At 36.7% G+C, this 72,089-nt stretch overlaps 1 pseudogene; it reads right to left on the bottom strand.

Moving 5' to 3' along the window:
* Positions 1-47,250: 47,250 nt before the first annotated feature.
* On the bottom strand, positions 47,251-47,988 carry LOC150021307 (small ribosomal subunit protein eS8 pseudogene; annotated as a pseudogene).
* Positions 47,989-72,089: the final 24,101 nt, after the last annotated feature.

The following is a 72,089-nucleotide window of genomic DNA, read 5'->3' as shown; positions in this document are numbered from 1 at the left end:
AGCAACTGTGGGAAGTCACACCTGATTGCTACTTCTTTTTTTTTTTTTTTTTTTAGTATATTTATTTATTTATTTTTAGAGAGAGGGGGAGTGAGGGAGAGAGGGAGATAAACATCAATGTGTGGTTGCCTCCCTCATGCCCCCAACTGAGGACCTGGCCCACAACCCAGGCATATGCCCTCACCAGGAATCGAACCAGTGACCTTTTGGTTTGCAGGCCAGCACTAAGTCCACTGAATCCCACCAGCCAGGGCTAATTACTACTTCTGTGGATGTACTGAGATTGAAAAGGAAGGCAAGCCCCTTTTGAAAAGGCTGTGTGACCATGGAGGAATTCCAGCAGGGATGAACTGCTATTCAGCCTGAAGTCACAGGCTGGTCTGGAGGTGTTCCTATTCAGGAGTTCTCTACCGAAGACCGGGTGCTCAGCTCACTACTGAAGACTCGCCTGCAGCTCTCCCACTGCTCAGGCCACTGAGAAAGTTGATGCCACTGAATGGTCTTAAACTGTTTTTCTATAGACTCTTACACAGAAAATGAATTTTCTGGGAGAAAAAAAACAAAACGATTTCAACAAAAGCAAGTGTTATGGGCAGAATATGTCCCCTAAAATTCATATGTTAAAGCCCTATCCCCCAATGGGACTGTATTTGGACAGGGCTTTTTGGGAGGTATTAGGGTTAAATGAAGTCTTAAGGGTGGAACTCTGATCTCGTATGACTGGTATCCTTATGAGAAGAAGAAGAGACCAGAATTCCTGTTCTCTTCTCACAAGAACAAAGAAAAGCCATGTGAGGACATAAGAGATAAATGACCAAGAAGAGAGCTCTCACCAGAAATCAACCCTGATGGCACCTTGATCTTGTGCTTCTGACCTCCACAACTGTGCGAACATTGATTTCTGTTGTTTAAGTCATTTATTTGTGTTGCTTTGTTGTGACAGCACTAGGAGAGAAATATAGCAAGAGATTACAGTAGTCCCTTTCTATATCGTAGTTCACTTATTGCGACCTCACTGTATTGCAGGATTTTAAAAAATACATTTAATTATTTATAGCAGAGTTTTTGCTATGTCGTGGGATTTTGTGGTACTGTATATGGATGTTAAAGTTACATAGGTTTAGGAATATAGAATATGTTTAAGAACATAAGTAATGTTTGTAAAAGTGTGCAAAAGGTTAATAAGGGAGTGGGAAAGGTTAATAAGGGACTGAGAATGGTTTCTAAGTGTGTGGGAAGGGTTTATAAAGCCTTAAAATATATATAAATACTAAAATAAATGTAAGGTTCCTATTTCATGGATTTTCACCTATTGCAGGGGGGTAATACCCGTGATAAGTGAGGGAATACTGTACTTACTCATCTCTAAATAGGTTCCTCTACTGGAGAGCAAGGGTAGTTTTTAAAATGAAAAGATATGTAATGCAATATATAGTATTTTATTCTATACTATATATATGGAATAAATATATAGGGTGCGAAGGATAGAATAAAATATATGGTATCAAAATAATTAGGTAAAAGTGAAGTAAGAGTATGGTTTGTAAAAGTCATACACTTGACAGGATAATAATAAAAGCTGAGTCCTAGTATTACTGCCTGTTTCTTTTAAATCTGCAGTAAAACCAAAAGGTTGTGCCGTTCACATGTCACAGAATATTTCAGAACCCAGCATTTTTCTCTTTTATCTGCTTACAAATAACACTGTCCCTTTCCTTAGTGCACTTTGAGATGCTGCAATGGACAGTGTGAGAATAAAAACTCACAGTGCAGTAAGAGACTAAGAATTGGTTTGAAGAAGACCTGCTGCTTGGGAGGTCACAAGCCACCAGGGGCAATAAATGAGACGATCAGTTCACAATGTTACATGGAATGGCACTGTCTTCAATGTCTTATCACCTGCCCAAGTGGGTTTTTATGGAGAGTTAAAGACATTACAATAAAATGATGTGTGGAAAAGAAAATAATATGATTGCCTTCATGGAAGAATGTTTTCAATATAAAATAAATTAGATATAATTTAAATTATAAAATATTATATTTTTGAAGTTCCCAAATAATGAATATCATGGGTTTAATTAAGAGGGTACCTCAGCATCCTATTTCCTAGTTATAAATGTATAACCAAGTCATCCCCAAGTCCTCTAGCCTTTTCCTTCACTAGACATAAGTCTCATTTCACAGGAGGTGTAACATCCATCACAGTACTGAGGATGATTCCTTAAGAGGAGTGTTTATTTTCCTCGTCATCTTTACTACTTTGAAATCTCAATTTTCTTTCACGTCTCATTTCCTTCAACTGCTCTTCTTTTTTTCATGTGGCTCTGTAATCACCAAAGTAATTCTAACATGAAACTTCTGTATAGGGCAGAATTTTTATTAAAAACTTAGAAGTAGCAGAGGAGAAATATCACCAAAAAAAGAGGAAAAATATACAATTGACATTTTTCTGTTGGTTAACCTTGCAGCCGAGGCTTTTCACTGGCGTGCTTTGTGGTGCTGAGGTGGTTTTTGCAAGTCCTTCCTTCTCCCATCTCCTTTTCAAGTCTCCCAATGTTTTCCATATGTAGCCAGAAGACAACTCCATAATTCCAATTATTTTATTATACAAAATAATTTGGCTCTGACTTTGTTTTTTGTTCTTTCATAAGGTTAGCCCTGAAACCTATTCTAAAATTATTATTTAGTGAAGTTACATTTTTTTTTTCATGGGTTCAAAATTGTTTATGGGAGGAATCACAGACACTTTAGACAGAGGGACACACATAAACAAGTTAGGGATAAAATATGTGGAACCTGCTCCACTCAGGTGGGGTTGATCTAGACTGAGGCAAAGAGAAAAGTACTATCCAGCTCATTCTTTGTCTCTTTTGTAAGTTATTTGTTCTACAACTTATGAAAAATAATAAATTATTAAAAATGAAAAAATATATTAAATATCAGTACCTCTGTTTTTAATCCTCATGCAAGAACATTTTTTTTCATTGCTTTCAGAGAGAGCAAGGGAGAGAGACAGAGAGAGAATCATCAGTTGGCTGCTTACTGGTACATGCCCCAACTGTGGAACAAAACCATATCCTGTGTATGGACCCTGACTGGGCACAGGATAGTGCTCCAATCAACTGAGCCACATAGGGAAGGGCCATGAACTCATTTTAGTTTCAATATCTAGACACAAAACATAATATATTATATTTAACATCCTGGATTTAAGGAGGCTACTATGTTCATTACATTTTAATAGGCTCTTCTTAGTTTATTTTGTTTCATATCAGATGATTACCATGTTTGACATTTTCTCAGAAACCAGTGGTGGTTACACCATTTAGCAATTACTTTCAGTTTACTAAAATGTTCTTTAGCAGACATCTCTGTGAAGCAATTTTAAAAAATCAAGCCATGGACCTTTCTAATTTGTCATGTGATTGTAGTAAGCAGAATTTGTGAATCAGGTTACAAGAAAAAAACATGATGATGTATCTTTAATTAAGTTTGTTGGGGCTGCAGTGATTAACAGTTTTGTAAGTATCAGGTGTTCAACTTTACAGTACGTCTGTAAACTTTATGGAGTGCTCACCATTCAAAGTCTACATTTTTTATATAATGTTCTATGATATTGAACACACACATATTTGTGTGACCACCACAGAACAGTTTCATTACCCCAAAATACTCCCTTCTACTATCCCCGCCCCTAAGCCCTGCCAACCATAGATCTGTTCTTCATCACCATAGATGTTTGAGAATGTCCTACAAATGGAGTCATAGATTATGTCCTTTTGAAATTGGTTTCTTTCACTCAGTGTAATGCCTTGAAATTCATCCAAGTTGTTGTATGTATCAATAGTATATCTATTGTATGGATGTACTACAGTTTATTTATTAGTTCATGTTGCTGAAGAACATTTAAGTTGTTTTCTGTTTAAGTGATAATAAATAAAGCAGCTATAAACTTTTGTGTGGAGGCTTGTTTTGTAAACATAAATTTTTATTTCTTTAAGGTAAATATCAAGTAGTGGGACTGATGGGTCATATGGTAAGTGAATATTTAACTTAAAAATAAAAATAACCTCCCAAATTGTTTTCCAAAGAGGCTGTACTATTTTTGCACCCTTACCAGCAGCATATAAAAGTTCTTGTTGCTCTGCATCCTCAAATACACTTAGTATTTTCTGCCTTTTTCTGCCTAACTTATGAAACCCAGACTCTGCTTTCATTATTGTTCTGAAAATGATATTAGAATAATCACCAATGACAGGCAGCTTATTCTAATGGTAGTTTCTTTATGTTCATCTTATTTAACTCTCTATAACACACGTTTTTGTCTACCATTTCTCACTAGATAACAGAAATATCAAGTCAATCATTGTAGTCACAGAACAAGGGTAAGGTAAATAAATATTTTTGGAAGTAGAATGTTTGCCTATGCTTTCTGGAAAAATAAAAATTTTTATGGGAAAATTCATGTGGAAAAAGATTGCAGAAATTCTCAGAATTTAGCATCCACAAATAACTGTGTATTTATATGTGAAAGGCACCTGTATTCATAGTATCTTGTTTCATTTGAATTAACATGTCCTACCATATTGAAGTATGGGGATTAAGTTTACTAATATAATCTTTCAGTGCTCTGTTTTCTGATTTGTAAAATAGAGATAAAAATAGGAGTTAACTTGAAGAAGTTCTGTAAATATTATGTGGGATGATAAATATAAAGTATTTAGTAGAGTCTCTGAAATACAGAAAGCAATTAATAGGTAAAATAATCTTTTTTTTCTTTTACCATATTTCTCTAATTAATTTCAAAATGAATTTTAAAGACATAAGAATTCATTCAGTATAAATTAACACTATTAACACTGGCAACCTATAAAATACATTTGTGGCACTTTGGATATAGTTTTTTTGTTTATTTCTGTTTTCTTCTTTTGATTGAGAGTGTGTGGACATAGAGCAGATGTTGTATAAATATCTTTTACTTAATTTGGCTAAGAAATCTCTCTATGTCTCTGCAGAGAACTTCTAAACAAGTCACATTTATACAGTTTAACCAAGTCAATGAAAACTCTATCTTATGAATGTACTGGTACTGAGAGAATAGAGTAGTTCAGCCATGACTTCAAGTGATAATTAACGGAAAGATAAAACAAAAAAATGCTCTTCTTAGTTAAATTTTATCTCTTAAAAATGTTGTTTGTAACAAATTATTACACAAATTTGTGCATATAGTTCAGATCCTAAGATTTTGCTTAATACTTTTTTAAATATAGTTCTACAAACACTTTGCATTACCATTTTAAGGCATTATTGCTCTATTCTCTGTTACACAATATACACTAAATAACTTTCATTTTGCCTGTTTTCTTTCATAATTTCACTTGCCTAAATAATTTTGTTGAGAGTATGTTGTATAAACCATGTTTGTCTTTGTTTACTTTTATTGTTGAGTATCCATCTATGCTCTTATAATTCTAGTTTTTAAAGAAGCAAGGGCTATTAATCAAATTTAACTAAAATAGCTCTTTTTTGGACCATCTCTTTTGGCAATAGCAAAGAAGTAAATCATATAAAAGAAATCCATTAGAATCATCATATCTAAAAAATAACATGGCTAATTATAATAATGTCTCTTGGTAATATTTTGATTTTATACTTAAATACACAGTAGAAAATGAATCAATGTTCTTACTTCTCTCCATCCACTAAAGGTAGAACAGTTATTTCAACTAACATTTGTGCGTGTGTAGCATGTGTGTGTGTATGAGGGGGTGCAATATTTTTTCTTCCTGAAAATGTTATGTGGCATAAATTGATTATAAAATTATTTTTAATATGTTTGGTTTGCTTTTTAAAGATGCACAGAAATCCTTATGATCAGGGTGTCATCTTTAAGTGATATTGAAATATTCATTTTAATTTAATAATTTTAATGTTTAAACATTTGTACAGTGGATTATAATTTGTTGTTTCAGTGTAAATGTATTTGTTGCTTAGTTAATTTCATGCATACTTATAAAACATTCAAACAATACAGAGTAGATAAAACCAATGGGTTTCATTATCACATCCATTGAAGATAAAACAATATGGCTTTATATATGTCCATACATTAAAGTTGAACTGAAATATGATTTTTTTCTCACAATGTATCAGCTCCTTTAGACAAAGGAAATTCAAGTGGGTGCCATTTATTTTACTTGTGTGAGCAAGGAATTTCACCTAGAAAGGGGAAGTTTCAAGTCAAACTTCCTGTAGTCCTCTACCTGTTCCACTTCAAAATTTAATATTTATACTAATCACATACTATCTTAGTCCATTTGGGCAGCTCTACCAAAAATACCCTAGCAACAAACGTTTATTTCTCAGAGTTATAGAGGCTGGGAAGTCCAAGGTCAAGGAGACTCTGATAGAATAGGTGTCTGTTGACCACCTCCTGGTTCATTAACCTCTGGCTTATGTCCTCACATGGCACAAAAAAAGAAGCAGCTCTCTGGAGTCTCTCTTATAAGGATGTTAGTTCCATTCATGGATCTCCACGCTCATGACCTAAACATCTCCCAAAGGCTCCACTTCCTGATACCATCACACAAGAGAATAGGATTTCTACATAAGAGTTTTGGGAGGACACAAATGTTTGGTCCATAGCATCTATGGAATCTTGTTAAATGACAGAATGTAATTCAAATTATTTGAAGTGGGTTCTGCAATCCTGAATTTCTAAAAGGTGCCTAGGAAATACTAATACTGCCTCTTCTAGAAGCACAATGCATAGCGAAACAGTCTATACTTTTTTCCTTGCACCTCTCTAAATTGGGTCCTGTTTAAAAATGATTGAAGGAGACAATCTAGGTGATGTAAACAAGCTTAATTTTAAACTTCATGAAGAGGACAGTCCTCATTTTGAGAACTGCAAAATGGAACAGAAGGCAGGGAGCCTTTCCTTATAGGATAAAAAGTAAAAGAATACAAAATATCTGATTGGCTGGACCCACACAATCAGGCTTGTTTGAAGTGAGAATCAATGAAGAAATAAGTACAGAGCCCAGAGCTGGCTTGTTGTTTGGGGATTGGCTGACTGGATATCCTGCATGTGTTCTCAAGCAGAGCATTCACAGTGACACAAAAGTCATCTAGTTTTGGTCTACCGACACGGCACCTGGGTGGGCGTGGCTTCCTCCTGGGCCTAGAGGGTTATTTAAACGGCACCGTTAACTATTCTCTAATATCTTGCACTTTCCTATGTGACATTAGGCCATCTGGTAAGAAGGAGCCCACTCTAATACCGATAATGCGTTTTTTCTTTCTTTTCCCTTTTGATGTGTAGAATTTGTAAAATTTTTGTTTGGCTATGACTGTTGATGGCAGACACTGGGGAGGGAGAAGGTAGGTATAAAGACCGAAGCCTTCCTTTGTACCAGGATGCCAGGAATGTCCAGATTATTTAGACAGAACTTTCCTAGTTTATCATGGGGGTGTGCTATCTTTCACAAGATGCCAAAGGACCTCCCTGAGTGGTGCTTAAAGCGTTCAGTGCTATTTCAATATTGCTGTTGGACAAATTCTACCATCTCTGAAACTCCAAGGGTCATGATTATAGGCGGGGGGAGAAGATATAGTCCTGCTTTAAAAAAGAATAAATGTATTTTAGCATATGTGGATTGTTCAAAGGTAATTTAGTAAATCTTAGTTTCTTATAGCAAAATATTTTATTAACTTTTAACAGTTTATTGATTCAACAAATACCTTATATCATTTCTAGTCCTGTATGTAATCTTAGGTAGTGCCTAATTAAGGCTAAGACAGTATGCTTAATTTTTTCAGTAACAGCTGGACCTTGATTTTCTTGTCATTTCTTTTAAGTGGGGAGATAAAAACATACAGAAGAAATATAGAAATATAATTTACATAAGGTGGCAGAAGGGACTTCCCTGACCTCTAATAAAAATAAAAATAAGAAGCAAGGAATCTTTAAAACTGTTAATGCTATTGTTATGTATAAGGGATTTCTGTTGTTATTTCATTTGCAATGTTTTCCCAGAATGACTTGTTATTTGTGGGCAATTGTCTGGAAATGATAGAAAATTATTTTTAAATTGTAGAAATCAATATGCTACAAAGCTTTTACAATGAAAGGCACTGGCTAATAGGAATTTATAAAAATATTATATTGAAAAAGAGCCCAATTCCAAGAGTTTGAATTATCTAAACATTTTAGATAGGAACTCAGAGTTTCCTGTTCTTGTAAATACACAGAATACTGTAACAGGCTTTGTTTTGCATTACATTACTGCATAAATTACTCCATGGTAGAACTTAGAGAAAGTTATTGCTCCATCCTTCCCTGAAGGAATATTTTGAAGAAAAACTAATTAACAGTGCCTTTCGAGTACCACAAAGCTAGGAGAGTGTCAGAATGTTATCATCTGTGGCATCCATATCCCAGTGTACTTTGGATGCTAAATCCATTTTGGGTTAGGAGAGAATGCAAGATGCATCTTGTTTGAAACTCTTTGTTAAAAGATTTGTGAGGGGCAATGCATTTTTTGGTCTTTGTTTTTCAAAGACAAGTAAGTAGCAAAGCAAATGAGACAAAACAAAACAAAACTATCATTCCTAAAAATAAGTGACATGTTAATTCAAAAATGTAAGCAAGAAAAATCTTTCATAAGATACAGTACTAAAGATCAACTAGCAGAGTATCTCTCATTATTAGTAAGTTACTTTCATTCTCAGACCATGTAAATTATGGATATTTTTTCTATGTCTGTTTTATTTGTTTGTTTTTATTTTTCGAGTGGAATATAACTAACCACAAGCTGGTGAAAACTTCATTTCAGATCTTAGTTTGAGGATAACATATTGGGAATTTGCTTTTTGGTAGAGTGGCCAAATGGCTAGGATTTCTGATTTATCTTAAAATTACGACCTTGGAAACCTAGAGAACTATAATTTAGCAGAATTTGTTCTATAGTTGGTGACTCCAGTGAAAAGAAGCAATAAATTTTTGTTCTTTTTTTTCAAAGTGGGTTAATAAAAAAACAATTTACCATAAATAAGACATACATACAAAGATAGACCAACATCTTTCATGGAACCTTATACTTCATCTTGTTAGTGAAACCTAGGGTCACACTTACTTGGAGGATGGGAGGATACTCACCCTTTTCTAATTAACCATGTACCTTAATTGCACTATGCAATATTAATGCTCTCAATTTCTGTGATGCTTGCTCCTTCTTAAAAGTTCTTCTGCAGAAGATATAGCCACTTACTTTCAAGAAGAAATAGAAATTGAGTCATTGAAAAATTTTCACTGATAAATCTATTTAATGTATATTTAATTAGTCATCGTCATTTTTAGAGATATCAGAAGCAATAATTATGCAATAAGGTTTGGTTCATATAACAATGGACCTCTTGAGAGCTCATAAAATATGATGCAATTTAAAGTATATTAAATATATTCATCTTCTTGAAATAAGAAAACAGTGCAAAATCAAAGCTGAAGCAAAGGCCAGTTCAAGAAATTAGTCTTTAGAATAAAATTTGACTTTATGTGCTCATTTTGAAAGATGACTAGAAGTAAAACTTTGGGAAGAGAGATAAACAATGTCATTTACTTATAGCACAATTATTCTATATTAGAGGAAATAAATAAAATAATATTAAAAATTTTAAATATATTGTATTTGAAGCACTCATTAAAAGGTGATAACCCATTTGGATACATTTTATGAAACTAAAAAATTCAGTACATTACTGAATACAAATGAGGTGGTACAGTAACTATTATTTAACTGAATTAAGCATCTAGTGCAGTGCTGGTCCTTGGTAGGTGTTTAAGAAATATACGCTTAATAAATTAATAAATATAAAGGCAATGGACTTTTGAGTTTCTCATTTGTCTTACAGCATTTCTGTATGTGTGTATGTTATATTCTGTAAATTATTTGAGATTTAAAGTTGATTTTCAAAGTTTAAAGACTTTAAAATGAGCATATAGGTATACCTACTCATAAGAAAAATAACTGCAATTTTAAAGTGTAGAATTAACCAAGTAGAGGAGTATATTATTTCTGTTACCAAGAACTTACATTTAGGGAATTTTGAGTCCATGTTGCACTTCATGTGGTAGTATATTTTATGTCTATGTTCAGTAAGCTCTATAAAATAACATATACATTGTAAAACTGAAAATTTAGAATTTGCTTTAGAAAACTTGGCCACATGATAACCATGCCATCAAATGGAGACAAAGGAAGCAAACTGCTGCAAGAAACAAAAACATCCTATTCTCTTGAGTACAACAAGAAGTGAATGATTGCCAAAGGAAATATCAATTGTAAGAAGTACATATATGTGAATCCCCAGGATATATAGTTGGTTTGCTAAAACAGCAATCAGATAAATCATCTTATTAAGCCCTTTATTATCAATAGCTTTTGAATGCAAAATAAAAAAAATATTTTCCTTAAGAAAAGATCAATAATTTTATCCTGGTCAGGAGTTACCTTCTCAAAGCAGCTTTGTTATATTATAGGAATGTTATCTTGAAGACAATTTTACAGAGAACAAGAAGGCAACTTGTCTCAATGCAGTGATTTGGACTGATATGCATTTTGGTGCACAGCCTACCGATGCATAGTAATGTATATTAAACTCTAATTGAAATATAGTAAGCTAAAAGGATAGAGGTCACTTTTACAGAATATTTCTATGTGGCACAGAGACATACTGCAATACATGTAAATGGTAATAAATTTTGTATCAGTTAATATTTTAAGAAATATTGCCTACTTTTTCAATTTTTATATATTTTAAGTTTTATTTAATTTTTATTGCATTTATTGGGGTTATTTTATTGATAAGATTATATAGGTTTAAGGTGTACAATTCTATAATACATCATCTGTATATTGTATTGTGTGTTCACCATTACAAGTCATGTCTTTTTCATCACCATTTACCACACCCGTTCCCCTCCCCTTCCTCCCTCCACTCCACTTTCTGTCTGATAATCATCATATTGTTGTCTTTCTATGGGGACTTTGTTTATTTGTTTAATCACTGACCTTTTTTACCCAGCTCTTCTTTCCCTTCCTCTCTGACAGCTTTGAGTGTTTTTCTATTTTGTTTGTTAATCAATTGTGAAATCATGTGATTATTTGTCTTTATCTGACTGGCTTATTTCATTTCGCATAATATTTTCCACATACATCCATGCTGTTGCAAAAGGTAAGATTTCCTTATATTTTTATGGCTGGGTACTATTCCATTATGTAAATGTACCAGAACTTTCTTACTTGAACTGCTTCCAAATCTTGGCTATTGCAAATAATGCTGCTATGAACATAAGGGTGTGTATATATATTCTCTCAAATTAGTGTTTCAGGTTTCTTCAGATAAATTCCCATAAGTGCAATTTTTAAGGCATAAGAAAATTCCCTTTTTAATTTTTTTATGGCAACTCCATATTGTTTTCTACATCTGCATTCCTACCAACAGTGCAGGAGAGTTCCCTTTTCTCCACATTCATGCCAACATTTGTTCTTTTTTGATTTATTGATAATAGCCATTCTGACAAGTGTGAGGTGATATCTCACTGTGTTTTTTTTTTCCTTTAATTATTTATTTATTTGTTTGTTTAGTTATTTTATTTTTAGAGAGAGGGGAAAGGAGAAAGAGAGGGAGAGAAGCATCACTGTGTGGTTGCCTCTCACTCACGTCCCCAACTGGGGACCTGACGCGCAGCCTAGTCATGTGCCCTGACTGGGAATTGAACCAGCGACACTTGACTCGCAGGCCAATGCTCAATCCACTGAGCCACAGCAGCCAGGACTTTCTCACTGTGGTTTTAATTTGCATTTTTCTGATAGTGATGTTGAACATCTTTTCATATATTTTTAGCCATTTCTATGTCTTTTTTGGAGAAGTGTCTGTTTTAGGTCCTTTCCCATTTTTTAATCATATTTGAGGTTTTTTTGGTGTTGAGTTTTATAAGGTCTTTATAAATTTGGATATTAACTCCTTATCAGACATACTAGTTAATATGTTCTCCCATTCAGTGGGTTGTCTTTTCATTTTGTTGATGGCTTCCTTTGCTCTTCTTACTTCCATTTTATTTTAGCAGCCTTATATCTAATGCCAAATACTTAAAATATTGAATGAAAAATCTATATCATGTATTACTACTTTCATGGGTATTTTATAAAATTTATGAAACTTTTTACTCATGATTAAGTAAACAATTAAGTAAACAGAATATATCCATGAGTAATTCTAAGAAGTCACTATATGCTCACCAGTTTTGTTGTCAATGAGATCTGGGGTCAGCAGACATTTTCTGCAAGGGGCCAGATAATAAATATTTTAAGTTTTCTGCTCAAGAGGCAAAATTTGGTATATTATTAAGGCAAGTTTGTAACAAGAGCAAAACAAATTTTTGCTAGCTCTTATAGATTAAATTCAAGATATAATAATAATAATATAGTACAATTATAGAGTTGTTTTAATAACATTTCATTTAATTGAGGTTCAGAGTTAGCTTTCTATATCATAAAAGTTGGTTGCAAATGTTTACTTGTTAATGATGATCTGAAATGATATTTTCCAGATATTTCCCAGATTTCATTTCATTCTTGAAAATGGCTTTTCACATGCAGAGGTACTGCTAAATACTGCTATCAGTCCACTCTCATGTGATTTTAATCGCACGTATTATTCCTTAGAAAGCAGTTAGAATTATTTTGAATCCTTCCCTTGATATTTATCTTTTATTATGTCATTGCATTGCAAAGTCATCATTTCCAATTGAAAGTTTATATGGTGGCTTCTCAATTGGGAAGTTAAATGGATTTTATAATAAGGAAATTTTCTTTGTTATTTTTATTAAGGTGTGAAAAATGTTGATGGAGTTGTAGTTTGACTTTGGAAAATATACCTGCTCCAAATATCTGTGGAATGGAGATTTTCTCATTTTAACATATGACAACACAAGAAATAAATAGAGTAACTTGACATTCCTAATTATTCATATAACATTAGTTGACTAAATGACTTATAGTATAAGTTCCACATATCCACATGGTTTTGCCTTGTAATTGTAGTTTGAATTAATTAAGAAACATTTAAATCTGTAGCAAAATCTAATTTCCAAAGCTATTCAGTGGTCATTAGTATTTGCCAAGAGCAATTCTCATTAAGAAAGTATTTCAGTATCCTTAAGCTGAAAAATTTCAATAAAACATCACCAATGCTAACCTATCATACTGCTATGTGGTTGGAAAAGTCAGAATATTCAATTTCTATATGTGACAAAAAAAATAAATAAATAAATCACAGAACTCTTCACCAAATTGAATTAAAATCACAATGACATTGCTGGTTTAATAACATAATTGATTAAAATATTTGGTGGGAGGTACTTTCTGAGGAATAGCAAAATAAATAAATAGATTCTTAAATATCTTATACTTTTACAAGCTCTTAAAATTTATCAAAATTTGCCATTTTCCGCTCCACACGTTTTCCCCAGCATCAGTTGAAAAACATCTTATCAAATTTTACTTCACACTTTACTGAATTAGTGTTTTCTCAACTTAAAAATGTTCTCTTTGAGTTGTTACAGCAGACTATTCAGAGACTGATTCTTCAGTCACTGAAAGCTCTGCTTTGACTCATCATAGAAGTAACTAAGCATTATTAGTAATATCTGTTGATTCATACAAAAACATTGGAAACCATTTACCTAGTTCTTCAGTTAATTATTGCTGCAGCTCTCAAGTCTTCAAGCAACTGTTCTTGTGGAAAGGGTAGTTGTCTTTATCATATAAATGTGTAATAGCCGTACATAGCTCTCTGGAAGTACAAAAACTGGTGGCAAGCTAGATTTGGCCCATTGGCTAAAATTTGTGGATACTTGTACTAGGTGATAATTATTCTAAATAATATACAGTTCTTAGCCAGAGTGGGGCCTGAATAAATGACTATTAATTAAAAGTATATATATGTATACATATTTATAGATATCAGTATATGTTAATTATTTTTTTTTGTATTTGAATTTCAGTAAACATAAATGCAATTAGAAATATAGAACACAAAGTCTCTCTTCTTGGGGATAGGATTATGTGCTGCATATAGCTCACACCAGCTAACTGGTGTCAATTGTTAAAATTATTGCAATTTTTGAGCCAAAGATTAAATTATATACATTTTTGTTAAATAAGTTTTACCAGAAAGGTAATAGATACTGAAATTCATCTCTTCCTAATTATCATACTCCATTTTGCTGTTGTCTATGTTATTGAGGTTATTTATATTATATCTTCGTAGTGGAAATACTATTCCAAGGTCTGCAACTGTGAATTTCTTCCCAAGTTTGTTTTCAGTAACTATAGGGCATTCACATAAAAATTGCTATGATGGTCTTTACACGTAGTGATAGGCAAATGCTACAAATCAGGACTTGAATTGTAGTTTTATTGATTGTCTAGACTTAAGACATTAATGGAGTAGTTGCTAATAATATAGATTAAATGTAAATGTGTGTTGGGTCTGTAGTCACTACACTGTGGATAACTCTCACATACACAAATAATACAGTGTTCCCTCACTTATCACGGGTATTACATTCTAGAGACCCCTGCGATAGGTGAAAATCCATGAAAGTAGGAACCTTACATTTATTTTAGTACTTACATATATTTTAAGGCTTTATAAACCCTTCCCATACACTTATAAACCATTCCCAGTCCTTTATTAACCTTTCTCACTCTCTTATTAACCTCTTCCACATTTTTATAAACACGACTTATGTTCTTAGACATATTCTACACTCTTAAACCTATGTAACTTTAACAACATACGAATACAGTACCGCAAAATCCCGCGAGACAGCGAAAAATTTGTGATAAGTAATTAAACATAATATTTTTAAAAATTCCGCGATACCGTGAGGCCACGATAAGTGAACTGAGATATAGAGAGGGACTACTGTATTTTTAAATTATTATCCAAACCAGCACTGAAGTAGCCCAAGTCATAGAATGAAGGTCTGATGTACATCTTTGTTGTTTCATTTCCTCTTACTAATTAATATGTTTTAAAATATCTATTTGGTGACCATTCCCGACTCACCAATGGTCCCCGAGGCCTCCTGCTAGGACACTGCCAGGCTTTTCCTGGCTTGGTCACCCGGCCTTTGTAGTCTCCACGAAAAGAGCGAATCTGGAGGAAGAAGGGAGAAACCACGAAGAAAAAGCCTTCACAGAGCTGGCCCTCATCTAAGTCACCCTCTGAATAGCGCAAGTACAGTGCACAGCACGCATTGGGCCCTCCATAGATATCAGTTTAACAGAAATTGACAGCTAAGAATTCAAACCCTCAAAGAGTAAGAAGGGCGCGCTGCAGGATCTGGGGGCGGGGTGCACGGGGCTTCCTGAAATGTCCTGAGTTCCTTGGTGGAAAATGTCTCCTCCTCCTGGGAATGGCTGTCATCTTGGTCACGTCCTGCTCTAAGACTGAATGTCAAGCCCAGGTCCAAATTCTGCTTTTGACCCTAGGGAAATCCCTGGCAGGCCTGGAGCTCGGAGGGGCTGGGTGAGCATGGAGAGCGAGAGAATGGCAGCCTCTGCAATCTCTGGCTCCCTCCCTCACACCCTCCTTTTGCCTAGAAGGTGAACACAAGCAGAAGGGAGGGGAGCACGCGCCTCTGCCTCCTAGGCCTCGGCCTCGCGTTCTCCTGGCCCTGGTCCGGCCCTCCGAGGGGAGTGCAGCTATCTTCCAGCTGCCTGGCGCCCCTGAGCTGGAAATCTCTATTTCCCTGCAAGGCAGAGCAGCCCTCCTTGACCAGACCGGCTGGGACCAGGGAACATCTCAGCTCTGGCCAGCCGACAACCTGGGATTCCAGGGAGGCAATCCAGGTGGCTGTGGGCGCTGTACAGAGAGCCAGTCCCTTATGGACGCTGGGTGCCGAGTTCATAGGTGCTCCCCAAGTTGCTTGGGCTCACCATCTCTTGGAACCTCCCTTTCACCCACTCAACAGGAAAAGAACCTGAAATCCCTCAGCTCGGTCCTCCGGAAGGGGCCCAGCAGCCTGGAACTCACGGGATCTCCATGGGGATCGCAGGCCCGCGACTCTCAGGGACGCCCTGCACATGGCTGCTTTCGGTTTCGTCCTGAGTGGAACCAGTTGCAGAGGACTCTGAGGACTGTAAGGCCGCGGGTATAGACCTGGGATGTGCTCCTAGAGGTGTAGAGTGTTAGGCCTGCAGCAGTCTGCATTGTGACTTCCCTTTCCCAGATTGAGGTGCCATTTCCTTCTCTTTCCTGTCCCCTCAGGCTCCCAAACCTTTTCCTTTGTTTTCTCAGGGGAGCTGGCAACCTCTCCCACCTAGTCTGTTTTCAAACAGCTTTTGAATGTTTCTCCTTTAAAGGAATCTCATCAAATTTCAGAGTCCATTATGTATCCTTCCATGCCATTAAAATGAGGTGACATATTCACCATTAAATTAATTCAGAATATCTTTAATGTGTTAATATTTAGGTTGAAGAAGTTGGATGGCTCATGAAGGCCCTAGTGAATAAGGTAGTGAAAAGCAGGGTAAGTCTCTGGGTAGTAATTATCAAAATATGTAAAGAACTTTGAAAATATTCTTGGCCTTAATCCATCTTTTTCTAGGATGTTTCCCAAAAAGGGTATATGAAATCTTGATGAGTTACAAAAATCTTCATCACAATATTATCTATAAAAGAAAAAATAAAAATAAACATACAAGGAATTATTTAAACAAATTATGCTATGTTCGTTTTAAGTTGTCAGGGAAAAGATAGACTAATGATGTCAAAATAATTATTGGATCAATAATCAGCATAACTTTAGTAGAGAGAGAACACACTGTCTTATTGTGGTTCTGGATCTTCAGAAGTAGCCAGATTATAACAGAACCCACAGGCTGTTCAGTTATTAGGGCCCTGATTGCCCGCTGGCAGAAGCATAACTCTCAATACCAGAGTCTGGTGAAAAGAAAAAGAATTGTTTCTTTAATGGTTATATAGATTTAGATTATTTGTGCATTTTTGCCATTAAGTCTTACTTTCTTTAAAACACCCACAAATACATAATTCTGCCTCCCCCTACCAAACCAGGCTAGTTTTAGAAAAGTCAGAGGTACAGTTTTCCTACTTCCCGGACACAATTTAGCTTTACCGGCAGTTCCCTATCATTTGATCCTGATTAGGGAAGTTTTGCATGTGTTGTGGTGTCCTCCAGCTTTTAATGCAGAGCTGCGTGGAGTTCCCAGCCTCCTCGTAAACTGCATGGAGTTCTCCCTTTCTTTTCAAAGCCGCATGGTGTTCTCTCCCTAAAATGTCTGCCGCTTATTTTTAAATCCCTGACCGTGTTTTCAACTCAGTGGGCATGGTAACCAGTTCTGACCATTCATAGAACCTTGCACAGGCTATGTGCGCTCTTTCTGTACCATTCCATGGTCCAAAGCCCCTCCCATCTTCTTGGGACCTTGGAAAAACCAAAGCCATTTGTGTAACAAAGACACTAGCCACTAGCCACAGGCATGTGAAGGCATCTTAAAAGCTGTTTCCTTTCCCCATCCCCCAACCCTTAGGCTCTGGGGAATTTTGGAGACCTCCATTCTGTAACAATATGGGAAGGTAAAATGACCCAGAAACTGAAACACTTCTGTCTCAGGTTGAGTGGAGAAAAGACTGAATTCGGTGCTCAGTGTAACAATTGTTGCCAGTGGCGGATGCCTTGTGTCATGATGTCCCTTGAAGGAGAAGATCTCTGGGGAGGTTTAGTCTTGCTTTCTAGAAGAGAGAGCAGGCCAGCAATCATCTGTTTATGTCTTTTCCCTTGACTTTTCCTGTAACATATGGCTTCTTATGAGAGGATGAGGTGGAAAACCAGACTCCTGAGTTAGTGGAGGGTTAATCAGAGGAAGGTCCTTAACATCTGTCATGCAAGAGCATGAAGAGAAGCTGTCTTGTCTTGTGGAGGAGATACCATATCTCCTTCTACTGGGTTTGTAACTGCATGGGAGTGGCTTCTGGTCCCTGCAAGCCATGGGAAGTTTGGATCGCTGCCTCATTACTGCATCATGTACCTTCATCCTCAGGATCTGCTCATGCAGAGAATTCCCTGGTGGTTCTCGGGCCTCTGCCAAATGTACCATTTAGAACATCAAGGACATAAAAATATTTTTCAAGATGTTTTAATTAAATTCTAACTAAAAAAAAATTTGTCCGAAGTTTCCATTTTTTCTTCCTTAAGTCATCAAAGTTACCCTCAACCATCACTATTCCCCACCTGTTATCATAAGCTGGTCTCTCATGAGAAATGTTCTGACATTTATACTTGACAGTGGTTATTACCCATTTTTTCTGAAAGATTTTAGCTTCTATTTTATGTGTCCAGCTTTTTACATGCATGGGTGATTTTTTCAATTGCTTTGGAAAAATTGTGCTATATCATTTTTGTGTGTGTGGTAAATTCACTCTAAATTGAATACTCCATGAATATGCTCCCCTCCGCCTCCCTTTTTTTCATTGATGCCGTTTAGGAAGGACATGAAGTTTCTGCTGAAGCTTCTGCTTTTATACTTCCTAACTATAGTCTTCTGATTGCAGTAAAACTTTTTCAGTGTATAGACTTTTAATATGATGTTTAAGTACACTGATTTTTAAAATGCTTTTTAGCTAATTTAACATAAAATTGGTTTCCTTTTACTTCAAGCATTTTAAGGAAGTGAATGAGTTTTCTATAGCTTCTATAATAAATTATGACAAGCGTGGGTGGCTTAAAACAACACAAAATTATTACTCTAGTGTCTAGATATCAGAATTCTGAAATCAGTTTCATGGGGCTAAAATCAAGGTGTCAACAGGGCTGTGTTTCCTCTGCTGATTCTATGGGAGAATCTATTTCTTGTCTTTTATAGCTTCTAGAGGCCACCTGCATTCCAAGGCTTATGGCCACATCAGTTCCACATCTGTTTCCCTCATATCATTTTCTTCTCTGTCTCTGACCTTCCTGCCTCCTTTTAATAAAGACCCTTGTGACTACATTGGGCCCACCCAAATAACCCAGGATATTATCTTCAGTTCAAGATCCTTAACTTAATCAAATCTACCAAGTCTCTTTAGCTATATAAGTTTCTGGGGATTAGGCCACCAACATCTTTGAAAGGCCATTATTTAGCTTACCACAGAAAGTTTTATTCAACCACATCTATCTGTTTCTTCTAAATGTCTACTAAGAGGTCTCCATTTTCTGCTACATTTGTTTTATGTAATTGTAAGTTCCCACAATCCATATTGTGTTCTCTAAGAACAGGATCACTTAGCTTTAGCAAATCTTCACCCAGAAATATGATTCTTTACTTATAGAACGTACTACGTGCCACTTTAGTTTTGTAGCATTACATTTTTTTTAATGTTCACTTTTCTTTTTCATCTTTCTACTTGTCAGAACAGCTTTATGCTTTTCTCAGGGTTGGAATTTTCATTCCAAGAATTTTTAATGTTGTTTGTAGTTGTGCTTTATTTTTTCTGATGAAGGTGGTTTTGATGCAACTGTTTGAAATTTTAAGTGTCTGGATGTACCATTTACCATTAAAAGACTATTTGTTGTTATATTTGCCATCAGCTTAACTTGTTCTAAACATTTATATTACTTCTCTTTCACTCTTTTTCTGATCTCTTTTCCTAAGACAATGTATAATGGAGACTCCAGGTCCTCATTAATAGCCTCCAGCTTTCATATTTCTATTAATGTGTTCTATTAAAGTCTGGCTGCCATTAAAATTAATGTAATTCCTGAAACTTACTCTTTATGAGGATAAGCATCTCAAAGATGAGCTCTTTTTTCTCCAGGAAGGCAGACACTTCAACGGCCAGTTCTTTGTTTCTCTAACTGTGCAAATCATAGTTCTAACAATGAAGAATCCTAATGTTACTAAAACTACTACCCTCTCCTATAACAATCTGCAGAGATCTGGGGCTGGTCTGAGGTCTCCTGTCTACATTGTCACTGTCTGCTTCAGTCTCTCCAGAACCAGATTGAAGCAGAGTAATATAGCCATCGGCTGACTCGTTCTCATGGCCCTAGAAACCACAGCCAAACCCTATCATGTTGGTAGGCCGGAAAAGGCTGGGTATTCTCCCTGAAACCACCGCAGTGCTCAACAGCCAGGGCAGGACTTAGTGTAAGTGAAGAAGAAGGGGTAAGAGCAGTAGAAGAGGACTTCTTCATCTTTCTATCATAGGATATAGACAGGGATATCATATGACTCCAGAAGGTACAGGCTAGGCCCCCAGAGGCCAGTGATGTTACTCTGGGGATCTAGCCACTCCATCCCTACCCAGTGCCCTAAGCACACTGGGAATCCATGTCTTGTCTCACCCGTAAGCCATGCAAGGGCACTGGTTGGTGTGCTCCAATGGTTATGAAGCACTGGTTGAATTTGCAGGTTGCCAACTCTGGCTGATATTTCATCTCTTAAATAAATGTTTTATCCTTTTAAATGTTTGGCCTTTTTAAGATAGCCAGATTCAGTAAATAAAATTATAAGGTTTTGATTAAATTTAGAATTTATAAACAACAAATAATATTTTAGTGTAAACATGTCCCACATAATAATTGTTACATTTCATGATAAAATATTATTTGTTGTTTATCTGCAATCCAATTTTAAACCGGGCATCCTGTGCTTATCTGGAATCCTTTGTCCTGGAGGTATCGTTCTGCCCATAGTGGTAACAGAAAACTCACAGCTAGCAGTGCCTCTCCTCGTTTTACATATTGGCAAGAAGGTTATGGAGAGCACAGCAAGGAGTGTCAGCCAGTTCTGTGCTGGAGCCAGATCCCACTGGCTGCTTATAGCTGATTGTAAGCATCTCTTTCCAGCCCTGTGTTCAATCATGTCTCATTGACAGCTTGAAATCGGCCATGGTTGGCATTTACACCAAAGAAACAGACAAGCATTAGGGATAAAAGTGTTTATCCTCTAACCCTCCAATGCCCTGGAGGGTTAGTTATTTTAATTTACACATGGCTCATTATGATTGATCTTCTTAACCACAAACTCTGTCATTATTAGGATGTGAAAGAAAATCACAGAAACCAAGTTTTTTTCCTTTTGGAGTAAAGGTAAATGAGAAATACCTTTTCCACCAGAGGTCACTCTTAACCTCCTGAATCTAAAAGCACTCAAGCTACAAAAGAAATCTCTTGATGCACAGAATCAGGAAAGACATTTTCTATTCCATAAAGTATAACCTAAAATTTACTCTACATTTTTAACCAATCACTATAAAGTTTGCATAGAATGCAAAGTAGTTTAAGCACCAGTGTTGCAAATATTAGTGTCATTTTCCATTAATTGTCAGATACAGAAATATATAATATTCATTATAGTCTCCTCCCTTCAGTATTATCAGATGGAATAAAGAATATTAAGAGAAAGAGGAAACTACTTTATTAAGGGTTAGTTTTAATACACAATCTTGGGCACTGAATGAATACATATAACTAAGAAGGATTCAGGGGAGAGGTAAGATGGCGGAGGAGTGAGGAGAGGTTGCGGTTTTAGGCTCCGGAGACCCGTCTGCAGTTTGGTCTAATTGCAGACAGAACATCTCAGTGAGCAGCTGGACATTGGCGGGAGTTGAGCCAAGGCACTGCTGGATTAGAGAAAATCCATCTGGGAACAACCTGTTTAGTGAGGATAGCGGAGAAAAAGGGGACGAAACGGGATTCCTGACTGGGGCGGCTGCCCGAGCTGTGGCGGGAAGCACACAAAGGATTTTTGGCGACCACAGGCTACCCCAGAGAGGAGTCAGGCGGAGAGCGGATCTCTGCCCGCTGGCAGAGACGGGACTCGACCAAGTGGCATTGGCGCTGAAGGACAGGAGACAGCGTGCTGCCGGGCAAGTGAGAACATAATTCTCCTTTATATTTTTCTCTAGTGGACGGTGGAGACGGGAGGAAAGTTTGGGTGTGGTAGGCCGTTCTGGAGGAGCCCAGGCGCAGGGGCGCGCTAATCCACTCCTCAACCCTACCATTGGGTCCCGGGGGTGCACATAGGGAAGTGCTCTCATTCACTGGCCCAGGTGCGCGGGGCCGTGAGTCCAGGCGTCCCTCGGACACTCCCCAACGGACATAAGATCAGTGCCCCAACGGGCACAGGGAGGGCCCACTGAACACGCAGAGGACTGTGCACAGACACCCCTAGACAGCTCCCGTGGGCGCAGGGCCCTAGGCCGTAAAGCAGACCACTAGCGCAGGCTCTGTTTGTGCCCACCCAGATGGGTGAGGGAACGGGGCGGCTGCAGCACGGGAACAGCGAGAGGCGGCGACCCACGGACGCTCGATTCCACTGAGCACAAGTGTCCCTGGCCCTGCCCTAAGAGGCGAGAGACCAACTCCCGGAGCTCGGCTCAGCGGGACTGAGGGCACTGGGCAGCACGCGAGCGCGAAAGCACCTCAGCCCGGGGTCAGTGGGAGCTCTCGGGCCGCCTGTGCAGGCAGGGTCACCTTGGCGCAAACGGGGAACCGCTGCGGCCCAGCGAAAGCAGGAGCCAATCCCGGGGAAAGCGCTCGGGCCGCCCGCGCGGGCAGGGTCACCTCGGCGCGAAAGGGGAACCCCCGCGGCCCAGCGAAAGCAGGAGCCAATCCCGGGGAAAGAGCTCGGGCCGTCCGCGCGGGCAGGGTCACCTCGGCGCGAACGGGGAACCACCGCGGCCCAGCGAAAGCAGGAGCCAATCCCGGGAAAAGCAATCGGGCCGCCCGCGCCGGCAGGGTCACCTCGGCGCGAACGGGGAACTGCCGCGCCCCAGCGAAAGCAGGAGCCAATCCCGGGGAAAGCGCTCGGGCCGCCCGCGCGGACAGAGACACCTTGGCACGAACGGGGAACCACCGCGGCCCGGCAGCAGTGGGCTCCAACCGCGGGGCAAACTCTCGGGCCGTCCGAGCGCGCAGGGGCTTGCGCGCAAGGGCACCTCAACTGGCTACAGGGGGCAGCAAGGTAGCGCGCCGTGCCGGCAACCGCGGGCGCGCACCATAGCGGCAACCGGGTGCGCACACCAGTCCGGCAAAAGAACAAGAACCTCTGACCTGCCACACTAGACCAGCTGTGGACCCAGAAAAAGAAGGCAACACACCAAGGCTAAAACGGAGTAAAAACATCGTTTTTTTTTTTTTTTTTTTCTTTCCAAATTTTTTCTCCCAAATTTTTTCTCCCTTGTTCTTTCTTTCTTCTTAATAATTTCTTTTCTTTCCTTCTTTCTTTATTCTTTTCCTGGGGTTTTTTTTGGGGGGGTTTTGGGGGGTATATATATATGTATATATATATATATTTTTTTTTTGGTTCAATTTTTTTTTTCTCTCTCTTTTTTCTTTCTTTCTTCTGTATTCTTTCTTTTCTATTTTTCTTTGTTCCTTTCTTGCTTACCTTTTGGGGTTTTTTGGGGGGGGTTGTGGTAAATTTTTTATTTTCTTCTCTTTCTCTCTTTCTTCTTTTCTTTCTTCTATTTTCTTGGGGATTTTTTGGGGGGGTGTTTTTCCTCCACCTCTTCCAATAATAACAAACTTTATCTCTAACGTGTTGCATATAACCTCTCCTTCTCATCCTTTCTCTTTAATAGTGGTTTATTCGTTTGTGTGTCTAGCTTAGCCCCCCTATTACTTTAAATAATACAATATAATTACTATATAAACCCAAATACAATACAATCCCACTTTCTTACTATACTAAGTATTTTTCTATCCTTTTCTTCTATTTTTCTTAACATACAATGTAAATATTACTAACTGGCTTGCACAGTCTCAACTATTATTAATCTATCAACCCCTCTATCAAAAATTATATTTTTCCTCCCCCAAAACAACTCTTATCTATTCTTCTTATAGTATAAAAGCTCAAATCTCTTTACATTTATATTAATACGGGCTAGTTGGCTAACGATAGCAGGATAGAGTGGGGGATACTTTCTGAGGGTGTGGGTCTCCTGCCTGGGCTGTGTGTTTATGTCTTTAACAGCATATCCACAAAAGAACTCAAGACAAAGCAGATAGAGTGACTCTCAACCAAGTAGCCAGAAGGAAGATCCTATCAAAGAACATCTGAAATATAACCGAACAGCATAAACAAACGACATAAAGGGTAACTCAAGACCACCAGGCTCAGGATATCAAAGAGACTGCACCACTGAAACTCCCAGACCTTCGATAAAGAATATTACACCACAAAGGAGGGAAGTCAAAGCAGACTACCCCCCCCAATAAATAAATAAATAAATAAATAAATAAATAAATAAATAAATAAAAACAAAAAGAATCCAACATGGTAAGACGCAAAAATAACCCCTCAATGAAAAGAAAAGAGGAATCCTCAGAAAGAGAGATAGACGAAATAGACATAGCCCAAATGTCAGACATGGAATTCAAAACAATGGTGGTAAAGAAGCTCAATATACTCGACATCCTTAAAATCAACTATGACAACCTTCAAGGAAGTTACCAGCAGCTCCAAGAAAATTACAGGGAACTTGCAGAGAACTACACCAGCATAAAAAAAGACATAGAAATCGTTAACAAGAACCAGGAAGAACTTAAGAATACAATCTCTGAACTGAAAAACACAGTAGAATCAGTCAAAAGCAGACTAAACGAAGCAGAGGATCGGATTAGTGAGTTAGAAGATAATGTAGAGAAAAACTCCCAGACAATACAGCAAAATGAAAAACGATTGAAAAAATATGAACAAGATGTAAGGGAATTACAGGATAGCATTAGGAAAAATAATTTAAGGATCATCGGAATACGAGAGGAAGAAGAAAAGGAACATGGAATTGAAAATCTGATAGGAGAAATAGTGACAGAAAATTTTCCGAACCTGATGAGAGGAAAAGCTATGCAAGTCCAAGAAGCACTGAGAGTTCCAATCAAGAGGAACCCCCAAAAACCCACTCCAAGGCACATCATAGTTAAAATGGCAACATTCCAAGACAAAGAGAGAATCCTAAAAGCAGCAAGAGAAAAGCAGCAAATAACATACAAGGGAGCTCCGATAAGGCTATCAACTGATTTCTCAACAGAAACATTACAAGCCAGAAGGGAATGGTCAAAAATATTTCAAGCAATGAAAAACAAAGGCCTACAACCAAGAATACTCTACCCAGCAAGGCTCTCATTCAAAATAGAAGGTGAAATAAGGAGTTTCTCAGACAAAGGAAGACTGAAAGAATACATCTCCACCAAACCAGCATTGCAGGAGATGCTAAAGGGACTGTTCTAAGAAAAAAGAAGGAAAAAACAAGAGAGGAGAGGAACAGAGGTACAAAGGGAAATGAATAAATACACGTCAATAATAACCTTAAATGTAAATGGATTAAATGCTCCAATTAAAAGACATAGGGTAACAGAATGGATAAGAAAACAGGACCCACATATTTGCTGTCTACAAGAAACACACCTCAAAACAAAAGATTTACACAGACTGAAAGTAAAGGGATATAAAAAAATATTCCAAGCAAACGGACCGGAAAAAAAAGCCGGGGTAGCAGTTCTCATATCAGACAAAATGGATTTCAAAGCAAGGACAATAAAAAGAGACAAAGAAGGACATTTCATAATACTTAAAGGAACAATCCATCAAGAAGATATGACTTTGATAAACATATATGCACCCAACATAGGAGCACCCAAATACATAAAGCAAATACTAGAAGACCACAAAAAGGATATCAACAACAACACACTCATAGTAGGGGACTTCAACACTCCATTATCAACAATAGACAGATCATCAAAGCAAAGAAACACCAAGGATATACAGGCATTGAACAACACACTAAACCACATGGATCTAACTGATATATATAGAACTTTTCACCCCAAAGAAGCAAAATATACATTCTTTTCAAGTGCACATGGGACATTTTCAAAGATAGACCACATGATAGGTCACAAAACAAGCCTCAACAAATTCAAGAAAATTGAAATCATATCAAGCATCTTTTCAGATCACAATGCCTTGAAACTAGAAATCAACCTCAGAGGAAAAAATCAAAGACACCCAAACTCATGGAGATTGAATAACATGCTATTAAATAATGAATGGGTTAACAATGACATCAAAGAAGCAATCAAGAAATTTCTAGAAACTAATGATAATGAGCACACAACAACCCAAAACCTGTGGGACAAGGCAAAAGCAGTCCTGAGAGGGAAGTTTATAGCAATACAGGCATATCTGAAAAGGTTAGAAGAATCTCAAATAAAAAACCTAACCACAATGCTACAAGAACTAGAACATCAACAACAAACAAAGCCTAGGGCAAGAAGAAGGAATGAAATCATCAAGATCAGAGCAGAACTAAATGACATAGAGACTAAACAAACAATCCAAAAGATCAACGAAACTAGGAGCTGGTTCTTCGAAAAAATCAACAAAATCGACAAGCCTCTAGCCAGTCTAATCAAGAAAAAAAGAGAGAAGACACAAATAAACAAAATCAGAAATGATAGAGGAGAAATCACGACTGATACCTCAGAAATACAAATGATAGTTAGAAATTACTTCAGACAACTGTATGACAAGAAATTTGACAATCTAGAAGAAATGGACAAATTTCTAGAAACATACAACCTTCCAAAACTGAATCAAGAAGAAGTGGAAAGTCTCAACAGACCAATAACAAAGAAGGAAATTGAAACAGTAATCCAAAATCTCCTGGCACACAAAAGCCCTGGACCGGATGGCTTCACAGGCGAATTCTACAAAACATTCAGGGAAGAACTAACTCCTATCCTCCTCAAACTGTTCCAAAAAATCCAAGAAGAAGGGAAAATCCCAAACTCTTTCTATGAAGCCAGTATTATCCTAATCCCCAAACCAGGTCAAGACACAACAAAGAAAGAAAACTACAGGCCAATATCACTGATGAACATCGATGCTAAAATCCTCAATAAAATATTGGCAAACAGGATCCAGCAACACATCAAAAAGATCATACATCATGATCAAGTGGGCTTCATTCCAGGGATGCAAGGATGGTTTAATATTCGCAAATCAATAAATATAATACATCACCTAAACAGAATGAAAGACAAAAATCACATGATCATATCAATAGATGCAGAAAAAGCATTTGATAAAGTTCAACACCCATTTATGATGAAAACACTCAGCAAAATGGGAATAAAGGGAGCATATCTTAACATAATTAAGGCTATATATGAGAAGCCTGAGGCCAACATCATACTCAATGGACAAAAACTGAAAGCATTCCCCCTGAACTCAGGAACGAGACAAGGTTGTCCACTCTCTCCACTCCTTTTCAACATAGTGTTGGAAGTCCTAGCCACAGCAATCAGACAAGAAAAAGAAATAAAAGGAATCCAAATTGGGAAAGAGGAAGTGAAACTTTCATTATATGCAGATGATATGATAGTATACCTAGAAAATCCTATAAACTCCACTAAAAGACTACTCAATATAATAAGTGAATTTGGCAAAATCGCAGGGTACAAAATAAATATACAGAAATCTAAGGCATTTCTGTACACCAACAATAAAATAGCAGAGACAGAGACAAAAAAGAAAATACCATTTACTATAGCAACAAGAAAAATAAAGTACCTAGGAGTAAACTTAACCAAAGAGATAAAAGACCTGTACTCTGAAAATTACATAACATTGAAGAAAGAAATTAAGGAAGAAACAAATAAATGGAAACAAATACCATGTTCTTGGATGGGAAGAATCAACATCATCAAAATGGCCATACTACCCAAAGCAATTTACAAATTCAATGCAATCCCTATTAAAATACCAATGACATATTTCACAGACCTAGAACAAATACTCCATAAATTCATATGGAACCAAAAAAGACCCCGAATAGCAAAAGCAATCTTGAGACAGAAGAACACAGCAGGAGGAATCACAACACCAGATATCAAACAATACTACAAAGCCACTGTAATCAAAACAGTATGGTACTGGCATAAGAACAGACATATAGATCAGTGGAACAGAATAGAGAGTCCAGAAATAAACCCAGGCCTCTATGGTCAACTAATCTTTGATAAAGGAGGAAGGAACATAAAATGGAGTGAGAAGAGCCTCTTTAACAAATGGTGCTGGGAGAACTGGATAGGGACCTGCAAAAAAATGAAACTAGACCACCAACTTACACCACACACGAGAATAAACTCAAGATGGATCAAAGACTTAAATGTAAGCCGTGACACCATAAAAGTCCTAGAGGAAAACATAGGCAAGAAAATATCAGATATCTCACGTAACAATCTCTTCACGGATACATCTCCTAAAGCAAGAGAAATAAAGGAAAAAATAAATAAATGGGATTACATCAAACTGAAGAGTTTCTGCTCAGCAAAAGAAAACATCAGCAAAATGAAAAGGAAACCAACCATATGGGAAAACATATTTGCCAATGACATCACAGACAGGGGACTGATTTCCAAAATATATAAAGAGCTGATACGACTCAACATCAAGAAAACAAACAACCCAATTAAAAAATGGGCAAGGGACCTGAACAAACACTTCTCCGAAGAGGACATACAGAAGGTCCATAGACACATGAAAAAATGCTCAACATCATTAGCCATCAGGGAGATGCAAATAAAAACCACAATGAGATACCACCTTACACCAGTCAGAATGGTCTTCATCAACAAATCAACAAGCAACAAGTGCTGGCGAGGATGTGGAGAAACGGGAACCCTACTGCACTGTTGGTGGGAATGCAGACTGGTGCAGCCACTATGGAGAACAGTATGGAATTACCTCAAAAGATTAAAAATGGAACTGCCTTTTGAACCAGCGACTCCACTACTAGGATTATACCCGAAGAATCTTGAAACACCAATTCAAAAGAACTTATGCACCCCTATGTTCATAGCAGCACTGTTTACAATAGCTAAGTGCTGGAAACAACCTAAGTGCCCATCTGTAGATGAGTGGATCAAAAAACTGTGGTACATTTACACAATGGAATACTATGTAGCAGAAAGAAAGAAGGAACTCCTACCATTTGCAACAACATGGATGGAACTAGAGAGAATTATGCTTAGTGAAATAAGCCAGGCAAAGAAAGAAAAATACCATATGATATCACCTAATACAGGAAACTAAAGAACAACACAAACAAAGGAACTAAATAGAACAAAGAGCAGAATAGCAGTTAATAGGGGGGAGGGGAGAGGGAGAGAAGGGGGATAAGTAAGGGAAGGGTTTAATTAAAGAGCCTGTATAAAAGACTCATGGACATAGACAACGGGGAGGGATATGATTGCGGGAGAGGGGGTGGGCTGGGTGGGGGAGAGAAATTGGGGGAAAAGGGGACAACTGTAATTGAAAAACCAAAATAAAAAAAAAATTTAAAGAAAAAAAAAAAAAAGAAGGATTCAGTAGAGATAAAATACCTTGAACCACTTGATTAGGGAGAGGTAATGGTTCATAGAATTTGTCTTTAAACATAACTCTGCTTAAAATTAGCTCTGTTCAACCTATATGCTCTTGAATAGTTATTATTTAGTACAAGTAAAAGTATTTATTGGTTGATATCGGTTGTTGGAAATGAATAAAAGTTTACTGTTCTCTGAGGTCTGAGTCTAATAGAGAAATTATACATATATTTTTAATTAGTAAATGGTGTAGTAGAGGTTTTAATATGGTCCTATGAGAACTCAGACACAGAGTCATTGTAATTTGTCTTTTTTCTCTTAATTTGTTGTCTGATTTGTGGCTTAGACATCACATTGGCATGGATAAGAGACTTACATTCTTTGGGGGGAAAGTATTAAAAAATAAAGGAGTAAGTAAACTATATGATAATTGCCCCAAACACTACAAAGAAACTGACACAGGATGACAGAACAGGGGGAGGGGGGTGCTCTGGACAATTGGCAGGGTTGCGGTAAGGCCTGTCCTGGGAAGAACCTGAGTCCTGAAAGAGGAGTTAGGTCTTTGAAAATCTGAAGGAAGAACATTCTAGGCAGAAGATAAGAAAATTTAAAAAGCCCTAAGGTGGGGACTCAGGGATTCTCACAGAGATAGGAATGAATGGAATTAAAAAAAAGTTAAAATATAAGATTTGTTGGTAAATATGTCTGAAGGAACAGCCTTGCAAATGAAATGGGTGGCCCTATTTAACCATCTGAGAACGTGAACTGGATGGATTACTTTGTTGCTAGGCAGTCAGTCTCCTGCAGGTTCTGGGAAGAGAACACACGTGCTCCAGAGAGAACAAGCAGAACACCCTTGTGGGAGAGCGGCCTGCTCCACAGCACGCTGACCATCACACCTCATGTCGGAAGACTCACTCCCCCTCAAATGACACAGGGAGCTTTAAAAACATCAGCTTGTGCCTGGCCACTCTAGTGACTTGTCTAATGTGATGAAATTAATTGACACTAAAGTTAGAAAATGACTTTTTCAGTATTTGAAGCTATGAAAGATTTTTAATTTTTGAAATAATTGCAAATATAATGATATAAATCTATGAAACTGATAAGGGATATTTTTGTCACCCAAAGGATGAACTTAAACTTAGCAATCATGTATAAGTAGCTTTTAAAATTATTTTTTAAAGATGTGTAAAAATAAACTGTTTACCAGATTTAAAAAGCTAACGAAGAATTTTTCCTTAAAGAGGATGCAATATTATTGTTATTGTTATTGTTATTTAGGCCAGTTTCATGAATACTACCTTCTGGAAGCAAACTGTATCCTCATATTTCTATTCTGTGAGCTGCGCAAGTCACTGATGTTTTCTCTCCAGGCCCTTGAGGCCTAGGATGTGTGCTCACCTGGAAGGCAGAGATCAGGCGCCATGGGAGGAACTGAGGGTCTCTTCCCTGCGGATGCGTGAGCATGACATGACTGAATAACTCACCTGTTTTATTCATTTACTGTTCAGTTTTAAAATCAAATTGACAGAGACCCAAATTTTCTTTCCTTCACGTATTTACTCTGTGGCCCTATACAAGTTATTTAACTCTCTAAATTCATCAATTGCAACAATAAAATGATGTTACTACCTACATTATTTAATAATATTTAGGTTAAATAAGAATGCACATCAAGTGCTTAACATAATACCATGACCCAGTGCTCTCAGTAAATGATAGATTTATTGTTGTTTTTATTATTCATTTACTAATTCAAAAACTACTTATTAATTATATTTATTAATATGAAAATTGTGTTATATTCTGAGGATAAGGACAACATATCATATAGTTCATTTGCCTAATATTTTACATATATTTGTCTAATACAATGATTTTAACCTTTTTCATTTCATAGTGCACACAAACAAATTATTGAATTTCTGCAACACACCAAAAAATATATTTTTGGCAATCTGACACAAAAAATAGGTATAATTTTGATTTATTTACACCAGATGGCTATTGTTGTGTTGGCTATTGCCATTTTTAAAAAAGAGTTTATTTATTTACTTTTAGAGAGAGGGGAAAGGAGGGAGAACATGAGGGAAAGAAACATTGACGTGTAGGATTGGCTGCCTCTTACTCCTGGGGACCTGGCCCGCAACCCAGGCATGTGGCCTGACTGGGAATCAAACTGGCAATCTTTTGGTTCATAAGCCTGATATTCAATCCATTGAGCCACACCAGCAAGAGCTGTTATTTTATTTAAATTTGACAATCTAAGAGAAAAGAGGTCAGTGCTCCTGACTAAATAAGCAGGTAATGCACTTTAAAAAAAATTCTTGGGGCACATTCGTTGAAAATCGTCCATCTAATAAATTGTCTAATTTATTACAAAGACATTCACATATGATAACAAATTAGATGCTGTGTAAATAAATAGCTATAATAATGATATATACCATGAAGAAATCGAGACCCAGAGAGAATCATGACTTTCCCAAGATGGCAGAGCTCATAGCAGAGCCAGGGTTTGACGGCAGCTCTGCTCAGCCCAGCTGTATTCTCAATGATAAACAGCAAAGTGCCTGTCCCCTTTGGCACAATAAAGAGTGGTTTGTTCCTTATGTATGGGTGTTGGGCTTCAAAGAGTAGTGTCCTGCTGTGTTCATTCTCTTGTGAACAGTACCACATACATGTACAAATTCAGTAAAATAGGTCGGCAGCCGTCCGTCTCGAGAGACGATGGTGTAGCTTCTTAAGAGTCTATCTGCACCGCCAAGAATGGCTGTGCAGTCCGACTCGGGAGTGACACGGTATCTGTCTCCTCCCGTGTTGAATCGATATCTTACGATGATGCTGGAGTGTCCTCTCCAGTGAAGCTGAAGCTACAGAGCCTGGGCAGGGTGATATGGAGGGTCTGCTGTTGCCCATGCAGCAGACCCCCCTTCTCTTCGCAGCTGAAGGGTCCAAGGGAAAGACGGAGTCAATACAGCTTGGCTTCAGGTGCGCCGCAGGAGTTGCCGGTGTTGACTACAACGTCAAACCGCCTTAGGGACTCCGGCTCCGGATTTTCTGTCGGGGTTTACTCCCTTAGCCTTTCCCCTGAAGAGGTATGCCGCAAGGCAGCGGAGGTTTTTTGGAGTCAGAGTTTTCCTAAAATAGGTATGCTTTAAAAAAAACACACACACACAAAGAGTGATGTCCTTTAAGTCTGCTTTGAAAGAAATGATAGCTGTTTGTCAGATGGCCAGTGAGAAGGGAAGATTGGGAGGACTGAAGTTAGCATGGTCTTTCCATCAGAAGTGGAAAGTAAAAAGCCTAGTTCTGGTAGTAACAGTAGGAGATAATTTTGAATCAAAATATTTTTAATTAAAGAAAAGCAGAATACTGTTAGCCTTTTAAACTCAGTTATAAAGTTATCCCCTACGTTTTTTTATTAAGAGCCTTGTAGTAAGGCACACAATAAATGTTTATTGGAAAAACTAAACTGATCATTTTTAGTAAAATAGAGAAAAAGGAGAAGAAAAAATATTTTTTAAATTAGAGTTCACTAAACTCAATGGTTAATAAGGACAAAAAAGGTTCATTTTTTTTTTTTTTCCTTTTTACAGTGTGCTTTTTGTTGTTGGTTGAACTTGAAAAATAAGGGTTTGTTGACTTTAGGTCAATTTAACATGTTATATACTTTTATATTCTGAATACTAACTAGTTATGTGAAAACCTGTGGGGAAAAATGTGTTGGTGCTGCTTGTTCAAAACAAAAAATGCCAATGATTATGGTGCTGAAGCAAAAACGATGTAAAATATTTATGAGCAGAAGTAAATTCAGCAATTCTGTAACTCTCAGTTTATCACACACTCACTTGATTTCTCCCCAGTTGAAGTACTGTTATGCTATTCTTATTTCCCCTTTGACCTTTTTCTGGAAACATCTTGAAAATACCAAGTCTTGATTGCTGCCATCCTCTGTTTCTCTCCTTTTGATAAGAAATATTACCAGAGTCTATTAATATGATCTCCCAAATGTACCCACTAGAATTTCCTCTTCTCTAATTACAGCTAGGTTCTCATTGTTGTCACGAATTCTTATTTATCTCTGCTTAATCTTAGTTTATTTTCCAAACTTATGCATGCCAAATTTGTCTATTGAACTCAAGCTGCTTATTTCTCTTCCCAATTCTACTCCTTGTTGCGGTTCTTACTCTATTTTACTTACCAGAAACTTCCCTGAATGTGGTTCACCATCAACCATTTCCTCTCTAATGACTTATAATTTGGTTTCCAGATATTTCCTAGTAAGTGAAGGACAACATAATATAGAAATTGGACTTGGGTGTTAATTGCACTTCCACATATTCTAGATCAAATTTACCTCAGGTATAGAATAGCAATGGGAAAAACACACTGCAGAGTTTTGTTGTGAAAGTGAAATCAAATAGAGCATGTGAAGGATCTATCATATACCTGGTAGAAACAATGTTAAGAATATTACATTATTGTCTTTCTTCTTTGACTAGCCTAACCACTTCAGTGTTTTGATTATAGCTGTCTTCTCTCCTTTCCTATAATAATTTTACTCTCTTTTATATATCTTTGATTCAGCAAACCTTAAAGTTGAAAATAGCCTTATTGATTACCTCATTAAACTTTCTTATATCCAGAGTGATTAATTTACTCTTCTAGAAACACAAGAATTAATATAACCTCTGTCTCCTGGCTGTTGGATAACTGATATGCCAGTTCATTCTCCAAAGTTTCAATGTCTTATTTTGAATAACTTGGTCACCTCAAAAGAATCTTGTATTTCTTAATAATAATCAAAGTGTTTTACACTTTTCATCTCATTATCTTCAACTTTTCTTTGACCTTACCTGTGCTCAGCAAGTCTAAACACTGTCTTAGCTTGTATAACTGGTTGTGACAGAGCAATGATGAGACTCAAGTCTTGCCTTTTGTTTCCAAAAAGCTCTGATACATACTTCATTTGTGAGAAACCATGATTGCCCGTGCCTTTTGCATGGTTTAGCCACTGTTCCCAATACTGAGGTGATTTCTCAATACCACTTTATCCAGTTATAATTTAAAAGATTACACCCAAATCACATGCAAATGTATGTTTAAAATATTTTAAGAGGCATAGGATTATAGTCCATACTCACTACATAAACACACACATACTCACTTTAAGTTAAAGGAACCAAAATAGTCTTCTCTCTCTCTCTCTCTCTCTCTCTCTCTCTCTCTCTCTCTCTCTCTCTCTCTCATCAGGATTCCTTTGTAGACAATGAGTTGCTTTGTGGTAAATTTTCTCAGGGATAATTTAAATATTCAATTCTCAGACACTCTTATGTAGCTTTCAGATGTATCTTAATGTGAAGCAATGACAAAGAAATCTCTGAGACATGAGCCCTTATAGACTGGTACTAATTAAAGAAAAAAGCTAACCATGGGGAGTACATTGGGATGCTTATGACTAGGTGGTGTGATTTTATGAATTATAAGTAGTAGAACCTGGTTACATTGTGAAAACTAACAAGCTTCAATAAATGTTTTTATATCACTGTATACAATGATATATAAATTCATTAACATCATGTTCCCCAATTATACCTGCTATTATTTTCAGGATTGAAGCTTAAAGTTATTTTCTTTGAAAACATCTTTATTCTCCACAAACTGAAGTTGTATGTATTGCTTTACCATAATTTACACTTCAATAAACATAATAAAATATTATATAGCTTCAGATTATTTTATCAAGTGGATTACATATATCTCTATATGTATAATATATAAATATTATTAGAATTATAATATCACTAATATAATTTACATGTACATCAGTAACATTTTTACATATAATTTATTAATAATGAACAATAAACTAATTTATATTAATTTATTAATAATATTCCATTAACTTATAATGATCAGTGAACTAATTTATATTAATTAATATAATATATAATTTATTATATATTTATCTTTGTACTTATGAATTATATAATCTGATTGATTATAATCAAAGCATTGACATCAAGATAATTATTCTAATGTATTATGGAATATGTCAGGAAAACAATAGTGTCTAGGTCCAAATGTTAATTTACACCAATACCTACACATTGTGTCACAAGGAAGCAAATGTGATTTAAACTGTATTAGTAAACACACCCCAAGTTTTAAATAAAGCAGACAATAGTTCCACTGTACACAGCACATAGGTCACATCTGGGTGGGCATTGGCTCCAGACACCACATTTTAGAAGGAACATTGACAAACTTTGATGATTCCAGGGAAAAGCAATGAGAATGTTAGACATTTGCTCATTAGAAATGATAGATGGGATGGTAGGTATTAAAACTGAAGGGAAAGTAACACTCAGGTGAGTAGGAAGTGAAGAGACAGGATTGAGAGCTTGATGAATATAGAAAGCCTCAGAGACATGAAAGATGTAGCACAAAAAAGAGTTAGCCTTATTTGCATAAGATTAAGATCATGGGAGTTGAGGAGTCCTCTTAGGGAGTCAGATTTCACCTCAATCAAAGAAATAATTTTCTGACAGTTAGTGATGCCTAAAAGTTGAATGGACTGGCATGAGCTATTAAATTTTTTATTGTTGACTATTTTTAGACAGTTTAGACAACATGGATTTGGGTGCTTGAGAGGATCAATATGTGCCAGAGCCAAGTGTAACAGACATTTATAAAAGGTACCTAAATCATTTTATCATCCCAATAGAATACATTTACAAGTGAAAGAGGATGTTAATACTCAGTTTGGAACAACAGTCCTACACAGTGACTATTATGGACAAATTGATGTTTCTATGCTTCCTCAATGATTCTATAAATCATGAAATCCATAATCTGTGGTTGATGATGATGATGATGATGATGATAGAAATCACGTAAACAGCATTTCCAAAAGTTGAGGCTATGCCTTCAGTTATTAATATATGAAGTGGAGAACATTATTTTCTACATTTTGCAGAGGAGGATAACCATGGTCTAGTTTCCGAGACTGATTTAAGGTCTTACAACTGGTAACAGCTGGTAAGAGGTAAAGCCAGATTTTCAACTCGAACAATCTGTTTCTACAGCTCACAGACTTTAACTACTATACTATTGTACCTCAGGAGATATATTTTTTAAACTTTACTTAGAAATAAATAGATTCGCAGAAAGCTACAAATAAACGAGAGGTTTCATGTTACTTCTTATAATTTTTCTCAATAATTATATCTTATATAAGTAAGCTGAATCCAGGAAATTGATATCGATGCAGTACATGTGTATTGTTACTATGCCATTTTATCACACGGACATTAATATAACCACCACAGCCATCAAGATACAGATCTAGCCCATCACCACCAAGATTCACTCATAGTTACTTTATGGTTACACCAACCCTCTTTCCTTCCACCGTCTCTACCACCTGAAAACTACTAGCCTGTTCTCCATTTCTATAATTTAGTTATTTCAAGAACATTTTATAAAAGAAACAATATACTTGTTGGCTTTTTTAATGCTGAATGGATATGTTTAATGAGGAAATTTAAACATGTCAGTTGTAAAATTTTTATGGACAACTTATCCATTCATTTAAAATATTTATTGAAAAGCTACTATTTTCAAGTATATTCTAGATGCTGAGCATAGAATAAAACAGAATCTTAATATTATAAAAGGTTATTTTTACAATTATTGTCAATCAAGAAATATGCCAATAAAAAGTAACATATAATACAGAAAACATGAAACTTAATAACATTTTCAGGATAAAAACATTCAGAACATTGAATGAAAAAGTAAAGATTTAAATTGGATTAACTTTGTAAGAATTGGTATTTTGGTTGGACTTGTTACGATTATCTCATAGTAATTAGCTGTTTATTTTGTATAACATCTTAAATGATCTGTTTTGCTGCCTAGAAATGGAGAATATCGTTTAGCAATCAACATTCAAATTTATTTTAAATTACATTCCCAGACATATGGAAATATTAAAAAGGAATTAAGAATTTTCCCCATTAGAGTTTTAGTTAGAAGCACTTCATTAAATGACAGCTTCTAAGTAAATAAGCAAGCAATTATGTATCTCTACTAATCACACTGGCTGGTGAAATTGTTTCTTTGCTTCTTATTTTCAGTTAGCTCTACAGAATAATGTTATCTATAAGATAATGCTTCTGACTGAAAAACCAGGAATGCAGATAAACAAATCTAATTGCCAATAACACATCTAAAACATTCTATCACAAAACAGCTTAAAAACAACAATTGACAAGATGAAAACTGCATTCTGGTTTCATTTTACTTTTTATTTCATTTTATTATTTACTCATTTTTGGTAAAAAGAAAAGCTAACATATTCTAATCTTTCATGCACATTAATGAATCACCATCAGAAAGGCACTTGAGCAGACTCTGGAATATGAGCACAATTCTATAGCATGGCAGCGCACTGTACCCATAACCTATGCTCAGGAAATGTCCGGACAACAGAATATATCAAAACAAAGAAAATGTGTAATAAAGACTTTAATTGAACTGTTCCTTTTTATCCCATAAATGTAAATGTATCTTCTTTCTCTACACAGAAGGTGGCCAAATGTATGTATATATGAATTGTACAAATAACTATCAGAAAATACAAAAATGGATGGTCATTTCATAAACTTTATTGTAGGCAGCCCCATTGTCAAGTTCAAAGACATTAAATTCTCTCTCTCTCTCTGAAATAGAATTAGGCTACTTTACTGTACACATACAAAATATACCTGGGACACACATATAAATGCAGTATGGAATAACATAAAAGAATAAGCACATGAAAAACCAAGTAAACACATTTTATACTCATATTTCAATATAAACAAACCAAAACCCAACCAACCAACAGAGAAACAAAAAATAAAAAATGTACTCCCCATTTACAAAGGACCTCACTTTCAACTTTGTGTGTGCATTTGGTGTGTGTTTCACTTGTTAATGTCTTTCTAGTTGAAGGAAAATATTTTTCACTTGAATTGTATCAGCATCAATGCATCCTTTCACATTAGTCTCTTGATAAAAACATGAGCCTTTTTCTTAAATGCAGTCTTAGATTAGTTAAACCATATGAATTTATTAATTTACTAACCAATAAGTATTCATTAAACCCTACTATATACAGGCATTGAGTACATAAAGATAAATATTTGGTTTGTCCTCCAGAATATAGCTAACAGGCATAGACATAAAAAAAATTAACTCTAAAATATGTGAGGTCTGTCCAGAAGGTATCCAGCCATGTAATATGAGAAATAGAGGCATTTATTGAAAATGACACAAGACACAAGAAACATTGTACATAGGATAATGATGCCTCAGTCCCCTTCAAAGTAGGTACCTTGAGACCTCACACAGTTCTCCTAAACTCTATCACCTCCCTGTCATATTTTCCTGAATCTCATTGAAGGTATGAAATCTCATTCAAAGGTGATTTTAGATTTGGGAAAAACCTGAAGTTGCAGGGTGCTGAATCTGGGCTGTAGGGGGGCTGAGTCACCTGGGTGATTTGATGTTTTGCCAAAAACTCTGCACGAGACATAATGCATGAGTGAGCATGTTGTCATTATGAAGCTGCCAATCACCAGTTGTCCATAGCTGTGGCCTTCTGCATCATTTGAATAGTTTCTGCGAAGAAATGTTTAAGCTTAATGTAAATTTGATGAAGTTCCTTTGTTCTACTCACTTGGTCATTTTGAATGTGATGGCCACAGAGTATACATGCTCACTCAAAGGCATCTACTGCCTCCACTGACTAGTACAGTGAAGTCATCATTGTTCACACATGCACATTTCAGTCCACTCTCATTGGCTGCCAGGTTACACTGATGTCATGCAAACCCTTCTTGTTATATTAGCAGTAGCTGGACTTCTTCCAGGAAGATAGTTCTTTGATTTTTTATCAAGCCAGAGTAAAGTTGTTACTACTGTCTGAGTCAGAAACAATGACAGAAAACATAATATGATGTCCTAAGAATAGGATCAAAAGTGGCCACCCTAATAATTAAGTCCAAATTCCTCATTTTACAGTAGGAGAAACAGAGGTTCAAAAGGTTTCCACAGCTAGTGAGAACATATTTAAAAAAAAAAAAGATTTTATTTATTTATTTTTTAAAAAGAGAGGGAGGGAGGGACAAAGAGAGGGAGAGAAACATCAATGTGTGGTTGCCTCTTGCAAGTCCCCAACTAGGGACCTGACCTGCAACCCAGGCATGTGCCCTGACTGGGAATTGAACCGGCAATCCTTCGGTTCGCAGGCCAGCACTCAAGCCACTGAGCCACACCAGCCAGGGAACATATCTTAACTAGATGTCAAAATTTAAAATATTCTGACTTCACAAGGTTACTGTGAAAAATAAATAAAGCATAATACAAAGTCTTTGGTATACAGCAAGGCATCAATAAACATCTGGGAAGAAGTCTGTTGCAGTGGAAACAGCATAAATTTGGAATAAAACATACTTGGGTTAAAGCTCCATCTCTTCCTATTGTGTCTATTTTGTCATTTAATTTATCATTGCTTGATGTCATATTACTCCTCTTTAACAGACAGTCATTTAAGTATTTCATGATCATTTAACTATATGAAAATTGATCATTTTAATAAAACTATCATTTAATAAAGTCATATTACTCACTTAACATTGATGTACTTTTTTAAAAGGAGATTTTCTGTTTGGGGGGAGACAAAAACTTAATTAACATACTAAATTATAGATGCTATTTCTAGAGATATACTAAGAGAGAATTAACTTGTACAGCACAATAAAATTTATGATTTCATTTAGATTTTCTGGTCTCTTTGCAGAAATTGACCAGAGAGAAGCCAAAAAGACATGAGTTCAATGACCAGTGCTGGCATTAATAAAAATATCACGAGATAAATTATAGTGGGATTTGTTGACAGTTTGCTGTGTTGTAACCCTTTTTTTGTAATTCTGAACACTTGGTATCACACATGATATACTCATATGTGAGTAATTTTTGTTTTGTTTTGTTTTGTTTGGGTGGAAATTAACTAAGTGATGGAGCTTTACATTTGGGTGACAGTGGAATGGGACAGAGATACATATATAGAACCAGGACCCTGGAGATGGACTCCATAAGCCTCTTGGGAATTTACTGACATCTTACGGAGGAAATGGAACCTCCACAGAACACGTACTGAGGATAAAGCCAACTATATTTATAACTCAAAGGACAGGAAGTCCTCAGTTGTCACCTCAATTGCCTTTTATGTAAAGATTTAGTGAGATTGTGAACACAACCACCTGGGTATTGAGGCACATTTTGGAATGTTTGCATAGATAGTGATGACCCCTTTTTTTCTTAGGCCTCTGGCCTTGATCACTAGATTCCTGGTCTCTACTAATCAATCCAAGGGTAGAATCTGACCCCAACAGGAACACTCAGATATGTTTTCCTAAACATTAGCAATAGGAACTAAGAGAGAGAAATTTAGTAATTATGTGTCACTAATACTAATAGTTAGAAATATATACATAGTCTAATAATGGACAAGAAGAAGGGAAAGCCAGGCAGCAGAGCTAAAAAGAAGCATACTGACCTAAAAGAGCACCAAATTTATTTCAATTCTAACATTGTTATATATCTTGGTGAAAGCATGCCTTTCTTGGTATTAAGTGCATTAAGGTTTGTGCAGTCAAAGCTCTGGTGACAAGGAACAAATTATTTGAGTTATTTATTAGAGGCAATAGTTACATGTCACCTCTGTCCTCTTCCACTCCTTGGTTTGCAGATTCATTTATTGTGAAGAAAGAGCTCCATTCATTGTTTATAGGATCAAAATAATGTTCAAAGCCTATTTTGCATCCTGTAGGACAGCACCCCAAACTCACAGGAGTTTTCCCAACTGGTCCCATACCTAAGTGTTCAATAGGCTTTTTGACATTCTATGAGGCAAGAAATTTCAGGATGGTAGGATACATGGTAGAAGTGGGAAGCCCATTTGCCTTACTTCTTTTGCAAAAAAATGAGTTCCTCATACAAAAACAGTGTTGTATGGGATACCATAATCGTGGATATGGCAATGGATGGTGGTGGTGAAATAAGCATTGCGGGCAAGGCAGATATATCCATGACCACACTAAGTGTGTAAGACAGTGAAGACAAAATTTTATCCTCTTCATGGTATAGGGGTTCCAATGAAGTCATCCTGCCTGCAAGTGGCTGGCCAGTCCATTAGAGAATAGAACCTTATTAGAAACTTAGCTTTGACCTCTGCTATTAGAAATTAGGAACACAGCAGGAGAAGTAGTGAGCCTGTATGTAACTTTAATAATCTTGCCATGATGGGTACTTGTTTTTCCTATGAACTGTGGGAAAAAGCTGAGTGATTAATTCAGAACTGATTATATTGTCTGTATGATTATTAACCCTCTCTTCTCTGTAGTACATGCCTTTGGTAAGCATTGGTAGATATAAAGCTTTTTATTCTTATTTTTTATTTTTTAACCAGGCAGCCACCATAGGGAGCTTACCAGGAGGTTCGGATAGAGAGAAATGGGATAATGCAAGAGCGGTGGATGACATCAGACCCTGAATGAAATATATATGAAACTCCCTTGTCCTCTCAGACAACGCAAGACATCTAACTCCACTTGTGAATGGAGTGCTGCCTACAGCAAGCCCAGGCACTCTCTTCAAAAGTATCACTAAGATTTTTTGTCAGATAGCTGCAATTAAAATATCTGGGAGTCTGCATCCTGATTCTCTTATAAGGGATTCCCTGGTGTTCGATCAGCCTTCCCGTCTGCAAAACACAGTTGGAGCTCTGTTAAAACTGTGGGACTCATAAAGCCCAAGGAAGAAAGCAGCTTATAGCAAGACTATCAGTTTCAGAACTTTTTCTTGCTCTGGTTCTGTATTAGTTTTTTTTTATTTTTAGTGTGGTAACAAATTACTGCAAACTTAGTGGCCTAAAACAACAAAAATTTATGGTCTTGTTGTTCTGTAAGTCAGAAATCCAACCTCGATTGACAGAGCTGCATATTTTTTTCCTGGCAGTTCTAGGAGAGGATCTGTTTTCTTGCATTTTTCAGCTACTAGAGGCTACCACATTCCCAGTCTTGTGACCCTGTTCCTCTATCTTCAAAACCAACAATGCTGCATCTTTCATTTTTCCATAGTCACATAATCATCTTGTGCAACAGCTGGAAAAGGTTCCCTGCTTTTAAGAACCCATGTGATTAGATTGGATCCACCTGAGTGATCTAGACTACTCTCCTCAACTCAAGGCCCTTACCTTAATCATATTGTCAGAGTCCCTTTGCTTAGTAATGCAATATATTCCCAGGCTTCAAAGGATATTACTATCTATGGAGGACCATTATTTTGCCTAATATCAAACTGCTTGTTAAATGTCTTATAGTAGCATATTTTATGTACTGCACATTACTTCCAAAATCTAAAGCTTACTAAGCATCATCTCTTTCTGAGGTGCAAACACAAGGCAAAGTAACTTATCTTTCACTTTGGAGTTAATATACGGTCATTCTTCAGTTCCACTGGACTTCTAGAACCATATGAAAATGACAGATTTCTAAGTTTTTATAAGGTTTATCCCTTCCTTCTGGCATACATATGGCTTGTCAACATATTTAAGGTATTTGCTGCTTCCTGCTCACCGGGTCTGATAAGGATGAAGACATAAATGTAGTGGACCAATATAATGTCCTTTGGGATGGTGCTGTGATCGACTGCCCTGAGTATTAGATTATGACAGATAATCAGGAACTTGAAATCCTCCTGGAGTAAAAGAAAAAAGCTTTACCACTGCCTTTGCCAGGTGATGTTTAGTAGTTATAACTGGGGTGAAGAGGCACTTGCTGGATCAAAATTTGCACACTTAATGAGAACTGATATGTTAATTTGTTTTAGCAAAGAGATTACACTTGGAACATAAGTTGCAATTAATGTCTACCAACTTTAATCTAAAGTAGTTTAATGCTATTTTCTATGATCTAATTATTTTCACACACTAAAGAGGCAAGTATATAAGAATGTTTCTTTAAATAATTTGATATTTCCTCAGTTTATCAGCAATAAAATTAGGACCATAGTGGAATATAGGACTAATAATATGGCTCTGAAATTATGTATTTCTATCAAAATTATATAAAACAAATTTACTACATTTCTTGGTAAAACACAGATTATTGATACTTTGAAAGACTTGGAGGAGACAGATTGACAGTTCAACTAGGTCCAACTGATGCATTTAAGCTAAATCTTTATCATATCACTTCTGTAAATCCTTTTTTCTACTGGTAGACCATAGAGGCACTTTGAATCCACAGGAAATGGTGTCAGCTCAGATTCAATGTCTTATAATCATCCCAAAGTGTGAATATTTTCTGCTTCTTTTGTGTATAGTGACCCTGGCCAATGTCTACAGGTCCCTTTGGAAAAGGTTAGGAGGATGATTTATAATAAACATTTTGGCAGGTTTTCAGGGTCCTTCATTCAAGGAGCTTTAGGTGTGTGAACTGGCTGAGGTCTAGGACCTCAGTGAGAGGCTGACAACTTCCATTTTAATAATGCAGATCAGCAGTGGCAGACTGTAAAGTAGGGCAGCTAACCGTCTTAAAAGTTTCTTCTCATTTAAAAAATGGTTTCACTTGAAAATTAAACCATATCTGTGATATCACCAAAGAGATTCAAGTTGCAGGCAAGTAGAATGTCAAGTGCCTTGCAACTGTATGTCTTCCCAATAAGACAGTCTTACAGATTTAGAGACTTTTTTGTTGGTTATGTTACATAAATTAACATGTGTTTTCTGTTTTCAAAGGGCATAAGCCTATGACCGCATTACCTGAGTGATTGTCTGTACGCATAAGCCTCACTTAATCCTCTCTGCAGCGCTGCCTCCGGAGACTCAACAGTTTGGCTGAACTAAATGGCTGAGTTGGTGAAGAATGGGGTGGTCTGTGGGCTTCACCTTAAAACTGAATTCTCTTTTCTATCCTAATGGCTTGGACAGAAAGGGCCCAGAGGTCTGAGAGGGGGGAAACATAAACTATTTCCCTCAGCCCAAACTAAATAAAATGGGCAAAAGGGTTTTGGACAGGAGAGATGTGCCTAGCACACCTTCCTCCAAAGAAGCCCTTTTTTTTTGTTTTTTTTTGTTGTTTTTTTTTTCTCCTAATGTGGAACATTGAAAAATTAATCCCTGCCTTTTGCCACCTAGTAGTTAAGGATTGAATGATGCTTTTTAACCCTTTTTGCCAAATCTGTTGCCCCCAGAACACAACAAGGATGCCAGCCTGCTAAACCAAGCACGCCGTTGTCCGGAGACAGCCAACTGACCTGGAGTCTGCACAATCCTTCCCCATGTGGGAAGGCCACCCTCCCCTCCACACCCCCACTGTTATTAGGGATTTCTGGACCCAAGGGTAGGTAGGACGACGACCATGTCCAGCTTGAAGCAGCTAGAGGAGCTTGAGACCTTCGCCCATTGTCCTTTACAAGATTACAAAGGGTCTTAATATCTGAGAGGGAGGGATAGTTATTTTTTACGAACCATGGGTATGGACTTGGGGGGGGATGCTGGGGGAGGGAGATACTGGGTGGAGGGGAGTAAAGGGGAAAAAATTGGAACTACTGTAACAACATAATCAATAAAATATACTTAAAAAAAAAATAATGCAGATCAGGTCCCGCTTTACAAAACTTAGGAGGTTTTGTTTATTTGTTTGTTTTTGTTTTTTAATTGAATTCTTCAGTAGACTGTGCCATGATTGTTTGACCACTGTCAGAGATCCTTGTAGGTGAAAACATTTTGACTACCATTACCGTGTCAGCCCTATGACCTATTTTTGTCATCTTGCCAACCCTGTCTTGGACATTTAAATGTCTCCACTCTTTGACCTCATCCTTAATAAAATCAGAGAGCCCATTCTGATAGCAAGATCTCAGAGTCCTAGCCATACACAAAGCACAGCAAGTATGGAATTTTTCTGAATTCACTGTACCAATGCTTTTATTTTCCAATCCTCTGGGCCTTCCTAGAAGCCAGAGTTTGAGAACACACTCACTCCCACATTCCCATCTCCCCAAACCTTGAGATCCTTTCTTTCACATATACTAATACATTTCTGACACCTGAACTTTCATGTAGGACACTGCTGAGTTGAGAGTACAATCAATCGTTTGAATAACTGTTGGAGCCTTGAGTTAATTCAATAGAACCAGGACAATTATATCTTCAAACTTAGTTCAAATCAGTAATATAAATTTTCCTCTCTAGTCATTTCTAAGTATAGTCCCTATTATTTTGTCAATAAAAATTAGTAAAATTTTATGGTTATTTTGGAGTTTAATATATTTCTTTATGGGAGACTGTGTATGATTAATCGTGCGGCATGGTCTAATTATGGTTCTGGAGAAAATAAGAAATGAGGGGTGGACTTTCAAGAGATTGGCCATTCTTTGTAAGATAACTGCTTCAGGTGGGATAAGAAAGGGTTTGTCACCTCACTCGAGGAAGAAGAAGCTGCTTCCTCTAGGAATAACAGTGGAACTTAGAGTCTTAAGATTCTAAGATACCTCTAAGTTAACCAAAATTTTCCTTGTTCACTTTTTTGGTTCTGATTGGATTTTTAAAGTACTAAAATTTTAAATTTAGAATTATATTAATGCTCTGAATTCAATTTACATTATAAATTTTCAAAACCATAGAATTAAAATGCCAAACCCTGGTTTTTGTCTATATTGGTCATCTTTTCACTTATAGCTAAGAGATTATTTTAGGTTAGCCATTGAAATGTTCCAGTTCTTTGTTTATAACTTCAACAGAGAATATAAAGCCCTGAACTCATCCTTTTCTTTCTGTCATCTTTTCAATGTAGCCAAAAGTAACTAGTCCACATAGAGTACTCGCAATCATCACTTATACCGCAACGGCCACCTTGTCTAAATGATCTGTGTGACCAACATCCTATTTTCTCCTGGAGATGAGGTCATCATTACCTTCAAACAGAATCAAAACAGGTAATTACTCCCAGATGCTCATTTTTGGGGATTGTTTTTTGGAACTACTCCTGGGCAAGGAAAACTAGTACATCAGTCAGAGTTCAGTAAGGGAAACAGAAATCAACCTATATATTTCAAATAGAAAAGACTGAATACAAGAACAACTGCTTGCAGTATTTTTTGGAGAGGATAGAGGAATAAACGCAAGCATTGGGAAGGCTGTCTAGAAATTAAAAGACTGCAACAACTGGATACTAATATTGCACCTGTGAAACAGGATGCTAACAGTGGACAAGAAGAAGGTGAATAAAACTGCTGCCATCACCCCATTAGTCTTGGATGCCAACACCATACTGGAGGCAGGATGTATTCTAACTTTTCCTTCTTCAGAATCTTTTGTGAGTCCTTGCTATAGGCTTGGGAAAATATAGCTCCTGGTATGCAGTACCCACTGTAAAGGGGAGATTACAGAAGGAGGTGGTGGTAGCACTGAGTACCAAAAAATAACCAACAGATGCCCTTGCCAGGGACACCCTAGTCTAATCCAATCATCTCATGCTTATATTCCTGCTGTAGTTTCTTAGGAAAACTCTCTCTTGATCACCCATAACTAATTTCTACAAAGCAGCCAGAACCCTACCTTTTCACCTTATTTTGAACTCTCTAATTACCTTTTAGTGCAATTGGAATAAAATCCAAACCCTTACAATAGCCTAGAAAGCCATATATATATATCTGATTCTTTTTTTTTTTTTTTTTTTTAACCAGAGAACACATTTATTAAACGAGCTTGTTTGTTTTGAAGCACGAGCTTTCAAGAAAGGAGGGAAGAGGATTTATTTGCCTTTCCTGGCCTTAATTTTCCTTAGATAGAACTCCAGCTCCTTGCCCTCTAGCACATAGCCGTCTGCTTGGCCACACTGGCCTGGTCTTGAAGCGATGCATGCAAGAAGCTTGCCCTGCTGGAACTGCTCCTCTAGAAGAGTGCTGATTTTGGCATTCTTTTTCCTTTCATCATATTTCTTCTGAATTTTCTTTGATCGTTTTTTGTTTAAAATCTCTTCCTCTTCAGGAGTCAGCTTGGCCCCTTTCTTGCGGCCCAGGGGCAGTGCATAGTGAGACTCGTATCACTGCCGGTACGGTGTGCTGTCAATGAGCACAATACAGTTCTTTACTAGGGTCTTGGTGCGGACCAGTTCGTTGTTGGATGCATTGTAGACAACATCAATAATCCTTGTTTTCCGTGTACAACACTCTGAGCCCCAGGAGAAGTTGCCCACGTCCAGCCTCAAGGCTCGGTACTTCTTGTTGCCTCCCCGCACACGAACTGTGTGTATGCAGCGGGGCCCAATCTTAGTGTTGGCAGCAGGGCGTCCCAGCTCATATTTTCGCTTTTTGTGGTAGGGCTTCCTCTTGCCCCGGTCTTGCGGCGCTTGTGCCAGTTGTCCCGAGAGATGCCCATGGCTTGGCGCCGGCTGGAAAGAGAGAACGCAAAGAGTATATCTGATTCTTGCCATTGTCTCCGACCCTGAAAATTATCACTTAAAAAAAAAAAAAAGATTTTATTTATTTACTTTTAGAGAGAGGGGAAAGGAGGGAGAAAGAGAGGGAAAGAAACATCGATGTGAGAGAGAAACTTAGATCAATTATCTCTTGAACGCCCCTGACTGGAGGCTTGGCCCATAACTCAGGCATGTGTCCTGGCTGGGAACTGAACTAGTGACCTTTTGGTTCACAGGCAGGTGCTCAATCCACTGAACTACACCAGTGAGGGCAGGAAATTACCACTGTTTGCCTCACTGACTATACTTTTCTCTCTCCGAAGACAGCTTCTTGGTGTTTCTCACCAGAGCTTGTCCCTGTCTCTTATTTGCACTTGTAGTTTCTTCAGCTTGGAATGACCTTTCCTCAAATATTTCTCTCTCTCTCTCTCTTTTTGAATTGCATTCAAAATTAGATTTCAGGAGGTACAAAATGGAGGAGAAAAAGGATAATGAGGAGGAAGAAGAAAAGGTGTTAGAAAGATAATTTTTAAAGTATGAAATATAATTATCAGATAAGCAGAATATATGCATTTACTGTTAGCAGCAAAAGGTTTTTAATCTCCAAAACTGCAGATTGTGTGAGAGGTCTGACACATATAGCCCAGTATTTCTCAAGCCTGATTCCTCCATGTTTTTTGTAGGAAAAAATTTTTTTCTGTTTCTCACTCCTGCCCTATTGTAGTTGGGACCCTAGTATCTAAGCCACCAAGATGATTCTTACATAGGCTGCTATGTGGGTTTTTTTGTTTTTTTTGTTTTGTATTTTACTTACATTTTTGCATTATATATTTTTGGAGCCCTTGGACTAAAAATTATACCAGTATTTCTATAAGAAAAAGAAAAATCTCTCTAAATAATATAAATGCCAGCCTATCATCAATAGTATCCCAGTAGTGAAGTAAAGTTTGCCATTAGTGAAAATTTAAACATATCTTATTTTAAAGCCTTAATGAAAAAATTTTAAAATATATCATCTAAACACAAACTCAGTAATTCAATAAACTGAACCGTGCTTCCAGACTTGGAAACTATTTAGCATCCTGTAATTGTCTTAATGTTGGACAATTTATAGCTTATTTTCCTTTTTTGATAGGGTTTCCATCTCACACAAGCAGGAGACAACTAAACTTTGAATAAAAAGGCATTGTGACACCCACAGGACTTTTTACAAGGCTCAAGGAAGTCAAGACTGTAATTTGGAAATTTGGAGTTCTTTCAAGGTCTTAGCCCTTCAGTTGAGGGTACAGGCTAAGCTCTTATTCTCCATGCAGGGTGAAAGCTCCAGGGATCTTGTCTGGACTTCATGGTGTGCTCACTCCAAATACCACTGGGTGCAAAACTGAAGCTGTCCCACTTCAGGTGCAGACTAAGAAGGCAGCTTTGTTTGGTAAAGACAATAAGGTTGGAAAAAATAGAAGGCAGCAGGAAAAGAGGAAGGGCAAATATGAGATGGAGTGACTCCATAAAATAAACCATAGGCATGAGTCTACAGGAGCTGAGCAGGGCTGTTGAAGACAGGACATGTGGACGTCACTCACTTATAATGTCACCAGAAGTAGGAGCTGACTCAGCAGACATGTAACACTCACACACACGTGTGATAGGACTGATGAGATAGAAATAAATAACTGGAGTGGGAATATTTTTTCTTTAACTCCTAAATGAAATAATTTGAATACTGATCACATGTTAGACTTCAAGAAAGTAATGTTCCTTCCAATCATTTTTGAGAATTCCTGGAGATTGTGCTTATATGTCTTGGTGGTTATTTGCTGGCTCTTCTGCCAAATTCCTGGTTTTGGCTGGCTTCTCCTATTCATTCTGGCCGTCTCTCTCCACCTCCACATTTTCCTTTAGCCTTTCTGATTGGCTTCCCCTCAAATTGTAAATGTAGACTTTATTCCCTAAAGGAGGGGGAAAAGACACCATTACTAACTTAGTAGTTAATAAATCTGTATTAAAGATTTGGGGAGGGTTGGGTTAAAAATTTTAGCACAGAATAGGAAATTGCACTTTCTACACTTATTAATCACACACTGTCTCAGGGAGTGTTTAAATAATTGCCATGTCTTTCCTTTGGGCTTAATCTGTATCTGTGTTGCTGAGACTTATTCTCTTTTTGCAAGATATTTTCTCCTAATTGTTGTTCTCTCCTCTCTGTCCCTTATCATTTCATCTGTTCTCCATCTCCCACAAATTCCATTACCAGCAAAACTGCAAAATAATCCAGCAACCAACCCTCATTCCTAATATGTAATTATTTTCTCTAGGGTTACCTGTTTAAAGCTAAAAGTATTTTATGTAAAAATAACTTCTCTGCACCAGTACAAACAAATATTAACTTTATTATGCAAAACATTTGTTTCTCCTTTTTCTCATTCAAATTCTGCCCTATTGCCTTTCATAATGAAAAAATAAATTATTTATTTGTGTACTTACTTTTTATTGAATTTACAGGGGTGACATTGCTTAAGATTATATAGGATTCAGATATACAGTTCTCCAGTGCACCCTCTGTATAATTGTATTATTGTTTACCACCAAGTCAAGTCTCCTTCCACCATTATTTATTCCCTCTTTACTCTCTTCTACCTCCCCTCTCCTTCCCTGTGACAATCACCATACTGTTGTCTGTGGTGAGTGTAATTTATTTATTTATTTTTCTTAATCCCTTCACCCCAGCACCCAACCCCACTCCCTTCTGATAACTAGCAGTCTGTTCTCTGTATCCATGAGTCTGTCTCCACTTTGTTAGTTTATTTTGCTCATTAGATCCCACATATAAGTGAAATCATATGGTATTTGTCTTTATCTGACTGGCTTATTTCATTTAGCCTAATATTCTCCAGGTCCATCCATTCTGTTGCAAATGGTAAAATTTTCTTCTTCTTTCTTCTTTTCCTCCTCCTCCTCCTCCTCCTCCTCCTCCTCCTCCTCCTCCTCCTCCTCCTCCTCCCCCTCCTCCCCCTCCTCCCCCTCCTCCCCCTCCTCCCCCTCCTCCTCCTCCTCCTCCTCCTCTTTCTGCTTTTTCACAGCTGGATGGTATTCCATTGTGTAAATATATTACAAATTTTTTTAAATCTACTCATCTACTGATGGACACTTGGGCTGCTTCTAAATCTTGGCTACTGTAAATAATGCTGCAATGAACATAGGGTGCATATATTCTTTCAAATTCATGTTCTGAATTTTTTTGGATATATGCCCAGAAGTGGAATCATTGGGTCATAAGGCAGTTCCATTTTTCATTTTTTGAAGAGACCCCATACTATTTTCCACAGTAGTTGCACCAGTCTGCATTCCCACCAACAGTGCATGGGGGTTCTTTTTTCTTGACATCCTCTCAAACACTTGTCGTTTGTTGATTTACTGATGATAGCCATTCTGACCAGTGTGAAAGTATCGTTTTTTAAAGGAAAGAAGCCATTTTCCATTTAAGAAGAATTATGAAGTCCTCCAAATACAAAACATCTTCAGTCTTTTTCTTTCTTTTAATATAGCAGTCTTTCTTTATAGCCACAAATGAATAGTGAATGCTTTCTTTCAATTCAGAATACCCCAGGAGTAAGGCAGTGAGAGTGATATAGAAAGATGAGCACAGCATTTTTAGAGAGCCAGAGTGTGGATTTCTTTAACACATTTTCATAACTCAGAATTCTCAACATTGGCTGCTCATTAGAATTACCTGGGGAGATTTTTTAAAAATCCCAATGTTTAGACCCCATTTAGACCTACTAAATCAGAATCTCTGGGGGTGGAACACAGGCACGAGTAGTTTTAAAATTTTTCCTAGATGAAAACAACATCTAGCCAAAGTTCCAAACGACTGGTCTAGAGAAAATGGAAACACCTACAACCATGGCTAGTTAGTGGCCACAAGGTCACCTTGTCAAGAGCACTTTATAAAAGTAATTGGTGGAGGGAAGAGGAAGTTAGAGCAGTGGAGCCCATTCATGTTATTTAGAAAGAGTACAAGTTATTTCTTAAAGAATATCTACTCTTCCATGGAGTTTATAATATAAATAATTAAGAATTAAATAAGCACATATAGTCAATCATGTGAGGTGAAGTTTTGGGCTGGGTAGGGTGTAGGTAGCTGAACTATGTCAATTTTATCAATGCATGTAACTAAATATTCTATCTTTAATCTTTTGTTTTTGAGGAGGAAGTCAAAACTATCTGATCTTAGATATCAATTCAGAAAGAGGCCATCCACATCAACTTGCCACTTAATTTTGTAATAATATGGAAATAAAATTTTAACATAGAAATTAGCCTCTATGATAATATAATCCAGGGATCCCCATCCCAGACTGAGGACTAGTCTGGGCATGGAGGGAGCCCAGAGAAGCTCTCTTGATCTCTGCCTCTTGTCTCCACCCCATCCCCCTCATCCACTGCAGGAGGTGAGGTGGCATAGAGCCTGAGGTCTGCCTCCTGTCTCTGTCCCGAAGCTCACCTGAGCTCCTGGATCCCAGTCCCTAGAAAATTGTCTTCTCAGTTCAAGTAGGTCCCTGGTGTCAAAAAGGTTGGGGGCCACTGAATCAACACCCTCACTTAACAAATGAACAAAGTACCCACATCCATACAGCAAGTTAGAAATAGAATTACCATTAAAATCAAACTTGTTGTCATAAGTATATAACTGTGCAGAAACTTCATTTCTTTAACAAGACCTTTCTCCTTTCTTTTTGATTCAAACTGACCTCATCCAGCACCCTGACTCATCCTCCTCCCTGTCCCTTATAGGACCATTCCCTTAATCATTAAGCCCTCAGAACAGTGAGGTCCTAGTCAGCATCAAATGACCTTAAGAAGAAAGTCTCAAGTTTGTTGACTGCAGGGACACAGCTACAGTGTAACTAGAGATAGCCTCTAGGTCTCAGCTGCGTTTCAGCTCCAGATTCAGAGAAGTGGAAGGACCCCACCGAACACACCCTCTGCAAAACCAAACAAAGCAAGATGTCATGGCTGAAGTCCGGACCAGATGCAGTGATCAATTACTCCCTACCTCAGAGCTGACCAATCATTAGAGCGCACCACACTAACTCCACCATGATTAATGATTTGTCCCCTATATAACCCATCCCGTAGAAGCTATGGGGAGCCAGGTCTTAGAAAAAGCTCACTTGTGACTCTGGGTTTGGCACCATTTCCATAAAAATAAACCTTTTCTTTCTTGGCTATAAACTCCTGCTAGTAGCTGATTGGGCTTTGATGAGTGAAGGTGAACAAAGCTCTTTAGTCTGGTACCAAGTATAATGTTCTATAACACATTCCATCACTTTGAAATTTTTTTTCTCTTTTTCAATAAACTATTTTTAAAACTTAAAGCTCTTATGAACTTCTAGTGAGTTCATATTGAAGTCCTCTAAAAGTATCTCTTTCAGCCTTGGGTTAATAATTTCCCACTATGATTATTATGTAGAAATGCAAAAAAAAAACCTCTTTGCCTGACTACCTGATTGAAAAAGTATTAATTAAATCATTAGAAAGCAGAGTTTCTCTCAGAATTTTTTTATAAATATGAAATGGAAAATCATGTTAAAAAGAGAAAGAATGTGTTGAGCCAATTATTACTGTATTCAATTTTCTTGTCAGTCTATATTTATTTCAGTACTAAAATGGTATCCATAGAAGCTTTTGTTCAATATCCAGAAATGGTAGAATCATTAATACTTATGGGGTTCAGATTAGAATAAAGAAACATGGTTTCTTTTTTCTTTTTGAGGGTTTTTTGGGGACAGATGGTGAAGTGATCATAAAAAGTGTTATTCACCTGGCCTAACTGATAAAAGAAGAAATGGCATTGTGAGAGATGTTAGTACAGAAAAGAACTAAAAGGGAGGTTGTGACAGTAGAGGATAGTGATTAGCTTCTGTAGCATGTCTTGGGCTCAAGAGTATTTGGGTTTTGATAGAGTTTGCTACTTACTTTGCAACTTTAAACAAATTGCTTACCCTCTTTTTAGCTCAGTTTCCTTCTCCTCTGTAAAATGAGGATAAATTAGCCCCTATTTTATAAGTTAATGTGATATTTAAATGAGTTTATATCTAAAATCTAATTATCTATTTCCATTTATCTATCTATTGGTTTATCTAATGTATTTACAAAAGTGCCTAGTACAGCAATGAATTTATGGTTGGATAGAATGACGAAGGCTAGTTAATAATATGAAGTCACCTTCTCCATATCAATAAAAACTTCATAATGTATGTAATAAAATACAGTCTGTATTGTATGTTAAGTTTGCAATTAGATATGACAAAGTTCTGCTGTTGATCATTTTGAGGTAGCCTGATGTTCAGGTTGCAGTTTGGCATTTAAAGCTGCACTGAATCTCTCTGGATTCTCTCTGTTCCTTTCTCTCTGTCTCTATCTCCCACAGATTCTCTCTCTCTCTTTCTTGCAAGATCTTGACTTTGAGAGTGAAGAATACATATGTGGAAATAAGACTTATTGCCAGGAAGCTATGTATGCAAAGAATCACATGGAATTAGATGCTAAGACCACTGGCAGTTTGCAGATAACAGGAAATTAGGATGGCTGGTGGAACTATGCTTCTCAATTGTGTTTCACCCTGTTATAAATTTCCAACAAAAAATAAATAAAAAATACAAATACATAATATGGAATAAAAATAGATAATTTATTCACAACCCTAGAGCAGAAAAGACAATGGTACAGTGCATTCCAAATCTGAAGGACAATTATTTTCTATCTAGAGTGCTATAGTTCACTACTATCAATTGCTAGAGTAGAACAAAAAGTACTGAGACTTTAAGTTGCAAAACCTCACCTCCTAGTCATTATTTCTCAGGAAACTACCATAGAAAGTGATTTACTAAAACAAGGGGATGAACCAAGAAATAGAAAACCATGAAATATAGAAAACAGGAAATACAGGAGAAAGTAAAAGGAATCTCCAGGAAGGTTTTGAAAGGAGATGAAAACCTGGCATGGAAGCCAATCATTCTCCAAGAAGCAGAAACTGAAAGGATATCTAAGACATTAAACTCCAGGGAATATAATTATTGTGCAAGAAATTAATGCTTCACTCCACATTAATAAGTAACAATATATTTATTTATTAGACCTTTAGAGATAAATGCTAAAAAAAAGTGCTAATTGAATTGAAAATGGTTGGAGATAAGACATGAGGAGGCAGATGCCAGGATACCATGTGTTTGTGTGTATGTCTGAGCTACAAGCTTTGTATGTAGAACTATGTGAATATTTAATCCATGTAAAATTTATGTGTGCATACATAACTTTGTTTAGAATACAAATTTAAAAAAAAAGAAGCAAGCAAAAATAACATGGCGATTGAAACAATATAAATAAAGCATCTGGGTGGCTTAGACCAGGGTAGTGATAGCAGAGAGGACTGGCCTTGGCCACAGTGTACAAGGTGTTGTGCAATGGGTGACCCACAAATGACAATTTGGCCCAGCAGGGTCTAGTGCCTGCTGATACCTCCCTTTGAATGTGCGGCTTATAAAGCTAATCAGGTGGTGTTCTGTTGTAGTCTGAAGCCAGTCCCTAGGTGTGTTGGTTCTGGGGTCTCTTGGGAGAGACTCCAGTGTAGGTCAATGTCAGACATTGCCTGTGTCCAGCCGTCGACTACCTGTTAGGAGCTATAAAACAATCAATGTTTGGAAGGTACCTGTGCTGGGCCTGGATGCATGTGGGAGGGGAACAAGCACGTGAAGGCCAGCTAGGCCTGGGGCAGGTCGGCGAAAGGTCTAAGGCACCTTGAGGCTTGCCATGCCTTCTGTCCACCTATTATGCTTAGTAACTGAAAAAGCCTCATGGATTGTGTGAGGTAGTTTCTCAGGAAGTCACCAGGTGAGGGCACATTGTGTTCACCAGGTTAATACAGATTTAAACTCAGCAGCCATGCTGGTTCTGAGACTACTCAGCAAATGTCCCAGGGTACACTGAGGTCAACTTCTACCCACTTGGGGCCTGGGGATCTTTGTTGTGAGGTGGGGTCTCATGGAGTCATCAGGATGGAGCTAGTGGGGTTCATCAAGCTCAGCAGATTAAGATTTGGCCTTGGAGGGAGGGCTTAACCCTGTCTTCAGGACTGCAGAAGGGTGCCCTTGCCCTAAACCACACATTTCAGTTTTCTGCAGGTGTGTCTCAGGCACCTTCAAACTTGCCTGGAACTCAAGAGTTTTTTTGTTGTTGTTTGTTTGCTTGTTTGTTTATTTGTTTCTTTTTTTAAAGAAGGATTGAAAAGGGGACCCAGTCTGGTTGCCTCTAGCAGAGTTTACAGCCTTGCTCAGTAGTGTAGAATGCAGTCTCTAGGAGTCATCAGGGTGGGGCTAGTGTAACTCACAGGCTAATGCCCAGAAGGAGGAGTCCTGAAACCAGGAAAGATGGCATCATTGGCAGAGGGACTTGACACAGAGACATTGGTGGCTGTTTCTCTAGCCCTCTTTCCAAAGCCACACAATTCCAGTCTCTCCATGTATGTCTCTGGCACCCTCTGAGCTGCTGTTCCTCTGATGGAGCCTGCAAGTGAGAGTTTGTGTGTGGGCTTTAAAAAAGGCCTGGGTTTCCAGCAGTGTTCTCTCTCACCTGGGAATAGAGAATCCCTGATGATTTTCAGGGCCAGATGTTATATGGACTCCTCTTCCTGGCTCTCGTGCCCTAGGGTAGGATCCTGGTATGGGGTTGAGACTCCTCATTCCTCAGCAGCTATCCCTGCAGCCAGGATATCCCTCCAGATTCTCAACTGCCATATTTGGGTATGGAGTCACCCCTTTTCATGTCTCCACCCTTTTTACCAGTCTTGATGTGGCTTCTCTGTATTGCCTTAGTTACAAGACTTCTGTTCAGATGGCTAATTAGGTTGGTTGTTTTATCATTTACTTGTAATTTTGTTGTGTGCATGGAAGCAGGTAAATCCAGTTTCCACCTACTTCACCTTCTTGGAATGAGTCTCCATGTATAACATTTGACTTGATGAGAAGTTGCTTTTAAAGTGGGTAACTGTGAAGGTCCATTAGATTTGACAAAATTGTGATTAACTGCTGATTTTCTAGTGTAAATTCAGGGGAGTGATAGAAACATTGGTGAGACTGAAGAGTTGTTTAGATGGAAACTCTGACTTTTCAGTCTCTCTTTAGACATTTTAAAGTCTTAAATAATAATTAGTGAAAGCTTAGCATACGTACACAGGGGTCATGGTAAATATTTGGTTTAAAATAAGAAGCAATAAAACCCATTCATTTGAGGTGTTTCCCCTTTTGAAGTTGAAGATACATCACTTATATTGTACCTTTGCTTTTAATATACACATATATTCATATCTGGAAATGTGATGACCAATATCTAAATAAAATATTCACAAGACACAGACAAAAAGATGCATTTTCCTATATTTGACCCACTAAGTTTGCTTTGTTTACATTTTGCTAATGAAATGTTTACTTAGCTGTATGGCCCTGAATATAATGCAGAAAATACAAATTTAAGAATTATAGAACAATATATTTTTGCATTATAAAAAGAGTATTACTTAAATTTCAGTATTTTATTATTTATTGGACCTCTGTGTAAGATTCTTCACCTCCAATTATGTCACTTTATTTGCATAATAATTCTATAAACACAAAATACAACTTGATAAGAAACAGGATTAGAGGGAAATTATGTGAAATTTAGTTTTTAGATCTGTAAATGTCATTGCATACAGTTTGTTTTGTAAGCCAACAAATGCGAGACCCACTCTTATTAAGGTCTCAATGCATTCAGGTCACGTTGCTTTCAGGATCATTTGAGATCCTTCTATTTGAATAGTCTTGGCCTGTGCTGAAAGTCTTTAGTCTTCCTCTGTGTACATTAGAGGAACTCTTAGCAACCTTGTGGTTGTGATATTTCTGAAACTCTTGGGTCACTTTTGGTGAATATCAATTCAAACAACATGAAAAGGTTGATTTGCAGCTTTGCATTTAGAACAAGACCGACACATGCCTGCCTGGCTCAGGGAAGCCATTTCAATCCCTTTCTTATCTCTTTTCCTTACCCCATTTCCTTTTGCAATATTTATATAGAATCTTGGAGCAAGGGTAAACAACCTCAAAGGGTCATCCTTATATACCGTACCCTTCTTAATGGTTTGGAAGAACCTGGCATTCTAGTTTTATTTGGAGCATCCCTGGAGACATTTTTACCCAGTGTTCCCAGCTGATTCGGGAGAGTCAAAGAGCCAGTCTTTTATTTAGGGTTCTTAGTTGACCAATGCCCACTAGAACTTTACCGCTACAGACTTTGGATAAAGAAGAGAGGTGCTGCCAAAATTTTGTTTGACTCAGTAAAAATATTGAAGACTGGGCAATTTTCTACTTAAAGCATCATTGGAAAAAGAAAAATTATAACATGGTGAGACCCACTAAAACTGTTTCCCAGAAGCCTTTATTTAAACATTCGCTAAAGGAAGGAATGATGTTAGAATAGCAGGAACAGCAAAGTGATAACAAAAGGCCAGATTGCCCATGACCTTTGTTTGACCTTGAACAAGTCACCTCTCTGGTCTGAGTTTTCAAAATCAATAAAATGAGAATGTTTCACTAAATGACCCCAGGGGATCTATTTAGTGCATATATTCAAATATTCATTCCAACACTCTGGACAAACCTTAAAGTTGAGCTCTGAATATCTTGGTGATAATATTACTTATAAAAATTTCAATGACTCATTGATGTCAGGCGAAGGAACAGGATTCAAAAACAGCTTTCCATAGTGTTATAATACAATTCTAACTTCAATATTACTTTATTGAATGTTTGCAAAGATATACAATAAGATAGGAGAATCTATTGTAACTTCTGTAATATAATAGTTTCAATTACTTTCAATTACATATGTAATGTGTTTAAAAGGTAAAGGATATTTAGTTTCCTCTCCCAAGTGCCATTTACTTTTCTATCAAATATCATTACATTTTAATAATAGAAAGTAAAAAATATTAAAGTTTTAGGGTTGGGGAAGTGATATCACCAGGGCTTTAGGATTAAACAGCAAATAAGTGATTAAGTAAAAATATGGTTTTAAAAATTGTATTAAGTGTCTATGTGAAGCAAAGGATATTTTTTTTATGAAACACTATGCTATGCAAGACATAATGGCTTACATAATAAATATTTTTAAATAGTGCTGTAATAAAAAATTGTATAATGTGATTTTTTAAAACAAAGTCTAAATGAACAAGATGCATGGGATTGGTTTGTGAAATCATTCAGATATGTATGTGTTTAGCCTACACATTAGTGCAACGTTCTTCCTTTGGGCACTTTAAAGGATGATAGACTAGCTATTGAAACATGTTACAGTTGCTCCATAACAGTCTCTGCCGAAAAGCTGTTGTCTTGCAAGGTCTCCTGCTGTGTTGTTAATAACAGGGGATCTTAAACAGAGCTATTACCTCCACTATATAAATCGCAATTGCTTTTAATCAAAGAACGTTAAAAAGAGCTAGTTGCCACTGAGGGATTATTCAGGTTAAAAAGGGCTACTTTATGCAGTCAGATTTAGAGTAGATACAGTCATTACTTTTTTTCAGGCAAAGATTTGGTTCATAAATCATGTTGGGGGGAAATCCATTAGCAAGGGTATAACAGAATGATTCTACATGCACAGAAGGAGTGGAATACACAATCTTGAGCAAAATGAAGGTCCCATCATAGCACTTTTACCATGTGAGTGTGTTTCACAAAGTTTTATTCCGTTGCCCAGAATATTAAGAGTACATAAAAAGAAAAGAGTTCTAGGAAGGAAATATGGCCTATTTGTCAACTCTTTCTGAAGACTTCCAGTGATTTTCAAAGACTTGATATTTTTTTCAATTTTAAAATATTTTACACCTTCATGTGATCATTATTGTATGATTAGTGTCCATGAATTATAAAATTACATAAAGATAAAAATTTATCATAAATTCAGAGAAGCTTAAAAAGCTACTTTAAATCCAAGCAGCATTTATATATTAAAATATTGTATGTATATGTGTGACATAGATATGTGAAACAAAGCCTATTCCATCTCAAGGCAATTCCTGGTGAATTTATGGATTTGCAGATATCAGGGAGGCATCATTCATTTAAACTTTCTGCACTATGATAGACTCAGTGGATGATAATCCTGTTTAGTTAATGCTGTGAAGTATTAGGCTTATCAAATAGGGCATAGTTGTTTTAGGTGAGTCATTCTAAAAGCAGGTAATAATTATGTCAATGATGAAAGCAGCTATTTAAAGATGTCACCAATATTGTGGGTGAGGCACACTTTTGGCTCAGTCCCTACAGGACCACCCCATTTCTCTGGCTAAAGAAAACATCTAATAATGCAGCATATATATACAACAGATGAATTTTGTAGCTACTCTTGAATCTGCTATAATTTTTAAGAGTTAATCATACATGTTGTACTTTTCTGTTTTTGAAATGTGACTCAGAATCTATCTCGCAATATCTACATTCCACTTGAAAATGATTAGATTATAGTTTGCTTTTAATTCTGTAGGTATCCATGCATTTAGATGCATGAGACATGGACCAGGTTGTATCAATAATGCCCTATAACTTTTCTATGAATCTGATGAAATTCCATTAAGCACATTATTGGTATGACCCTTCTTAACTATGCTGATACAATTCATATATTTAGCTAAAATTCAAAAGATCCAGTTACATCTGATTGGCCTAAGTTAAAAATGTTGGCGCAAGTTGCAAAGATATGCTCATTGATCAGGTATTGCTCACAGCGCATTCAGGAAGAGACATATGCTAGTGTAGCAGCAGTTCAATTCTCAGCATGCTGCCATAATTACATGCTTCAGCATGTGTGCTTAATGACAAATGGAATGAGAGCCAGAATTGCCTCAGAGAACACAAGACTACTGGTTGGAAGATCCACACTTGCCTAGGTCCTAAAGCTTTGATCATTTTTAGAAGATAGTACTATTTCAAAAGGTGTTCTTATTAATTGAATCTATATTTCCTATCTTGGAGAATCTTTATTTACTGAAAATCCATATTTACTTATTTTCAAGACATAGTTCATTGGATCCTTTGGTTTTATTTGCCTGTTTAATTGCTGCATCCAGGGATGTTAAGTTGACCCAAGACTGAATAACCTTGTTTTCTCCAGGACACCAACAATGAACAGGCCATGAAAGGAAAGGGACATCAGTGCAGTTTGTTATAGAAAGCACTGCCCCACCCCAGTTCCTCATGTTTTCAGCTCAACATATTATACTGAAAATCTCATTGCTCACAGAAACTCAATTTTTCTAAGCCTTGGTGTCTTCTTTTGTTTCAAAAAATACTCTTAGTAAAGAATCTGAGACTTATCCATCTTTGATTTCTGAAGTGAATTTACTGTCAAATTCATAAAGCTGAAACTTTAGGTCCCTTCTGTTGCACAGCTTCCTGCCCAATTCCTGTATCTAATTTTTAGTCTTAATTGTCTATTATTTTTAAAGAGAATTTCATATCTCACAAAACCTGAATTAGTTCCCACTCATGCAGTTTAGTCTGGCAGATATTCTGAAGTTCTGGCATTTACATAGAGCCCAAAGCCTTAAAATAAAGAGATGAAGTTCTCACAACGGAATTTCAGGTATATGGCAATAGAGAACAAAATCTTTGCCAGAGCTTGAAACCAAGCATATCATCCTCTTTACATTGATATCTCAGAGAACTGCGCTTACATGGGGTCCTTTGAGTTGCTCTGTCTTCTCTATGGCATGGCTAGGTATATTCTTATATTTGTGTAAAATTGGCAAATAATAACAATAATGGCAAGAATAGTTAGCTATTATTGAACACTTAATAAATGCCATGACTTTTGCTAAACTGCGGCTTCCACTATAAACTTGAACTAAACAAACAAGTATTTTCCTGCACCTCAGCTATTAATCAGAAAGTAAAAAAGAAGTACAGTTTGGAGAAAACTTTGAGATTCAGAAAATGCAAGAGCACATATTTCTTTTTAAAGATATTGGGAAAAATAGTCAATATCTTTAGCCAAATTTTAAAAATATTATTTAAATAGCTAACAAAATATCTTTTTACCTCTTAAATTACCACATTTCAGAATACAAGACCAAGGAAACACCAGAGCCTTCCTGTTGGAAGTCATTTTGGATTACCACTTTCAGTCTCTTACCTATTTGTGAAGATCCTCTCTACAATTCTATCGAAGAGACCATCTAGCTTCAGTTCTATTGTCAACATTTTGTTTTCAGCAAAATCTATCTCACCATAGCAGACAGTTAGCAAACTACAGCCCTCAGGCCAAATTCTGCCCTGCTGCTGCCTGTTTTCATATGACCTGAAAGCTAAGAATGGATATTACATTTTTTACATGTTAAAAAAAAAACAAAGAAAGAATAATATTTAATGACATATGACAATTGTACAAAATTCAGATTTCAATGTCCATAAATAAATATTTATTAGGACATGGCCATGCTCATTGTTTATATGCTGTGGCAGCTTTCATTTCATAATGGCAGAGATGAATACAGTAATTGTAGCAAGAGATCTTATGGCCCACAAGCCCAAAATATTTATTGTCTGGACTTTCATAGAAAAACTGTGTTGATCCCTCAGGAAACACACAAAACAAATTTATCTTTTCCTCTGATAGAACAACAAATATTTCAAACTCTTCTCTCTGTTTCTATCTTTTACAGTTGGAAAATATTTTGCCTTCACATTTTTTAATTGGGATAATTTTAGAGTTGCATACAATTGTATGAAATAACATGAGAGATCCTTTGCATATTTTTTCCAAGTTTATCTCAATGGTAACATTTTTCCAAATTAACCAAAATATTGACAGTAATACCATTGATTTTATTCAGACTTCCTCAGTTTTATTTGTACTAATACTTATTCATGCGTATATTTTATACAATTGTCTTTAAATGGTTTTTTAAAATTCTTATTTATTCTATTACAGTTGTCCCATTTTTCCCCCTTCTCAGCCCTTCCACCCAGCCCAACAATCCTCACACCATTGTCCACGTCCATGGGTCTTTCATGTATTTTTTTTTGAGCAATCCCTTTACCTTCTTTCAGTCAGTCCACACCTCCCCACTCCCCTTTTATAGCTGTCAATTTGTTCCATGATTTCATACCCCTGTTTATATTTTGCTCATTAGTTTATTTTGTTCGTTAGATCTGTCCTGTAAGTGAGATCATATGATATTTGTCTTTCACTGACTGCCTTACTTGATTTAGTACAATAGTCTCCAGTTCCATCCATGCTGTCACCAAGTGTAGGAATTCCTTCTTTTTTCTTTGTGCTGCATAGTATTCCATTGTGTAAATGTACCATAGTTTCTTAATCCACTCATCAATTGATTAACACTTTTGCTGTTTCTAGCACTTGACTATTGTAAATAGTGCTGCTATAAACATTGGGATGCAAACTTATTTTAAATTGGTGTTTTGGAATTCTTAGGTTATATTCTAAGCAGGGAAATCACTGGGTCAAAAGGCAGTTTCATTTTTAACTTTTTGAAGAAATTCCATACTGTTTTCCACAGTGGCTGCACCAGTCTGCATTCCCACCAACAGTGCAGTAGGGTTCCCTTTTCTCCACATCCTCACCAGCACTTGTTGTTTGTTGATTTATTAATGATGGGTATTCTGACAGATGTAAAGTGACACTTCATTGTGGTTTTAATTTGCCTCTTTCTGGTGGCTAGTGGTGTTGAGCAACTTTTTATATGTCTATGGGCCCTCTGTATGTTCTCCTTGGAGAAGTGTCTGTTCCAGTCGTTTGCACATTTTTAAATTGGATTGTTTATCTTCCTTGTGTTGAGTCATTTAAGTTCTTTATATATTTTGGAGATTAAGCTCTTGTCTGATGTATCATTGGCAAGTATGTTTTTCTATATGGTAAGTTCTCTTTTCATTTTGATGATGGTTTCTTTAGCAGTATAGAAGTTTTTAATTTGATGTAGTCACAGTTGTTTATTTTTTCCCTTTATTTCCCTTACCCTAGTAAATATATTGGCAAAAACTGCTTTATGGGGTATCTGAAAATTTAATGTCTCTGTTTTCTGCTAAGACATTTATGATATCATATCTTATGTTTAAGTCTTCGATATCTTTGAGTTTATTCTGGTGTATGGTGTAAGTTGGTGGTCGAGTTTCATTGTTTTTCATGGACCAGTCTAGTTCTCCCAACACCATTTATTGAAGTAGCTATTTTTACTGCATTGTATACTCATGCCCCCTTTGTCAGATATTCTTGACCATAGAGACATGAGTTTATTTCTGGGCTCTCTATTCTGTTCCATTGATCTATGAGGTCTGTCTGGAAAAAGCCCAGTTACTGTTAATATAATGATAAATGGCAGCCAACAAGAGTGGACTGGAACGCACATGTGTGAACAATGACAACTTCACTGTACTAGTCAATGGGGGCAGTAGATGACATTGAGTGAGCATGTGTACTGTGTGGCCATTGTATTCAAAATGACAGAGCAAGTAGAACAACAAATCTGCATCAAATTTTGCATTAAGCTTGAACACTCCTCCATGGAAACTATTTGGATGATTCAGCAGGCCACAGCCATGAGCAACCAGTGATTGGCAACTTTATCATCACAATGTACCAGCTCATACATCATGTCTCGTGCAGAGATTTTTGGCAAAAAGTCAAATCACCCAGGTGACTCAGCTCCCCCAGAGCACAGATTTGGTGCCTTCAACTTCTGGCTTTTCCTAAAACTAAAATCACATTTGAAAGGGAAGAGATTTCAGACTGTCAATGAGATTCAAGCAGCTGATGGAGATTGGGAGAACTGTGTGAGGTGCCTACTTTGAAAGGGGACTGAGGTATCATTGTTCTACATAAAATGTTTTTTCATGTCTTGTATAATCTTCAATAAATGTCTCTAATTTTCACATTACATGGCTGGATACCTTCTGGAAAGACCTCGTATGTGTCTGTTCTTATGCTAGTACCAGACTATTTTGATTACAGTGGCTTTGTAGTATAGCTTGATATCAGGTATTTGATCTCTCCAACTTTGTTCTTTCTCATGATTGCTGTGGCTATTTGGGGTCTTTTTTAGTTCCATATAAATTTTTGAAGTATTTGCTCTAAATCTGAAAAACATGCCATTGGTATTTCAAAAGGAATTGCATTGAATCTATAGATTGCTTTGGGAAGTATAGACATTTTAATGGTGTTAATTTTTTCAATATCTGAACAGGATATATGCTTGCATTTATTTGTATCTTCCTCAGTATCTTTCATTCGTGTTCTATAGTTTTCCAAGTATAGGTCTTTTACATGCTTGGTTAAATTTATTCCAAAATACCTTAATTTTTGGTTGCTATAGTAAATGGGATTTTATTTTCTTATTTTTTTCTTTGTGATAGTTCATTGTTGCTGGACAAAAATGCCATCAATTTCTGAATATAGACTTTGTATCCTGCTACTTTGTTGACATCACTTATTAGGTCAAATAGTTTTTCATGTAGCCTATAGGGTTTTTTGTGTACACTATCATGTCATCTGCAAATAATGACAGTTTTAGTTCATCCTTCCCAATCTGGATGCCTTTTATTTCTACATCTTGTCTGATCTCTCTGGCTAGGACTTCCAGTACTATGCTGAATATGAGTGGTGAAAGTGGACACCATTGTCTTGTTCCTGATCTTAAGGGAAACACTTTTAGTTTTTGCCCATTGAGTATGATGTTGGCAATAGGTTTTTTGTATGTGACCTTTATTATGTTGAGGTATGTTTCCTCTATTTCCATTTTGCTGACTGTTTTTTTTTTTTAATCACAAATTGGCACTGAATTTTATAAAATGCTTTCTATTGCATCTATTGATACAATCATGTGATTTTTGTCTTTCATGTTGTTTATGTGATATATCATACTTATTGATTTGCAAATATTGCACCATCTTTGCATCCCTGTAATAAATCCCACTTGATCATGTTTATGATATTTTTAATGTATTATTGGATCCAGTTTGCTAGTATTTTGTTGAGGATTTCAGCATCTATATTCATCAGAGACATTGGCCTATAATTTTCTTTCTCTCTTGTATATTTACCTGATTTTGGGATTAGGATAATACTGGTCTCATAAAAAGAGTTTGGGAGTCTTCCTTTTTCTTGAATGTTTTGGAATAATTTGAGAAAGATAGGTGTTAATTCTTGAATATTTGGTAAAATTCTCTTGTGAAACCATCTGGCCAGGGCTTTTGTGTGTCAATAGTTTTTTTATTACTGCTTCTAGTTCACTAGTTGTTATCATCAGTCTATTCATGCTTTCTGCTTCTTTTTGATTTAGTTTTGGAATATTGTATGTTTCTAGGTATTTATCCATTTTCCCATGTTGTCCAATTTCTTGGCATATAGTTGTTCATAGTAATTTCTTACAATCTTTTGTATTTCTGTAGTATCAGTTGTTATTTCTCCTCTTTAGTTTCTGGTTTTATTTATTTGGGTCCTTCTATTTTCCCTTGATGAGCCAGGTTAGAAGTTTGTTAATCTTGTTTATTTTTTCAAAGAATCAGCTTCTGGATTTGTTGACCCTTTGAATTTTTTTTTGTCTCTATGTCATTTAATTCGGCACTGACCTTGGTTATTTCCTTCCTTCTGCTTGATCTGGGCTTTGTTTGCTGTAGTTCCTCTAGTTCTTTTAAATGTAGGTTTAGGTTGTTTATTTGAGACTTTTCTCTCTTCTTGAGGTAGGCTTGTATTGCTATGAACTTCCTTCTCAGGAGTGCCTTCACTGTGTCCCATAGGTTTGAGGCTGTTATGTATTCATTTTCATTTGTTTCTAGGTACTTTTATTTCTTCCTTTATCTCATTGTTAACCCATTCATTATTTAATAACATGTTATTCAGCCTCCATTATATTTGAATGTTTTCACATTTTTTTTCTTGAGTTTGGTTTTTAGTTTCCAGCCATTATGACCCAAGAAGATGCTTGATATGATTTCAATTTTCTTGAATTTCTTAAGGTTTGTTTTGTGTTCTACCCTTTGGTCTGTCTTTGAGAATGATCCATGTCCATTTGAGAAGAATGCGTATTTTGCTTCTTTGGAATGAAATGCTCTATAAATACCAATTAAGTCCATATGATCTAGAGTGGTATTCAATTCTGCAATATTTTTGTTGATTTTTTTAATTGTAAGATGTACCCGTTGTTAACAAAGGAGTGTTAAAATCCCTTACAATAACTGTATTGTTGTCTTTTTCTTAAAGTCCTCCAATATTATCTTTATATATTTAGGTGCACCTATATTGGATGCATATATGTTTGCAAGGGTTATATTCTCTTATTGGACTACTCCCTTAAGTATTATGTAGTGTTCTCCTTTGTCCCTTGTTAAGGCCTTTGTTTTGAAGTTTATCTTGTCTGATATAAGTATTGCTACCCCAGCTTTTTTTTTCATGTCAGTATGCATGGTATATATTTTTTCTATCCCTTCACTTTCAGTATGTGTTTATCTTTTGTTCTGAGGTGGGTCTCTTGTAGACAGCATATATGAGGGTCATGTTTTCTTATCCATTCAGCTACCTTATGTCTTTTGATTGGAGCACTTAACACATTCACATTTAAGGTTATTATTGATAAGTACTTGTCATTCACATTTTTCCCTTTGTACCTGGTACCCCCCCCCCATTCCTTCTTCTTAAATCAGTCTCATTAGCATCTCTTGCATGCTGGCTTGGTGGAGATGTTCTATTTTAGCCTTCTCTCACCTGGGAAGCTCTTTATTTCATCTTCCATTTTAAATGAGAGCCTTGTTGGCTATAGTAGTATTAGTTGTAAGTCCTTGCTTTTCACTGCTTGGAATATTTCATGCCAATCCCTTCTGGTTTATAGTGTTTTTGTGGAAAAATCTGCTGATAGCCTTATTAGAGTTCCCTTGTATGTTACTAGTTTTTTCTACCTTGTTGCCTTTACAATTCTCTCTTTGTCTTTAAATTTTGCCATTTTAATTTTCATATATCTTGAAGAGGGCTTCCTTGGGGTCATCTTGATTGGCACCCTTTGTGTTTTTGATGTTTGCGAGTCATTTTTCCTCACCAAGTTAAAATTTTCTGTCATTATTTTTTCAGACATGTTTTCTATTTCTTTCTCCTTTCCCTCTCCTGGTATCCCTCTAATGTAAATGTTGTTATGTTTCATGTTGTCACAAAGCTCCCTTAAACTATCTTCATTCTTTTTGAGTCTTTTTTCATTTTGTTGCTCTGACTGGGTATTTTTTCTACCTTTTCTTTCAACTCTCTGATTCGACCCTCTGCTTTACCTAGCCTGCTTTTAATTTTTCTAGTGTGTTCTTCATTTCAGTTATTGCATTCTTCATTTCCAAATGTTCTTTATTCAAGGTTTCTATGCCCTTTCTCATGCTGATATATGTTCCACTAAGTTCTTTGAGCATCCTTATAATTATTACTTTGAACTCTATGACTAATAAATTGCTTGTCTCAATTTCACTTAGGTTTTCTTTTGGAAATTCCTCCTTTTCTTTCATTTGGGGGTTGTTTTATTGTCTCTCCATTTTAGTTATTTCTTTGTGTTTGTTTCTATGTATTAGATTGATTTGCTTTTACTCTCTGTCTTGTGCATGTCCTTGTGTGTTAAGAGTCCTGTGGGACCCAGTCATGCAGACACCTTGATTTCCTGATCTGAATGCTCTAGGAATGTCCTCTATGTGGATTATATGGACTCCCCTCTTGTACTTGGGTCCTGATTATTATTGGCCTATTTGTTGGTGGGAGCTCCATTCTGTTTGGCTGGCTAAGGGACTCAGCTCCTACCATGTGTTGTATGCTATTGTATAGGTGCTGAACAAAGCAAGACAGCACAAAAACAACACCAAAACAAACAACCTCCCACGCCACCACAATGATAGCAATCACAAGTGAGCAAAGACTAATAACAGCAGAAAGGGCAATGGAATAGAGCCAGGGGAAAAGGAAAAAGAATATGAGAAGATCAAAGGAAAGAAAAGTGATTATGAGAGGAGAAAGGGAAGAGAACTACTACTTGTAATAAATTGAAAGAGGAAAACAGGGAAAAGAAAAACAGAAAAGGTAACAAAAATAATGAAAAGAAAGAAGAAGGAAACAATGGAGTAATCAAAGATAAGAGTAGAAAAGGAGATATAAAAGAAAATTAGAGCATGAAAAATAAAAAGAAAAAATAGATAATAAGATAAATAAAAAGACTTTGAAAAAGGAAAATTAGCTAAGATAATGAAAAAAGAACCAAGTGGATTTGTCTCAGCACAGTTTAGATCTTGCCTTTGGTTTCTTCCTTAGGATACCTCTCTGATCTCTGAGTCTGGTGTAAGCAAGTGTCAGGTGCTGTCCACCTCTGGCCCTTGGCCGCCTTTTCAAATCTACAGGTGATCCACAGTTTGTGACTAATTCCTCCTGTTTGGCTGCTCCCAGGGTGGGCCAAGCTGTTCTGCAAAACAGCTTTTATCAACACTGGGTCCAGGGATGTGTCAGCAAATGTCCCAAGAGTCCACAGGATCTGCCTCTGCCAGTCTCTGCTTGCTGGCCTGCTGTCAGTCTTAATCTAGTCACAGACCTGACTAATTCTGAGAGGGTTTTTGGCAGAGACAGGGGGCTGTGGTACCTTGATCTCCCATGGCTGGTGCCTTTCATATTTTGGGAAAGATTGTGGGTTTATTTCCCTTCCCCTGAGCCACCAGTCTGAATCTATCTGTGTTTATTTCCCTGTACTTCGCAGGGTAGGGCCCCTAGTAGGCTTCCAGAGCCCAGATTTTGGATCTGCCAGACACTGGGAGGGTGTTTCTGTGGCTCTCCCATGAGGGGGCAACACCAGTCTGTCTTCCAGGGTAGTGTATGGATTAGCTGCAACCTACCACCAGTCTCTGATGACCCCTGAGTCTGTTTATGTTACTGTCTCCTCAGCAAGGTTTAAGATGCAAGATGGGAGAGAAAAAAGAAAAAGAAAACAACTAATACAGGACACCAAGATAGAGCAAAACTGAAAAAAGAATGAAAAAGAACAAAAAATTTGCTGAGTGGAGCAAACAAGGGTTCAGAAGTGGTGAGAGCAATTTCAGAGGGTTGGGGGAGCAGCATCCCACCAGGTAAGGTAATTGATCTTCCCCTAGGAGGGGCTAGCTCTACTCATGAAACATGGCCAAATCGCATAGCCAGAAGCACCAAGCTGGGTGGCAGCAGTGACAGTGGCTACATCAGGTGAGCCTGAACCGCCTGTCCCCAAGTGCTCTCACAGGTGAGCAGCCACTCGCACACACACTTGCACACTCATCTGCACACACTCTCACACCTGCTCTCACTCATGTTCAGCTAGATTTTTTAGTTCATTGCTCTGTGATTTAGCTGCAAGACCAGTCTGGGGCTGGGAGCAAGTGGGTGGAGTTTCTGGCTACTTGCAGCCATTTTGGAACCTGTTTTACACAATTTTTGTTACCTGTGTATATTCATGTACCCAGCACCACAGTCAAGATACTGAACATATTTTTTCTTTTATTCTTAAGCTTTTCATACTTTTATTCATTCTCATGTAGCATAGTTTGAAACTTCTGTCCATTTTTGCTAAGTTCTGACAGCTTTGTGGTTTATTGATATTCCCATTAAAGTATCTATGTCTACTCCCAGTTCTGTTACATATAGGTAGTTGTGATTTTCAAAGAATCTAGAAAATACTACTGATGAATGTTAATGCAAGATAAGAAATGCATAACTTTGGTAACCTCAGACAGTATAGTCTTCTTTAGGGACAATTGTGATATGCAACGCTGAAAAGTAATACAATAGTTAAAATGCAGTAGCCAAACTAAAATCTACATATAATATAGTAAAATAACAAAAAATATAATTCAGTAATAAAGTAGAGAAAAATTATAAAGTAATGCAGAACTTAAAGAGAAGAATACCAACTCAGACAGAGAAAGAGAAAGAGAAGGAGAAGAAAAGCCAGAAAAAGAAAACAATGGTGAAAAAGAAGAAAAGGAGGAGGAGGAAGAAGAAGAAAGGGAGAATCATGTTATTAGATGTGAAGGATAGACAATATGAATCCAACATATAAAGAACTGTTTTCAAAGAATAAACCAGAGTAAATGAAACATAAGAAACCAAAGTACTGTATGGAGCGACATTTCTCTGTGTTGAATAAAAGTATGTATCTAGATTTTAAACTGTCCATTATTAAGATTATGTACCTAATAGTGAAAATAACAATAATAATAGACCAACACTTAGAATATACTTAGGTATATTCTAGTAAAATTTTTAATGTTTATGACAGAGATAGAACTTTAAAAGTTTCTAAAGGAGGAAAATAAAATTGGTAACTAAAAAATAATTTCACAAATTTGAGGAGAATGTGTTGTGACTTGATAATTGTAAATTGATTCAGCCATTTACTTAAAAAGGCAAGAATAATTAATTTTCAGGTAATCACAAGTTTAGAAATCATATTCATGTGTATTTTCTGGAAAAAATTAGGTGCCTATACTAATTGAGCAATAATTCAAATTAAAAAGGAAAAAGATCAAAATTTAAAAGTTATATGATAAAAAATCTTTGTAAACTATATCCATATTATTTTATTTTCATCAATTAATTACTTTTGTTTTGTTCAACCAACCAACAATTCTTATTCTTTACTGGATCACAACTTTAATTAATTAAAAAATTATCATGATTTTCATGATTTATAAAACATACTCTAAACATTTTCTAGCATCTTCTTTATTGAGCCTTTTCTACTTTTCATTAACTACATTCTTAGTACTCTTGATAATTATTTTTCTTAATTTATTATTGATTTTTACTCAATAACATTGACTTTTAAAAACTTTAATTTTTAAAAGATTTTATTTATTTAATTTTAGAGTGAGAAGAAAGGAGGAAGAAAGGGGGAGAAACATTGATGTGAGAGATAAACATGGATTTGTTGCCTCTTGTACCTGCCTGTCTGGGGACTGAACCTACAACACAACCCAGGCATGAGTCCTGACCAGGAATCATACTGCCAAGCT

The sequence above is a fragment of the Furipterus horrens genome, unplaced genomic scaffold, assembly GCF_987537825.1.
Source record: "Furipterus horrens unplaced genomic scaffold, mFurHor1.1.pri manual_scaffold_1, whole genome shotgun sequence".
Lineage (NCBI taxonomy): Eukaryota > Metazoa > Chordata > Mammalia > Chiroptera > Furipteridae > Furipterus > Furipterus horrens.
Note: the sequence above shows the minus strand (reverse complement) of the source record. Positions and strands in the feature narration are given on the sequence as shown.